Source organism: Cryptomeria japonica, chromosome 5, assembly GCF_030272615.1.
Source record: "Cryptomeria japonica chromosome 5, Sugi_1.0, whole genome shotgun sequence".
NCBI classification, from domain to species: domain Eukaryota; kingdom Viridiplantae; phylum Streptophyta; class Pinopsida; order Cupressales; family Cupressaceae; genus Cryptomeria; species Cryptomeria japonica.
In genome coordinates, this window is record NC_081409.1 from 922,816,029 (window position 1) to 922,888,117 (window position 72,089).

At 36.7% G+C, this 72,089-nt stretch overlaps 1 long non-coding RNA gene and 1 pseudogene across 1 annotated transcript; one reads left to right on the forward strand and one right to left on the reverse strand.

The window, feature by feature from the left end:
• Nucleotides 1-33,588: 33,588 nt before the first annotated feature.
• Nucleotides 33,589-34,878, forward strand: LOC131066253 (uncharacterized). Its single transcript, XR_009111641.2, has 2 exons — nucleotides 33,589-34,016; nucleotides 34,141-34,878. It is a non-coding gene; the product is annotated as an uncharacterized LOC131066253 (long non-coding RNA).
• Nucleotides 34,879-35,599: 721 nt separating this feature from the next.
• Nucleotides 35,600-46,283, reverse strand: LOC131066228 (cullin-1-like; annotated as a pseudogene).
• Nucleotides 46,284-72,089: the final 25,806 nt, after the last annotated feature.

Genomic DNA, 72,089 nt, shown 5'->3' on the forward strand with positions numbered 1-72,089 from the left:
TTAAACATATATCCATTGTTCCCTATCGCTAACCCACTATTTTACCAGAAAAATTGGAAAGCTCCAAAAACCCAAGAACCCAAAATATTCAAAATTAAATCAGAAAAGTGAACCTACATTTTATCAATACAAACACGTTGTTTCAAAAACAAATGTGATTTTTGTGTGTGCCTATTTAGTCAATGGCGAGAATGCATTCCTATGGGTTTTTAATGCATTCCCATGGTTACACAATTCAACCCATGATTCATGCATAAGAGGGTTAGAGCCAAAATGACTTCCACTGAAGTGGAAATCAACTTGTTATCTCGTGTTTTTATCTCCAAGAATCTGAAATCTATTATAAAAACATTCAAACAACAATAAAACATGAGTTTTGACTTGTGAAATGGGTCCCATAGGGTGTGCCAAAAATGTGAGAATGAAAATGTGAGTAAACTAAAATTATTGTAATGAAATTGACAATCTACCTAAAAAATTATCAAGCCTACACTCATGATTAGGACACTAATAAAAGAAGCAAAATTAGCAAAAGATGAGAAAATGCAAACTCATATGCTCCTTTTGATTGTGTTGTCCTTGCTTCAATGTGTTCTCACTTGATAGCCAAGGGTGCTCGAAATTGCTCCATCATGTGTGAATATGCAAATTAAACTAAGTGGTTGATGCAAGATGGATTATGAGAGTGATTAAACTGACAAGATAACTTCATAGTGCAAATGAAGATAGATTATTATGAAGAAAAATGGAGGGATTAAATATGAAATGGATGGAGAGGAGAGGCTGCTTGGAAACACGCCACTTGTCCAACTTGAGATGACAAGTGTCAAGGCTTAAAAGACAAGTGTCAAGGTTTATGATGACAAGTTGAGGAAAGGTCACATGTCTATTTGGGAATGAAACACCCAAAAATAAATTCTTTTCCAAATATATTAGAAATAAAAAATGTGCACATTGTTTGGATAGGATTGGTTAGGAAGATAAGGTTGGTTAGCAACCATGGTTGGTCAGTGAGTTAGGCTTAAAAGAAGGATTTAGGGGGGTTAGAGTTAGGAGCCATGTGATCCAAATAGAAAATTTGAATTATTTAATTTGAATAAAAAGGCTAGGAAGATAAGGTTGACATGAATTAAATAAATAAATAAATAATTGTAGCATTGTAAATTTTCTCCTTCTCATCTCCTATATGGGTCTGTTTGGTGCCTTAAATCCAATTCCGATGCCATGTACCCTTACCATTTGATTTCCTAAAGTGCTATCCTCCTCTTTGGGCTAAATAATGATCCCTGACTAAGGAGGACCAGGGCACTAGCATCGCGATCCCAGCTCCCTAGTCCCCCTTATTTGTGCCCTATTTTGAAGTGGGAGATGGGCCCAGTCTCTTCGGTGGGAAATTAAATTTGTGGCTCCACATATGACTATTGGAGGTCGGCCAGATCGGTAAATGACCTAGATATACCTATATAAAGACATTTGATCAACCTAATTTCATCTATCTATCTGAACTAAGACTCCAAGCAATCAAGCATTTTAAGAGATTTTCAAGGTTGCATATTCTTCTTTCAACCATTGTGGAGAAAAATTACATCATTCATATTCAAGAATGTGTGTTTGATTAGGATTTTTTCATGCCCATGCCATCTCATACAACATATGTGATTACATTCAAGAAGCAAAGCATCATTATCAACAATTGTGGATATGAGGTATACGTTTCCATTATTTATTTCAGTATTTGTAATTATTCATTCAAGGTTAATTCCTAAACTAGGGTTTGATTTAGGCAAACCCCTATTCCCAACCATTTTCTCTTCTTTAATGTGCGTAGGAACAAGTGTGAAGTTGTGATTCTCAAGATCGACATTATTCACAGAGATGAACAAGTTCCCCTTTAGATGATAAAAAATATGGAGGACTAGAGTAACAGGCATTCTGGTCCCGAAAAAATAGGACAACCTTTTCGGAATAGATCCAAACATCCATATATTACTCATATCCAAGTTCGTGGCTTGATTTGGTGATTATAGCTCACTGTTTATGTGTTTTTACTTTAATTTCAACATATTTACCCTAATTTCCGCATTTTCACAATTCAACTTAAAATAGGGTATCAATTTCCAATCTAGTGAATCCAATAGAACTTCTCAACCATATCCTTGTTGATTTCAGGCTAGATCTATTGGGTTCACCCCTCTTTAATGTAAAGAAAAGGCAGTCTACTACATCAGTCGCACATTGTTGGGATATGAGCTAAACTACACAGCAATTGAGCGTGCATGTCTCGCTGTGGTCTTTGCTTCGCAAAAATTACAACATTACATGCTAACTCATAAAACTAAGTTGGTTGCAAGGATCGATCCATTGAAATACCTTCTCAATAAAGCAATGCTTACTGGGCGACTAGCCAAATGGGTGATGCTCCTTAGTGAATTCGACATTGAATATGTGGACAGAAAAGAAATAAAAGGACAAGCTATTGCAGATCAGTTAGCAGATGCTCCCATGATAGATGATGTTCCTCTAACTTCAAAATTTCCAGATGAATCCATCTTAACAGTGTCACATGCAAAGCCTTGGAAACTATACTTTGACAGCTCATACACATAGCATGGTGCAGGAGCTGGCATCCTCTTCGTAACTCCTCAAGGGGATTCCATACCAAAATCATATCGATTATCATTTCCTTGCACTAATAACATAGCAAAATATGAGGCATTAACAACTAGATTATGGATTGTCGTTCAGTGGAAGATCTTGGAACTTCATATTTTTGGGGACTCTCAACTTGTAATTTGTCAAGCAACTGATGACTACCAAACAAAGGATGAGAAATTAATGCCTTACAAAAGAATGGTGGATGACCTGAAACAAAATGTCATGAAGTTATACTTTGAGCAGATACCAAGAGAGTAGAATCGAGCCGTGGATGCCATGGCTATAATTGCTTCACTAATTGATCTACCACAGAATAAAACCCACTATGAGTTCTTGGTGGACAACCTTTTGGTTCCCTCATATGAGATCACTCCTACTAAAATGATATATGTCGTCGGTCTTGATTCACCGTTATATGGCTCCATTTTCACATACCTTCGTGACAATACCCTTCCTCCTGACTTATCCAATAACCAACGTCGCACTTTCATTCGCCAATCTTCTCAATACGTCATTTTAGCCGATATCCTATACCGTCGAGGTCTAGATGGCACTCTTCTTAGATGTTTAGAAAGGGATGAAGCTCAGATTGCATTACACAAAGTTCATGAAGGGATATGTGGTCCACATTCTAGTGGTCCTACCTTAGCCAAGAAACTCATCAGGACTGGATATTACTAGCCCAATATGGAAAAAGACTCATATCAATTTGTTAAGAAATGTAAGTAGTGTCAACTTCATGGAGACCTCATTCATATGCGAGCACAAGAACATCAACCAATTGCAACTCCTTGGCCCTTTTTTCAGTGGGGACTCGATCTCATAGGCAAGATTCACCCTCCTTCCTCAAATGGTCATAAATTCATCATCACTGCCACAGAGTATTTCACAAAATGGATCAAAGTTGTGCCTCTTACACAAGTCACTGGAAAACAAATTGCTACATTCATTCTCAACTACATCATTTGTCGATATTGCATTCTTGTTTCCATCATCACCGATAACGGGCGTCCCTTCAAAAATCAGGATGCTCGTGAACTCTGTGATTGCTTCCATATTACTCATCATTTCTCCACACCTTATTACCCCCAAGGTAACGGTCAAGTTGAGGTGTCTAATAAAAAAATCTTTAAAATCCTAAAAAAGATAGTCGACGACGCTGGCCACAATTGGCATATCCAACTTAACCCTACACTTTGGGCTTACCGTACAAGCGTCTGCACACCTACAGGAGCTACCCCTTTTTCACTTGTATATGGCGTTGAAGCTATCTTTCCTATTGAGGTCGAGTTACCCTCTTTATGAGTCTCTTTGCAAAACATTATCAGTGGCGAAGACTACAAGGTCTCTCGCTTACAATAACTTGAACTATTGGATGAACGAAGACAAACTGCTTTTAATCATCTCAAGGCTTATCAACAATGAATGAGTCATAGCTACAATCATAAATTCAAGCCTCGCACATTTGAGGTAGGTGATTTGATTCTCAAAGAAAATCCTAAAAATCAACAAGACAGAGAGAAGAAGGGCAAGTTTGAACCAAATTGGCTTGGTCCTTACATCATCACAGCAGCATATGGATCTGGTGCATATTAGCTCTCAACCACAGAGGGTGAACCTTTGGAGGATCCTATCAACATCATGCACCTTCATAGGTTTTACACATAGCTCTTCAGAGTATCCTAATTCAAAAATACAAAAAAATAAAAAAAAATAAAAAATACAAAAAAAATCATAAAAATAAAAAATCGTTACTTGGTGAAAACCTGGCAAACAGGCGCCTTCTAACACAAAAAAAAATTGAAAAATAAAAAAAGTAAAGAAAAAGAAGCATTTTGTCCAACGGTGAAAACCACTTCGATAGCGCCCTGGGAAAGTACCATGGTGAAAATTGGGTCACCAGTGCCATGCGTAGAGACATTTCTCCTCCCTCCTTCAAGATTCCATTTCATCCTTTCACTTTGCACACACTCACAACCTCTTCATCCATTATAAACACCCATTCCCATCATGGCTTGTTATTTATCTACCTAAGATTGGTTAGCCATTCATAATAAACCTTAATTTTCACCCTTCCCGTCCATAATAAATCAGCTCCTATATGTGGCTAAGGTAAATCCTACATCTAGTAATGGGTGTGGAACTGAGAGCATCGCCTATTCTAAGGAGTACAGTTTCTTCCATTTTTCTTCAATCTATCTACGCACAATCCGCAATAAAGTAACATTTGCATCACCAATCTACAATAAAGTTCCATCTTCTCCACAATAAAGTATCAGTTTCATGGATTTAGTCAGTTTCAGATGAGACACAACAACAATGGGCTTCAACAAATCAAATCTTTCAACAGACTCAAACAACATTATGGTTCAGTGCTATCTATCCTTTTGTGAAAGTAAACATTGTGACCACAATCAAATACGACTTATAAAAGTGACAAGAGACACTAAACTTGAGTACTACAGTGGATGTTGGTGTCAAGTCGTGGTTTTATTTTGATTTTATCTTTTGGTGACATGTCTTTTAAATTTTCTAGGATGTCTCTGACTAGAGATTTTGTCTCCAGGATGTCTTTGACTAGAAAGGTGAGGATGGGGTATCATTACCTATTTTTATTTGTTGTCTGTAGATTGTCTCTTAGTAATGCTATAACTTGTCCAAGGATATGAGGACACTGAGAGTCTAGTGTGAACTGGGGCATTCCTTGTTTGTGACTGTCTTATCTCCATGCAAACAGGTACAATGACTTTCTGGGTCGAACATATGCCTCGATTGTCATAACCTACTTGCCATAATAAAGCTCAATGATGATAACGCACAAGAAGCTCTTTCACTTTCATATCTTTTATCTTCCATCCCCCTTTCTTTATTGACTTCCATCATCCTTCCCGAGTCCGTGTAGCCTGCTATCACACGACTGAGTATAGTGACACACCAAAAACATTTGCATTTCATGTAGTTGCACCTGCATTACCACAAATAAGCATTTCATACATACATATAGATATCATAATTGCATCGCATCCTGCACACAACACATGTTAGCAATCTTACATTTTTATCATGTAAATAACTATTTGCATTATTATATTCATCTGCATTTCATACATTCACATTTGCATTTGCATAAACATATAAAAACATAAAACAACAAAAATATTGCATTCCATCATGTACATATTTGCATCCATATCATAAGCATCACATAGGAACATCTCATCACATAGATACACATACATATAACTGCCGCAAAGATGAATCATCTCATAAATATACATATAATCATAAGTGTCATGATACAATGATGTCAAAATCATATGGCTACAATCACCTGAAGGTGTCATCATACAAAATGGTACAAAAACTGATACATAGGGAGCCCTCTAAGGCTATGATGAACTCCCTCCCTCGGAGCTGCCTGGCCTTGATGGAGTCTGAGCCCTAGAAGGACCTGCCCCAAGACAATCTCTCCTGTCCCCTCTGTCTGGTGGAGGAGGAGGACCCATGACCCCACTGCTTGATGTTTGTCTCCTATCCCTCCCTCTAGTGGTCGTCGTTGTCCGTGATGGTCTACGAAAGCTCCTAACCTGCTACTCTGGTGGCAAAACCCCATAGTATAGGTCTCTCCAGTAGCCTATCTCCTCCCCGGCTCGTAGAACATAAGCATATCCAGCTCCTGTGTCCTCTACCACCTACCTCCCTGCCCTCAGTGTTGTCTCAACCTCTGTATAACGCTGGATAGCCTGATCCCTCTCTCGCTCTGTGTCCCTTAGTTGTCTCCGGAGCCTATCCCTCTCCCGCTTGAGATCCTAGATCTCATCTGCCTGTCCCTAGTAGATCTCCCTCAACTCCAATAGCTCATCCTCCTCCTCTCCCCCCTGTACCTATGGCTGTACCTGTGCCTGCCCCCATCCCTATCCTCGTCCCTGTCCCTATCCCTATACCTGTTTGGGACCCTGTGCTATTGGCACCTGTAAAGGCAATCCACCTCTGCATCTCACCACACGAGCCTGTCTCTCCTCTCCACCCTCTCTCTATGGAGCCACTCTCCTCTCTCCTATCACACCCTACCTCCTCCATCGGCCTCTAGCTCCACCATCTCCATCATCATCCTCATCACCCCCGCCATCTCCATCTATCTTCTCCCCTAGGTCTGTCAGTCATGGAAATGGATTCTCAGCCCAATATGCAGTATACTCTGCATCCATCACTGCATCCTCTATCTCTGCCCACATATCCCAATGCAAGGGAGTCATCTCTGCCAGCTGCATCACTGCCTGATCATATGACAATAATGGCCTGAAGTGTTCCTAATCCCTCACTGTCCGAGCATACATCCCGAAACCCCATGGCATCGACTAAATCCTATCGAACTGCCTGCCCATTCTGTCCACCAACTGCCTCTCCAGTACATAGGGCATCCACCCAATCAGATACCTACTCTTGAATGTGTATGGAAACTCCACGACATCATCCTCCCACTCCTCACACTCTTGGTATGGTCTCCATACCACAGTGTCAATCTCATCGATGACCCGACTCTAGTACTCCAATCTACTGATCCGTGGCTGAGATTTAATCATATCATATAAATGTACAAAACTGCACCCATGGCCCCTACCTTTGAAATGAATCAGTCGGGTAACCGACAGATGCTCATAAGCCCACACCTGCAATAATGTCACTCTGCAGCCCAATCCTACGGTTCCATGGTATACAAATTGATGAAGCTTATAGTACAAATGTGCCAGCATGCATGGTCCCCAGGCATATCCGGTATGCTATGTCACCAGTGTCTCCAATGTGCTCCCCCAGCCCACAGACAACCCTCATGTCACCCTATCCGGACACAGGAACCCACTGATCACTCTTGCTAGTACTGATGGTAGTGCCAATCCTGTCCATGTCATGGTATCCCAAGCCACGTGTCCTGCCCTCATCTCCAATCCCGAATCCTAAAACACTTGTCTCAGGGAATCCCTATCTCCATCTCGATCATAGGGAATCAACTCCCCATCGATCAGTATCCACAGTATCTTGTACACATCCTCTAAGGTGACTGTCATCTCACCCATCGGCAAATGGAAAGTGCAAGTCTCTGAGTGCCATCTCTCAGCTAGCGCAGTCAGCAACCCCATGTTCGCCCAAAACTCAAGCACATACAGAATGAATCGCAAGCCCATAACCTCAATAGCTTCTCTATCCTCAAATGTCAACTCTGGTCATAAGCTCTGAGTCAATGGGAATCTCTCCCATGACTCTAGCATAGGTAGGTACTCCTGCAGTCAAACAAATCAGCTCTGTCAATCAAAGTAGCATTCACTGTTCATCACAAAATGCTGCTTATTATCCTAGTGCTTATATCTATCATATGGCACTCTATCCTAGTGAAACTCACTATTCATCACAAAGTGTTGTTGTTTATCCTAGTGGTACTCCATGTTCATCACAAAGTACTACGTGTTTTTGCACTCCTTGTTCATCACAAAGTGTTGCTCATATTTGCACTCAATGTTCATCACAAAGTGCCGCTCTTTTTAGTACTCCCTGTTCATCACAAAGTACTATGTCTTGGTACTCCCTATTCATCACAAAGTTCCTTGATCTATCCTATCCTAGGGCCTCTACTTGAGTGTATCCTCTTGAGTAGTTTCCTAATTGGCAACGTATGTTCTATCACAGAATTGTCAATCCTAGCCCTATTTGCTATCCTAGTCTTCCATAGAGGACCTGCTTGAGTGTATCCTCTCAATAGCTTATCCAATCGACAACGTATGTTCATCACGAAACTGTCAATTTGACCTAGAAGACACAAATGCACCTTCATGACATAAATGCGCTTACATATTGCACAAACGCACCTACTCTGCACAGACATGCCTGAAATACACAGACATGCCTATGCTCTGCACAAACATGCCTGCTCTACACAAATGTGCCCACATAGCACAGATGCGCCTACACAATATAGATGCACTTGCATTTGACATAGACGCCTTTTCCTTAATAGACGCACCTGGCACAAACACAAACGTGCCTAGCCAACCCAGATGCTTCTGACACCAACACAAACACGCCTTAGCATTTTTTGACCTTGTTTGACATATTCTAAAATGCATTTATTGTGCTACCTAACATTCATTGATAACAACATTTATTGCGACAAAGTACAAGGAGGTTTTGTGGTACTTACCGGCTCTTCTGCATCTACTGGCCTCTGAAATCGGAGAACGTGATCAAATCTGTGAACTAATACCATCATTGTTGACTGTTGCTGCTCTATTCTCTCTCTGCACTATGATCTCTTGGATGTGTGGATGACAATGAGGATGTCAACCCCTTGTGGTCTATCTTATAGATTTCCCTAGCCCTAGTCTCTCGAGTCAGCCTTCTTTATCCCGTGACTCTGTCACTCTAACATATCCAGATAGTCCATTCTAGCATTTCTTTCTTATCGAGAGATTGTCTGCAATCTTTTCAGAAATTTTCATCCAATCTCTCGAGGGGGAATATCATTCCCATCTTGGAGCAACTTTGTATCAGTTCATATTATCTTCTTTGAAAAAATGCGACAAGTTGCATTGTCTCAAAGAGGGGCAAAATGTAGACACCTAAAATTGTCATGTCTAATTAAATAAATATCTTATTTATTTAATTGATCCCACTTCCTCTATTAATTAAATAAATCTTTATTTATTTAATTAATTCATTAACTTTTTCTACCCATGACACATGTCATTCATCTCTTAATTCATACACTACCTACCCTCTCATTATTTTATTATTTCTTTTACCTACCCTCTAATCATAGCCGACCATTTATCTCTTACACCTCTCAATCTTATCCCTCCATTTCTTATAGTGTCTTCTATATAAGGAGATGCTTCCTTCATTATCAACCCTGGACATATACATTCTAATCAAGCATCCTAGCATTCGATCTTTCATATGCGATCCTACTTGCAACCATATTTCCGTTCTTTGTTGAGCTCTTGTGCACACAAAATCTGAGAGTAAATATATCAAGCAAGATCAATGGAGATAGGAAGAATGGAGATTCAAACCCTATTGCACATGTGATGGTATAATCTTTGTGATTTTATTTGATTTGCATTGTCTTAGGTAATCTTCATATGTTATGGTGGATCTTTGTTGTTGTTAGCCTAGGGTTTTGTGGTTGAATTCATTTAGTCTTTCAATATTGTTTTATCCATTTTCACCGTATACAGTTATAATTAATGCACTTAATCTTTAAAATATATATATATATATATATATATATATATATATATATATATATATATCACCCTTTAGTTGCCTAGTAAGCAAAATATTAGTGGCCTTCATACATCTAATGGTAGAAATCCTAATATTTTTCACCATTACAATAATGTGTTTATTTTAGTTAATAGAAGAAAGGGGGTGGAAGAAATTAATTAATAAAATGTTCAACAAGAGACATTAATTAAATAACTGGAGGGTGGTTGAATTAATTCAAATAATTTAGCCAAAAGACGAGACATTGATCAATTTAATAATGTAATTATTTAATAAAAAATGTGACGAAGTCAATTAAATTCAGTTAATAAAATTAATTAAATTTAAGGGTCTACATTTTTATTACTAACTCTTTCTATGTCATTGGTTTTGCTTGGATATGTAATTTTCCCTTCGTTTGGGATATTTTGTCACCCCATCTTTTTTGAGTCGTCTGTGTCTTTGTTTTTCTTTGCGCTAACACTTTTCTAGTTCCACTCCAAAGAGGGGCAAAATGTAGACCCTTAAATTTGATTAATTTTAATAATCAAATTTAATTACCTTTGTCGCATTTTTTATTAAATAATTATATTATTTAATTGATTAATATCTGGTCTTTTGGCTAAATTAATTGAATTAATTAAGCCACCCTCCAATTAATTAATTAATGTCTCTTGTTTCAGAACATTTTATTAATTAATTTCTCCCACCCCTTTTCTTCTATTAAATAAAATAAATACACTATTTGTTTTATTTAATTCATGTCAACCTTTTTCTTCCTAAGCCTTTTTTATTTTAATTAAATAATTCAAATATTCTATTTGGAGCACATGGCTCCTAACTATAGCCCCCTTTTAACCCTTCTTCTAAGCCTAACCCACTAACCAACCATGGTTGCTAACCAACCTTATCTTCCTAACCAACCCTATCCAAACAATGTGCACACTACTTATTTCTAATAAATTTGGAAAAGAATCCATTTTTGGTTGTTTCATTCCCAAATAGACATGTGGCCTTTCCTCTACTTGTCATCATAACCCTTGGCACTTGTCTTTGAAGTGGAGATTTGCCATCTCATGTATTGCCACTTGTCCTCAAGTGAGAAAAGTGACACATTTCCAAGAATCCTCTCCTCTCCATCCATTTCATATTTAATCCCTCCATTTTGCTTCATAATGATCAATCTTCATTTGCACAATGAAGTTATCATGTCACTTTAGTCACTATCGTAATCCATATTTCACCAACCACTTAGTTTAATTTGCATATTCACACATCATGGAGCAATTTCAAGCACCCTTGGCTATCAAGTGAGCACAGATCAAAGCAAGGACAACCAAATCAAAAGGAGCATATGAGTTTGCATTTTCTCATCTTTTATTAATTTTGCTTCTTTTATTAGCATCCTAATCATGAGTATAGGCTTGATAATTGTGTAGTTAGTTTTTCAATGTCATTTGTATCATTTTAGTTTACTCACATTTTCAGGCTCACGAGAGGAGTCGAAAAACCAGAGGATCATGAAGAATGAAACAAGAAGCTAAGGGTCGACCCAATAACAAAGCCATAATCATCCGCTCATAGATCTTAAACACAATATGGGAGCATCTCTAAAGGTATGCCATCTTCATCAAGTGGAGTGGACCAAATTGCCCTAGGAAGAAAATCGTCGAGTGGTGAATGGATGGATTCGAAGGCCTGGCAAGTATCAACTACCTCGGTCATGATTATTTTATGATTGAATCTGCAAACCACTTTCTTAAGAGGGAAATATTGTATGGGAAACCCTTCTTCTTTCAAGGTTTAAGGTTCTCTTGTATTGATTGGGAGGCTAATTTCAACCTTGAAAAATACACTCTACCCAAAATCCCTATATGGGTTAAATTAGAAAACCTACCCACAAAATATTGGAAAATGGATGATAATCAACTCACTACCCTTAGAATAGTAAGGGCCCACTACCATTAATTAGCTTGCTAATGAAAGAGGTGGTGACTGGTAGGGTGCTACTATTAGGGAAGGCATTTGGGACCTTCATTGGGGTCAAGAAAGAGTTTTTCCTCCAAAAATGTGATGCAAAATCAATAATTTATGTCAGCATGGGGAGTGAACAAAAAACCCTAGATAACCTAGAGATAATCACTGGCAAAGGGAGATGGATCCAATTAGCCTCCTTTGTTGATAACTCGATAGGTGTAAATTGAATATTGGGGTCAAGATCTCTATCTAACTGTTTGATAGATAACATCTTGAATTAACATGTCATCTCACCAAGGAAATCCCCCCCCCGCCGGAGAAAGCCAAAGAGGATAAAGGTAAAGGAATTCTATTAGATCCTTTCTTAAATTACAATCTTAAAAAAAGGAAAATATCCTTCTTCCTTAAGAATATAGAACCACAAATAATTAATAACAATAGAGAAATAGTCATTTATGAGAATGTGGCAAGTTCCCACCCTCTAATCAATAGCCCTGAGAGAACTGAAAAAGAACCGTCGAACCTGCTGAAAGAGTTAGACTCTCTCTAAGATTCCATCCATCAACAATTAGTAGTTACAAAATTTTAGGGGGTAATTTCCATGCCATCTTTTGCATTCAAGATAAGTGAGGTGGTATTAGCAAACTTGGGCAAACACAAAAGGATTTTCATGATTGGATAGCAAGAAACAACTTGTTTGAGATAGAATTCAGAAACAATGCATTTACTTGGAATAATAGGGACCTTGGCTTAAGTAATATTACAAATAAATTGGACAAGTTATTTTTTGAAGGTGACTTAACCTCTTTTCCTCATTCTTTGGATAGCAACATCCTTCCATGCTCAAGGTTGGATCACTACCCCTTCAAACTCACCCTTCTTGGGGATGAGAAATCTATTAGATCTCCATTTAAATTTGAGATCATGTGGACCAAAGATGAGAACTTTCTTAGCCTCATTAAGGAGTGGTGGGATATTAAAGAGCAGTTTGAGGGATCGAAGTTATTATGCTTCGTATCAAAACTCAAGAACATTAAGAAAAGATTGATTGAATGGAATTTTTCAAACAAAAGTTAGGATAGAGGAGGAATTGGTTATGTTAAATGAGGATGTTATCTTGAATGGAATGAACCTAAGTAGCTTCCTGAAAGAGAAAGACTTATTGGTAGAACATGAAGATGTGCTATCTAAAGAAGATATTTTTTTGGAAGCAAAATTCCAAAGAGAACTAGATAGAGGTTGGAGATAGAAACACAAAATACTTTCATGTTGTCACTAAACATTGGAGGATTATTAACAGAATCTCTCTAGCCTAGACAAAGTAGATGGCTCTTGGATTGAGGACACTAAGGAGATATGAGAAACAACAATGATTTTTTTCTAAGCATTGTTAAACAATTGGGAATCCTCAAATCTACCTTCTCAACATAAGCTTCTACAACATATCCTTAAGTTGATTAGCGAAGAGAAAAACAAGGTTTTGAATTTTAAATTTTATGAATTTGAAGTTGAAATTGCACTCAAAGACCTTCATCTTGACAAGGCCTGTGGGCAAGATGGTTGCCCAACTGGATTCTTTTAAAAGTGTTAGAGCATCTTTGGCAAATAAATGATTGAGGCTTTGGAGGCAGCAAGGAACTCGGGCAAGTTGCTCAAAAAAAAAACACCTTTATTGTCCTCATTCTCAAAATAGAGAAGGCCAAGAAATTAGAGGATTTCAGACCAATCTCTCTTTGTAAGACACTTTACAAGATTATGTCAAACACGCTTGCAAACAAATTAAAACCATTGCTCCCTTCCATCATCTTAGAGGAAAAAATAGGGTTTGTCCTTAAGAGATCAATCTTGGATGGTGTTATTATAGCTCAAGAGGCTATTCATACCCTTCAGAACACTCATGAGATCTGGTTATTAATCAAACTCGATATTAGGAAAGCCTATGATAAGCTCGATTATCAATTTCTTTGCAAGGTCATGGAAGCCTTTGGTTTTAATAGGCAATGGATCAGCTAGATATTTGAATGTATTTCAAGCCTCAAGTATTCAATTTCGGTGAATGGCTCACTAGAAGGATTTTTTGCATCCTCAAGAGGGCTGAGATAGAGGGACACTATCTCCCCCTTCTTTTTTATTATATTGGTCGAGCCTTAGGGATGGCTATTAAAATTTGGCAGAATGATGGTGCCCTCAAAGGTGTCTTAGTGGCAAGAATTATCAGGATTACTCATCAACAATTCGCAGACAAAACTATTCTTTTTGGTGTAGCCAAGAAAAACCAAGCAAGAAAGTTTTTGAAATTGTTATCTCTTTATGCCAAGGCCTCTAGCCAATTGATCAATCAAGATAAATCAGAGATATTTAAATTCTTTACCACCCCTCCCAGGAAGGAAGCTGAAATTTTGAGCATTCTAAACTTTAGGAAGGGTTCACTGCCCTGTTCATATATTGGTTTTCCCATAAATAAAGGTTTGAGGAACTCCAAATTATCAAATCCTTTGAAAGACAAGCTGGATAGAAGATTGAATTCTTGGAAAGGATGTTCTCCTGGGCAAGAAGGTTGGTGTTGTTGAAAGTTGTCATATCCTCTTTACCCATCTATTTACTCTCTTTTTTGGCTCTCACTTTAGGAGCAAATACATCCATATTCAAAAAATGTGAAGATTATTTTGACAAGGATTGGCTAAAAAGGACAAGGTTGTCATTATTTCTTGAGAGAAAATATGCAAACCCAAAGAATTTGGAGGATTTGGACTTAGGGATCAGATGTGGTAGAACAAGGCACTAGGGGCAAAGGTGGTCTGAAATATATTCAAGGATCCTAACTTAAAATGGGCGAAGATTTTGCAATCCAAATATCTCAACAGTCTTGACCCAGCTGAGATCATTAAGGTTGACGATCCCCCAAAGGGATCCCGAGTATGGAATTTCATGATAAACTACAAATCAATCATTACACATCTAATGACATGGGATATTCATGAAGGTGACTCAATATTATTTTAGGAATATTCAGGGGGAGATATCAAAGTATTGATAGCATCATATCAATTGAATGTACCAAAACAATCCTCAAGAAATCTTGGGGCTATAGGATTAGAGATTATGTGGTCTTCCCCTAAGACAATCCAGCATTGAGATGGAATTGGAGAGACATGTCAGCTCTTCCCTTACCCTCGAAAGAGCTTATCTTTCTTGATGAGACTCTCAAACAAAGGAAGCCAATTTTTAGATGTGGTAGTGACAAATTGATATGGGCAGGTTCCAAGAATGGGATATATAATTCTAAAGATGGGTATAAGGTTGTTTCAGGGTAGGAAGAGTTTACCAAGACAAACATCCCCACATAGTTATGTTGGGACAAGCAATGTGTTCCCAAGGTTGACATCTTTACTTGGGAAACTATTCAAAAGAAAATATTGACAATAGAAAGGTTTAGGAAGATGGGCTTTGAGGGCCCATCTTGGTGTGTTCTATGCAAATAGGAAGAGGAAAATGTTGACCATCTTCTCCTTGCATGCCCCTCTCCCAAGAATGTTGGACTCCCAAGAATGTTGGAGTCCCAAGAATGTTGGAGATGACTGTGCACGAAGTTGGGTTGGGTAACAACCTTACCCAATGATATTTTGGGTCTCTTTAAGGGTTGGCCAGTAAGACCTTGGTCAAGACTTCTAAGGAACCTATGGATCATCAGTCCCTCCCTCCTAATTTGGAAAATTTGGAAGGAAAGAAACAAGCACATCTTTGACGACAAGGCTATGCTATTGAGTCTTTTAAAAATAATATTGAGGCAACAATCTGTTAGACGATTCAAATAACTGGAAGACAACTGAGAGGGGGGGTGAATCAATTGTCACCAGATTACCGGAACCTTAAGAAATTAAACCTTTAATATCAAAACACATAAGATCAATACCAGAAGAAATAAACCAATTATCGAAATAGAAAATATACCAATTAAGCACAAGAAACAATTAGAGAATAGATACCATCCACGTGACACCAAGATTTGTATGTGGAAAACTTGGTAAAGGGAAAAACCAAAATGGGAAGCCTACCCACAGTCAGATAATAGTTCTGCAGTAAGTATGTGATTACAAATTGAAGGGTCTGCACTTGCAGGAAGGCCAACAGCTTAGAACACACTGCTCATTACAAAAGGAGTCTCACTGACTACATAAAAATCCAAACTACAATCCAGAAGGAAGAATGAAATGCAATGACAGCATCTCCTATGCCTAAATATAGTTTTGGTTAAGCTCAATACCAGAGGACTTAATCCTCTCACATAAACCCAACTCTATCACCTATGATCGACCAAATCCTCTGCATGAATGATTATTACATTATTCTCTTGCATACCCTCCTTTTCATGATCTACAATGAGATCTTACATCATATATATACAAACCCTCAACCATAAACAATAAGGGCAGCCACCAAACAATAAAGCAATTAGATAATTATAAAACATGTTAGCCTGAGACCAAACAAATAATATCCAACCCATGAGTCATCCCGAAAACACATTGAGATGACCAAGCAACATGTTACATTAAGCCGATCCATAACCTAGATAGTATCAGACCCAATTTAGGTCCACACATGCTAAAGCAATGATCCCAATCAGCCAAGTCTCGAACACGATCACCATCAACATCCTGAATCCTTACTAGAAGCTGCACCAACACCACTTATGCATAATATCAAAAGATCTTCAATAAAGTTATGTCGGTGAAACTCTCACCGGATCAACAAACCAAGGTTACCAGCATATAAGATAGCATCCGATCACCAAATTAAAACCAACTAACTGAACATGAATCTAAGTAGCATGAATAGCATATCTAAGCCAATTCCATAAGCCAAAGCATATCGGAGTATACCAGATCATCATGATCTAATCCAACCAGAAACCAAAAAACCTACCAGGACCAAAAGGATACCAATAAAGCAACCAAAGCAACTAGTGTTGACATCAATGACAAAACATCAATGCAACACTTAATGAATTCCTACAAATGGCCAACACAATCATGGAAGTCATAAATAGTAGAATTATTATTGGTATGTTCCAAATAGGTAACTTCACAGAGTGGGATAGACGAATGAGATTTAGATGGTTTGGGATTCAGATTCCCTCACATATTGGGAAAAGTGATGTCTCCAAAGATATTGATCACAAGCAAGCAATGTGGCAATCTTTAAGAATAAGATGGTTTAAGTTAAATTTTGATGTTTCCTCTAGAGGTAACTTGAGTCCCTCTGGTGTAGGTTGCATTATTAGAAAATGGAATGGTGACATAGTCAAATTGGCCATTCCACTAGATGAGGACACCAATAATGTGGCAGAATTGAGTTCTTTAACCCATGGTCTTCTAACTTGCAAATGCTTGAAGATCTTAAAAATCGAGATTGAGGGTGATTCTGCAATAGTTATTAATGCTATTGGAGTTGGGTAAATGTAAAATTGGAAATTGAAGGTGATGTTGGACAAATTGCTGGAACTATTAAAATATTTCGATGAATATACTACTAATCATATCTATAAGAAAGCCAATGGTGACACATATGAACTTGTGAATAGAGTTGTCAATGGTATCTTCATGGACATGACTTTGATCAGTGAATGATTCAACACTACTTTCACTATAGAATGCAAGTTTAGTTTGGCCAATAGTCATTGGCCCTCTCCTCATATACAACTTTGTGCTGGCATCTTGTTGGCATCCACGTCAAAATTATTGACAACTCAAAAATAAACTTTATTTCTACATTTTTGGCTTGCATTTCACAACTATATAATTTTAGGCCATACTACAGATAGTTATCCCACAAAATTTAATGATTTCTCGAGTTCAAGAAAATAGATTATTGTGGTCGTGTGGTGCTTCCTTCAAGATCGGGGAAGGTTATGGTCTCTATGTGTTTTATCTACCTTAGTCTCTTTTTCCTCCATGTCTATCTTAGCCATTATGTATATATTATAGATTTTGTAGTGAAGAATCAGATAGGATGCTTTTCTCGACTATATTTCTAGGTATTGTTAATCCTTTTTTGTCTTTGAGCATTTTGAAAGGCTAGTTTGGGCCATTGCTCATCGAGGGGGAACTTTTTTGGTTTTGTAAGATCTGCTCTTTTTAGAGGTTTTTTGATGCACAGATACCTGGAAGCTATGTTTGGATTCCCCGTGGCTAAATGTAAACTTTCTTATAAATTAATATAATTTTCTCTGTAGCAAAAAAAAATTAAAGGAATACTTTAATAAATTAAAGTTTTATCATTAAAAATTTTCAATAAAAAATATTATTAAAAAATTATTTAAATAAAAATGATTTTGAAAAACTTCAATTAAAAAAGTTTATAAAAAAAATTAAAAGTAAGTTTGGCAAGATGGTACGCCACCTTGCCATGGTTAAAGGTCATGGCAAGAGGCATGTTGCCCTTGCCACCCTCCAAACACAGGGACTAACAACAGTAATTGCATTGCAAGGTACCCTGTCGATACTTGTGTACTGCAAGTTATATATTTTTTTTTAAATTTCTGCTTAATAAAAAGAAAAATGGGATTTTTGAAACAAACTTTTTTTATTTTAATTTAAAATAAAAAAAATTCAATTATTTTATTTAGTATTTTTAAAATAAAATTTGAAAAACCAAAAATATTAAAAATTGACCCGTACCTGAATTCTAACAATGACTAAACCTCTCTTATGACATTACTATGCAATAAATCATACTGTTGTATGAACAACGATCAATGGGGGCAAAAAATTTCCTTATCTATAGGTGATGATGCTCAATTTTGGTGAATTGATAGGCGATTTTAAGGTTCTTGGGCCTTCTGAGCACAATGGTAGGGTCACTTTTGGCGAATTGATAGATGATTTTGGGGTTCTCAAGCATTCTAAGTGTAGTTTCAAGAGGATAATCCATAGTTTGAAGAAACAAGTCCTAAAATTAATCAAGATCAAGATACCAATAACCTCCAATCCCATCCGATTGTTGACCATTAGCCCATCTCCCAAGAATCTCATGATGATCCCATCATATCTTATAATTTCATCTAAGATAATCCCCTTCCATCTTAAGAGAAAAGTATCCTTCTGGGTCCTATTCATAATCCACATCCTAAGCAAGATCATGATATCCCTTCCTTCCCATCCAATGATCCCACTCAAACTAAAGATCAAATAACCCTTTAATTGGAATTCAATGATCCTCTTCCAAGTCAAGGTCAAAATTTCCCTTCATCTTCATGTCATAATCCTCTTAATACAACTCATGATCCTTATCGTCTTCAAGATCCTCTCATGCGTCATAATATCCCTCATGATCTCAATCCTCCTCAAGATCCCCTCATCCCTCCTAATCCCCCTTATGATATTAATCCTCCTCAAGATCCCCTCATCCCTCCTAATCCCCCTTATGATATTAATCCTCCTCAAGATCTCATTGCCCCTATCTAAGTTGTTAATGAACCCCTTACATATCACATGGGTTCATCCACTTTCATCCAATCTAGTCTACTTCACAAGCTTATCATTTTTTTGAGACCATATCCTCGCCGAAATGGATTCACATCTTGTTTCAAAATAAATCAATATCCCTTTGGTAAAAATATTTGTCAAAGTGTGCATTACCAAGGCAAAGGTTTAGGCCGACATGAACAAGGTATATTGGAACCCCTTCATATCAAATACAACCTAATTATCATGGCCTTGGCTACATAGCTTATTCTCAAGATGTTGATATCCTTGCTAAATCCCATATTTCTCCATCTAAACCCACACATACACATTCCCCCTCATCCCTTCCTGTTAGGAAAATGTTGTCCCAACCTTGCAATAATAAAAAAAGTACTATTGATATGTGAACACAAAGTGTTTGCTCCATGTAATCTGTGTTGTGGTATGCACACTATTTATGTTTATTTTTGTTAAAGATATGTAATTATTGTAAAAATCTATGATTTTTTTTGTATTACCCTCCTCTCAAAATCAGTGTAGGAAGTTGTTCTGGTACTTTGACTTCCGACACTTCCATCCATTTTGAGTCCTTGTATCCAAAAAACAAATCTTTCATTTCGTTTATCCATTTTGGGTCTTTATATCCCAAAATCAAAGCCTCCATCCCTTCCATCCATCTTAGGTCCTTATATCCCTCCATCCACTATCCATATCATCATTAGCTCACAATCTAAAGACCTTATCGTAAGTCAAGATAAACAAATGCAAACATCTTTGAGAACCTTCCAACTATCCATCTATATGAATCCATCCAAAACTTCATATCATTTCTATCCACCTATAAATCCCATTGCTCTTAGAAACAATTTAGATTCCAAAATGGACCTCTCATACCAATGACATGCATCGACATACATCTCCAAGACATGCATACCATGCCAACTTACCGCGACACCCGGACCCACGGTATGTGACGTGGAGTTCGTCAAGTTGTCGGTTTCACTCCTCGAGGTCCATGCAAAATTACGTGGACATGCCAAAGGATGACCACGACTGGCTTTGTGGTTACTGGCGGTTTATTGTGCATAACATGCACATTAAAAGCAAGTGAATGAAGAAACCACGTTCAAACGACATCCCGACAAGAAAAAGAGGGCACAGGCTCCAAAAATTGGTACGTTTGTCAAAGAAAAGACTAACATGGTGCAATTTGATGTACCTAACGCAGGAAAAGTTGCATTGAGGTTAGTTTATTAGTTGTTTGATATGGTTTGGATTTTGTGTTTAAAATCACTATGGTTTGCATTTTTAGTTTGAAGCTATTACGGTTAGTTTATATTGCTTGAGATAATACGGCTTGGAGCTATACACACACAGGTCGATTGATATAATACGGCTATACACACAGAGGTCACGTTAGGGTTAGACACGTCGACTAGGAGCTATACACACACAAGTTGCTTGATATATTATGGCCATACACACACAGGTCGCATTAGGGTTAGACACGTCGCGAGACGCATCTATTTTGGCTCCAAAAAAATTTATAGCGTGATTAAAACACGATGTTAGTCCCACCTTTTGAATCATAGATTTTCGATTGGACGACTGAGATTGCGCTAGGGTTAGAAGTCGTGTTAGTGTTAGAAGCCGCGTTTCTAGATTTTTCAATTGGTCGCGTTAGGATTAGAAGCTGCGAAAACAAGTAGCGCTAGTTATAATCGTCGTTTCGTGGGTTAACATGTTGGGCTTAATCTGCAAAGTAGCGAAACGATAAAAGTCGTAACTGGTTGTGTCTATTCACGTGAAACTGCAAAAGCACTTAAAATTGCGTGTTAGTCGTAATGGTGAATAGGTGTGCTAGTAACCATAGATTTTTTATTGGAAAACCAAGATTGGGTTAGAAGTCGCGTTAGATTTTTGATTGGTCGCATTAGAGTTAGAAGCCGTGAAAAACAGGTCACGTTAGTTATAATCGTTGTTTCATGGGTTAACAGATTGGGCTTAATCCATGAAGTAGCAAAATGATGAAAGTCACCACCGGCTGTGTCTATTCACATGAAATTGTGAAAGTGCTTAAAACTGTGTGTTAGTCACAATCGTCGTCCAACGGGTGAACAGATGGTTTGACCCGTGAAGTCGTGAAATTGCGAAAGCACATAACAACATGTGTTAGTCGCAATTGTTGTTTTGCGGTGGTAGAGAATGTGTTTAACAGGTCAAGCGTGAAACTCCAAAAGCACCTAACATGTTGTGTTAGTCGATATCGTCGTCTTGTGGGTCAACAGATGGTATAGACCGGTGAAGTCGCGAAATTGCGAAAGCACCTAACACACCGTGTTAGTCGCAATCCCCATTTTTGCAGTGGTAGAGAATGTGTTTAGAAGGTCATGCATGAAACTCCAAGAGCACCTAACATGTCCTGTTAGTCGATAACATCGTCTTGCAGTTCAATAGATGGTATTGACCAAGGAATTTGCAAAATTGTGAAAGCGCCTAACACGTTGTGTTAGTCACAATCGTCATTTTGTTGTAGTAGAGAGTGCGTTTAAAAGGTCATGCGTGAAACTGTGAATGAGGACAACACGACGTGTTAGTCGCCATCGTCGTCTCACGGGTCAACATATGTTATTGACCCGTGAAGTAGCAAAATTTTGAAAGCGTACACACGTCGTGTTAGTCACAATCGTTGCTTCGCGGTAATAGAGAATGTGTTTAACATGTCATGCACGAAAGTGTGAAATCACCTAACACAGTTGTTAGTCGCAATCATTGTCTCACGGGTCAACAGATGGCATTGACCCTTGAAGCCCGAAATTGTGAAAGTGTATTACACACCGTTTTAGTCTTCATCATTGCTTTGTGGTAGTAGAGAATGCATTGAAGAGGTCATGTGTGAAATTGTGAAAGCGCATAACACGTCGTATTAGTCAATATCGCAATCGGCTTAATGAAATTAAGTTTTCTATTAGATGTGTGCATAGGATGAATCCAAGACATGGATAGGTGTAAGTAAAATATTAAGACCTACCTTAATAGGCAAGGTTATTGTACCTAGTGATTATCTACCAACATTATCAAAAGCACAAATAGATAAAAAAATACGATTGAATAATATAAGTATCCACAATGATTTTACACTTATAGCTCACCATTTGAACAAATTCAATCATATTTGATGTTAAATTGTCAGTTGCAAAAACTTATTCGTGCATTTGAGCAAAAACTCCTTTGAGAGATAATACAATTTCTAAAAAGGCCATTGATATTGTTACTTTTTTTCCACATATACAACATTTCACAATAAAGCTCTTTGAATACGTCAACACATATTATCTGTTCTTCATATGTGTATCAATAGCTATAAGTTGTGCCATTTACAAATTATATTAAGATCATGATGTGTTTTTCTTGATTGTTGAGGCTTCATGAAAAGTGTTTTGTTTGTCGAGTAGGACCCAGTACTTGAAAATACAATTATAGCCAACCGAACTAAATACCACCGTGCTACCCTCAACCCTATCTACTCTAAACAATTTTCCATGAAACTTGTATCCTATACCCTATACCTAGATGGGAGAGAGAGGGGAGACATACATACAGGGGCATAGAGAGAGGTGCCTAATGAGACATAGATGGAGTGGTATAGAGGTGGAGAGAGGAGGGAGAAACCTAGAAAGGAAAGAGAGGGAGAGAGAGGCTAGGAGGAAGAGGTGATGACCTAGAAAATGGAGAGAGGGGAGAGAGAGAGAGAGAGAGTATGAGAGAGTAGGGGAGGAAGATATATATGAGGGTAAGGAAGGGGGAGATAGAGAGGGAGGGAGAGACCATGATTCATGGAGAAAGAGAGAGAGAGAGAGAGAGAGAGAGAGAGAGAGAGAGAGAGAGAGAGAGAGAGAGAGAGAGAGAGAGAGAGAGAGAGAGAGAGAGAGAGAGAGAGATGAATCAATACAACCACTACCCTCAACCCTATGCTCCTTATACTATGTACCATCAATCTTGTACCTTATATCATAAATCTTATATCCTGCAACCTATTATCTATATACTATATTGGGGAGGGAGAGGTGATGACCTGGAGAGGGGAGGGAGAGAGAAGATGAGAGAGGGAAGAATAAAGATAAAGAGAGATCTAAGAAGAGAGGGAGAGGTGGGTAGGGAGTGACTGAGAGACCTAGAGAGGGAAGAGGTAGATAGGTGAGGGAGAGAGAGAAGAAAATAAGAGAGAAAAATAGGTATGGAGAGAGAGGTTGGGAGGGATAGGTAGTGATCAAGAGAACAAAGAGAGAGTGGAGAGAAACAATAGGAGGAGAAGAGAGATGGAGGGGGAGAAGGAAGGATAGATATGGAGATAAGGAGGGAAGGTGAGAGAGAGAGAGGGAGAGAGTATAGGAGATACCTAGAGAGGGGAGAGAGAGAAGAAAGGGAGAGTAATAGGTCTAGAGTTTCTTGAAGATAAAGAGACCTGGTAGGAGAGATAAACGAAGGAGAAAGTTTATAAAGGGAGATGGGTAAGGGGTGATGGAGAGAGTGGTGGAGAGGAAGGGAGAGAACTAGAGAGGGGATAATATACCATCCTAATAATGTGGGATTATGTTATTCATTTTCCTCACTAATAACTTACAAAACTAGCTAGAAACATGACGTTCCTTGCATACACACCCCATATTTCCAAAAAGAACGATGAATCCCAAGTTATTTATACTCAAATTGATTGTCAAATATTATCTTATAAATTTAAATTCTCTAGTTTTCCTTGGTTCTTGATGAATCAATTAGATTGTGAGATCTAAATTTTATAATTATTTTGATATAAGGCATTAGTTTTGTGGTAACAAAGTTTGACTTGGGTCCTCATTATCCTCCTCTTGTTTGTATTTTCTTTCTTAGCTAATCCCCAAGTTACTATCGTTAGAATTCTTGATTTGAGTGTTTAATTAGGCTTTTTTATGTTATGTTATATCATTCTATAGTGTTGTAAATTGTAATCCTTTACAAGATTCACACTCTACTTGGGCCCCTACTTTAGTATGCCTTCTCTTGGATCATTTTAAGCCTATTTGGACCCTATCCTATCTTACTATTGTCATATACTAATTTTGAGACTAGATCCTATGTTCTGGATCTTGATACTATACCACCCCTTTCTCTTGTCGATGTTTGAGAGGACTATGGCTCCCAAAACCCTAGTCTAAGTGGACTAGGGTGCCCAATATCCTAGTCCCTCCAAAAGGGGCCTCAATTCAAATGTGTGTCAGTTATGCCTCTATTCTTTATGATTGAATCTCAATATTTTGATGTCTATGGCTTAGAGGGAGCATACTATTTTACTATTTTTTTTCCTTGAACCTCATGTTTGTCTTAGGGGGAGTTCTGAAATTTTTGTAAGCAATATTAGCACTGTTTTTTATATTGTAATTGTTGAAACTAAGTAGCTTTGGTAAGATAAATGATTGAATGAGAGACTTCATTTATCTCTCATTCAATCATCTACCTTATTGATGTAACTACAAGCTAATGGTAGACTTCATGATTGAGTGAATAAACTTGTTATAATCATCTTTATATGCATTTCATATTCCAAGCATCAGATTGCACATTTCGACATTTGGACATCATTACCAATATGTCATCGATCGTGCTATGACCATATTTCTTATGTTGTGGTGTGATTATAATTAAGCAGATCGGATTTATGTTATCTATCATAATTATCATATGATAACACCGATTGATGTTATCATATGATAGCTATGATAGTTATCATATTAAACTTGCTCTTGCTTTAATATCGATCTGTTATCGATTTACATTATAATCGTATTGCACTTGCATCATACCGATTTGTTATTGGTTATCATAATAATAAAATAGCATTCGAAACATATCGATTTGTTATCGGTTATTATAATAGTTAAATAGCATTTGATTTGGACCGATAGTTATCGGTAAACACCTTAATGAATTGGTCCTTGTGAACCGACCAAGACATGTCTTGATCAAGCATGTCCGGTCACACACACACACACAGATATATATATATATATATATATATATATATATATATATATATATATATATATATATATATATATATATATATATATATATATATCATGAGGAATGCTGCAGAGATCATCAAAATCAATAAATGTTATCTACAACAATCTGCAATATAAGAAGGAACAATCAATACAAACAGTAAAAGATTAAATATATTTCTTAAGCATTGAAGTAATTCAATAAGAAAGTAAAAGAATATCTAAATTCTTACAACTTCAGATTTTGAACATAAATTTCAATTACATTTACATTAATAATGGTTCATCTTGCTCATCTCTACAATATCATAGGTGTAGAATGCACTACTTGGTCTATATGTTGACATCAATGCCAAAGGGGGAGATTGTTGGCAATAGATTGTCATTGATGTCAACGGTTGAGAAGATCCAATGGAGAGACTTGCAGAGATCAGATTGACAGAGATGGTGTTGTCCTAGGTTGGCAGAAGTATTGTTGCAAACATCATATAACACATCATGCTAGTCACAATAGGAGAAAAGCACAAGGAATGTCAATAGGATATGAAATTAATCTAATTGATATCCTTGGAACATTGAATCATTTTTAGTAATCTCACAATAGGAGAAAAGCATGAGGAATGTCACAATAGGATGTGGAACTAGCCTTCTCTGAAATTGGGACCTCAATCACAAGAGTCCAACACCTTAATGTAATTTCCATTATATCCTTGGAACATTGAATCATTTTTAGTGAAGAGTGTAGTTCCAAGCAATAACAATTTCAAGAGGGGAAGAGGAAATCCTAGTAATCTATAACTATAGGAGTTGAGAAAATACAACACCACAGGAGCCTGAAGATCTTCTGCAAGCCGAATAACCTGTTACAAGGAGAAGCAATGAAGCAAAATCTGAAGAACATACAAAACACAGAGAATATGCTCCAAAAAGAGAGAGCTCAATATTCACAAAAATATGTAATGTGATTCTTACAATGAAAAGAAAGAACTCAACCTTTAATAGGTCAAGAAACCCTAAAAAGGGAAAACCTAGGTTTGCACATAATAATTAATTAAAACAATTAATTATATGCACCTAAAGTTAGCTTAAATGTAAAAGAGATAAAGGGAACTTAAATAATTAAACAAATAATGTTTAATTAATTAAGTAAATACCCGAATACTCTAACACCCCCCCTTAAGCTAGACTTAGGGAGAAGCTAAAACCTAGAACAGCTACTGAAAGCAATAAAGATGGGTCCCGGCAACAAGGCCTGATCAGGTACCCAAATACAATGAAATCTCTATGAACTGGAGAAATAGAGAAAACCACATGGGAACAAAACTCTACTCCAAAAAGAGATGGAAAAGAATATCACTGAAGCATGAAGACCCTGCAAACTCTGTTGAAGAATAACTGCTGATCTGAAGAACATCCACTGAACTAGAACATGACCAGGTAGAGAAGACTGTAACCTGCATGAGTGCCCTCAAATGACACTACTCGAATCAGGAGGCAAACAAGGCAAAACAACTGAAATCGAAGATACAGATGGCATGAGAAACCAAAGCCTGAAGAGCTGATCAATTGAACCACAAAAGCATTAGAACCAACAGGATAAACCTCCCCATAATGCGGAAGTGAGAGAGGGACAGGAACACTGAAAAGGACAACCAAAAACAACTGCATGACGAAGAACCAAGAACATCAAAGGTGCTGAGACACATCATCATGAGGCGAATGTCGTGGAAGGAACACTCACTTGACAAAGGAAGATGGCAAACAAAGGCAAACATCAACCCCCTCATGGCACTTGATCAATAGTGCATGTACAACTAGACACAAGATATGCAAGATTCCAAGTAAACAATGCATGATGGCATTTTATCTCAGTGCGTTTGCATAATTACAAGCTACAATGATAAGAAGACTAGAAATAGAAACAAGAATCAAAACAGAGACACCCTACTCAGAAAAGAGATCCCAGGACCTGAAACAACCACGATATCCACCAGAGTGCTTAAAAGCAAAAAATTGAATAAAATATGTATGGACTAGAATATGGAAAAAAAAAATCATATTTCTGGAAAGTACACAGAACACGCTTTCCGAAAGTATAAAGTTTTTGAAAAACGGAGGTCGGATGCTCATTCTACGTCTCCCGGAGTGCAAAAAAGAGACCTCAATTTGACTGTAAAAAAACACAATCAAACAGAAAAATTGGAATAAATTACCAACACCATGAGGTCGGCTTCGGAACCAGCTTTCCGACGCTTATCTGTTTGCCAAAATCCGACTCCGTATGCCCAAGATAGGGCCAAAAAACCAAACCCCCCCATAAAAGGCCCAAAAAAGGGGTCTGGTGGCCTGCTGGTGGTCCGGTGGCCAGGGAGCGGAGCTCCGGTGGCGCACCGGTGGCGGCCGGGTGGTAGGGCGGCGACCGGGTGGCGGCCTGGTGGTGGAGCGGGGGCCGGCCGGGAAAAGGGGCCAGGCGGGCCGGAGGCGCTGGCCAGTACTGAGCGCAGAGCGGGCGACCGGCGGCGGGCGCAGTGCTGAGCGCGGGCGGAGAGACTAGCGGCAGCGACCGGAAAGGAAGCGGCGGTCGGCGGAGGGTGCAGCGGCCGGTGGAAGTAGTGTCCGAAAAGGAAGCGGCGGCCGGGCGAGCTGGCCGGCGGCGACAGGCGGCGGCGGACCGGGTAGCGCAGCGCAGGGAGGCGGCGAAGCGGTCGGCGAGAGTCGGAGACCGGGTCGGTGGCGGCCGAAAAAAATAGCAGCTGCGGCCGGCGGAGACAGGCCGGCGGGAGCCAGAGGAATAGCGGAGGCGTCCGAAAAAGGACGGAGGGGCCGCAGGGGCTGGACTGACAGGTCTGACAAGCCTGTCAGTCCGGTACCCTGCGGTACCCACAAACCCCAAAAAAAACTTTCCCAAAAAATTTTTTTTTCTTAAAAAGAAACAAATCTCCCTTTTATTTTTTCACCTTTTTTTCTAAAAAAACAAATTTCGGCCTGCATGCCGTAAAAGGCAAATTTTTATTTTTATTTTTTCTCGATCTGCGTGCCAGGGCCATACGGCCTAGATCTGAGAAAAAAATTGCTCCCAGAGGCTCAGGAACCAAAATAGGTCGAATTTTATATGACCATAGGGGTTTTCGGGCCTTCTGAGCACGATGGTGAGGTCCGTTTAGGCCCAAAGTGCTTAGAAAAAAAGCTCAAACCCTAGGTACACAAAAAAATTCCTGAAACCCCAGATCTACTTCCAAAGCCAAAAATCTCAAAACAAGAACAGGCAGCTACAGATCCACGCTCTGATACCATATAGGAGTTGAGAAAATACAACACCACAGGAGCTTGAAGATCTTCTGCAAGCCGAATAACCTGTTACAAGGAGAAGCAATGAAGCAAAATCTGAAGAACATACAAAACATAGAGAATATGCTCCAAAAAGAGAGCTCAATATTCACAAAAATATGTAATGTGATTCTTACAATGAAAAGAAAGAACTCAACCTTTAATAGGTCAAGAAACCCTAAAAAGGGAAAACCTAGGTTTGCACATAATAATTAATTAAAACAATTAATTATATGCACCTAAAGTTAGCTTAAATGTAAAAGAGATAAAGGGAACTTAAATAATTAAACAAATAATGTTTAATTAATTAAGTAAATACCCGAATACTCTAACAATAACTTCCAAAGGAGGAAAATGGAGGATTGAAAGAAAGAAAGGGTGAGTGTAGGAGAATATATGGGTTTGATGGTCTTAAGGGCTCCAAATATTTAATATTCTAAAAATTATATTGTTATGCTACTATATATGATGGATTTATTTGTAATCAATAAATGTAGATGTTTACTTATGAAAGAGAGTGTGGTTTCTAAGTTTTCCAATTGAGACCCCTTTTATAAATAAAGGGAAAATAAGGGTATATTGAGTTTGGGGTGAGGTGACCATTATAGATATAGTAAGGATTATAGGATATAAAAATGCTTTCAAAAAGTCATATTTTAAAATTTGAGCATGGACACGAGTTCCCATCCAATGCTCATGTCCATACACAAGCACTAGTGTTCTTGAGGAGTTACATCTTTAGAGTTTTAGGGATGATTAGGGTGGAGTTCATGAAACTTCCTTTCCATGTCATATATTTTTGTAATCAAGAAAAATGCCAAAAAGTGATTCGAATAATCTCAAAACATGACCAAGAAGATAGAAACTAAAATGTGTATGTAAACATGAGTTGAAAGTTGTAAAGTAGTTTTTTTTTTTTAATATTTACACTTTGATAATCCTTTTTTCATCTTAGACTGCTCGATGTTGATATCCTAGACCTTCTTCTCAAATACAAGATCCTAGATGTCCAATTAAAATTTTTAAGCATGCAAGTTGGTAGGCCATGAATAGAATTTCCAAGAGGACTAGTTCAATAAAGTAGAAAAATGTCTTTTGATTTAGGAGGGTGATGTCACAAATATGATTGTATTTCTAGGACACAACTACCCTTGTAGTTTTGTCTAAAATACAAGAATACAAGTAGTGAAAATTTGGTCCAAATCATTGGAGATTCGAATAGGATTAATTACATGATCATGATCACTCATAAACAAAAATGTAGACTAAAATAATATGTTTATGACAAAGCCAAAGTAAATCTAAAAAAATAAAAGAAAATTTTACTTTATATAATTGTTAGTTACAATATTCACCATGTCACATCATGAAAACCTAATTATGTAATAAAGGAATAACTAAAAAATAGTTATCTATCAAACCATGGTTTTTTTTATAATAATGGTGAAATTTGCATATCCACATTGGTGTACACTTGTCTTTGGACCATTTTGAGAGAATGTCTTAGTGTGCAATTAATATCAAAAAATAATGCACTCTTGTACAAAGTTGTGCTCATTAACCTATGCCACTAATCCCCATTTTACACATTCTCCAACATATGGCTCCATCTTATTTATCTCTATACATATCTCCATGTATTGGATGTTCATTATGTTTATTATTTCTCACCATTCCTATAAATCCATTCCATGCATGTAGATCTTATGAGTTCCATGTATAAGGCCAATCTTATGGGTGTGGGATCAATCTTGCACCAACAAATCTAATCACCAGAATTTTAAAATTCAAATTCAAATTTTGGTTCACTCTTGCTTGTTTCCTTCCTCTCATGAACTGATTTGGTATGCATTTCATACAATTTATTAGTATATTGGTATTTAAAATTCATTCACAGTCATTCATTTAAAGCACAATTACATCCAAGCATTATTGGCATATCATTCATATTTATTAAAGGAAAAAATGTTAAGAGCACTTCAACTAGAGCATTACAAAGAACTGAAATCTACATCATATCTACATCATATCTACATGTTTGAAGTTGTTGTTCTATATTACTTTTTTCACAATCATAAAATTGGCTCTACCAAGGGGTTTGACCTATGAGGACATGACCCTTACAATCTAGTGATCTCCACTAGGTGTTTGTAAACACTGCCAATCCATGACATTAAAAAAAGCACAAGGATCAAATCAAGAATTAGAAGTGCACATTATACAAATCAAATCTATAAACTGCAGTTCTTATATATTCCCATAAAAAAGATCTAGAGCCATAGTTTCAAGCTTCCACAAAGTTGACAAATTATGTAAATCTCAAGACAAAGTACAAACGAAAAAAAAAAATGAATTCCAATTTTGAGACAAGCAAAATTCAGAACATTAAAATCATTCTTCCTCCATTTTAAACAATCTAAAATATGTAACCTACTTTAAACAATGGAACATAAACATTGTTAATTTTGCCATAAAATTCCCCCTAATCCAAAAACTATTATTCAAAGAGAAGGACAAAGCACTACTAATTTTCTATTTTGCTCTAAAACTTAGATTAAAAATTATAATCCAATTTAAATATTGCAAACTTTCTTCAAAATCCTAAACTATGCACAACCAAAATTAAGTAGAAAAACATTGCTAATTTTCCACAATGCACTATACTCCATTGCCCCAAAACATTGCTACTGCCCTAAAATTTATGTAAAATTCATAACCTAATTCAAACAGAAGGGCAACATTGTTAATGAGGAAAAATATATTGAATCAACAAAAAAAATTGAAACTCCTGCATAAAAGTGTTTAACTCATAGCAATCAATTCAAAATATTAAGATTTGTCACCACATCAAAATCGATATGTATTAGTGAATTTCCAAAATAGCATCTTCATCTAAACAATATGAACGCCCAAAAATACAACATTGAATTCAACCAATACATAATAATCACTCAATCCAAAAGACCCACTTACTAACTTCTACATAATCAATATTCCTCTACAATTGTGTTCAAGCATGGCCTCCATGCTTTTCTTGAAACACAATCTTGATGTTGAGTAAGTTTTCTAACATATTGTTCCACTAAAATTTCCTTCACACAGCTATCCAAAAGCAAAGTCTTCAACTATTGACTTGAGACCACAATCTTGAGTGTAAAACCCTTCTCTACATTAACATCTTCTGCTCTTTTCTTGCCTCTACAAATACCATTTTTCTGTGCTGAGAAAGTTGTATGATCAGCTTCAATGTGCGAGGGAACAAGATAATAAAGTTCCCCACCCTTGAGTTTATTTTCTTGGGGAAGAGCATGACCAAAATTCCTTGAGTGTACAACCATACAATCTTCCTCAAAATCACTCTCCCTCACCAGATCTCCCACCACAACAGGAAACTTGTATTCTAACATTCTCCCATCCTTTGCCATTACTTTTATGAATTTCTTACATGTTTCTCATTGTGCCTTGGCTTGCATGCAATTACACATTACGTGGGCTTCAACATAGTAGACTGCAATCCAAATCTGGTGATCAAAACCTATAAGAAGGAATGAGAAAGTGAACTAATTCCTTTATTAATGTTGTTCAGAAAGCCTTAAAATTGTCACAGGAGCCCACAAAGCGAACCATGTGAAATAAAAGAACAAATAAATTTTAATATGTGATTGCAACGAATCTTTCCAAAGATGAGATACCGTAGGTTACTGGGTCTTTCAAATATGGAAAATCTCATTACATTGAATGTGAGATGAAAGAAAGAAGTAAGAAAATGAATCTTGCAGCACAGTAGTTTAGAGTACAAAATGAATCTTGCATTGAATGTAGCAAAAGACCCGGTCGAAACGTTTTCCCAAATGATTTGATTGAAAAATCTAGTAACCCATGTAACAAATAATCAATGGCTCTGAGAGTAGTGAAAATAATAGGAAACCCTTTTCATGATTCCAAAAACTACAATTTGAATGGCATCATGGAGCTTTGTGAAGAAGGTTGTAATGAGAAATACTGAGAGCAGGAGAAATGCAGAGGAGTGGAAACAAGATTGGGGCAGGAGAGGCCCATGAGGAGGATTCTCAACATCATCATCATCTTCACCAAGGAACCCACAGAGGAGTCAATCTTCATCTTGGCCTCCTCATCACCGTGCTCTCCCTTGACGAACTCGAAAGCCCACTCATCAACGTCACCCTCAAACTGGATCTTGATCATAGCCTCCTCTTCCCTGAAACTTAGAGGAACCATTGTCGCCAAAGTGTTGAATGTCGCTGACCGAATGTCGTGCTCAAACAAAATGGGCGAGCAAACTGTGGAGGAGAAGTCGTAGGTGAGCTTGCTTCTACTGCTGCTCCACTTGTTCTACCCTACAAGTTTTGATTGCATACCCAACTTACATACTTGAACCTACTTCCATGTTATTTGTTCTTGAAGCATCAACATCATCAACCAGCTGCTCCATTCGGATTGGTATTCCTCAAAATGAGAAACTAAAAATATGCTAGGCGGGACAAAGATTTAAAATATGCTAGGCGGAAGAGTGTTTTTTAAAATATGCTAGGCGGGAGAGTGGTTTTAAAATAAATGGTACAAACAAAAATGTGAGCCAAAACGTCTGTCCCTGCCCGTGATTGCCATGAGAGCGGCCGTAAAATGTTAGCCACGTGCAAATGCTTTCCATCAACCGCAAAATGGTAATATGCCTCCATGTCAACCAAATGGTAGGTCCCAAAACATGTAAAAATGGCATTGTAGAAGGCATGTGATTTTAGAGCCGCATCATGACATGGCATACCGTTTTGGAGCCAAATAGCTACTCTATATGTCCACAAATCTACATACATTCAAGATCAACATGAATGACTATAAATTAGAGCTCTTTCCCTTAATGGGGTTTCTTGAGCTACCTATATTATACTCTTTGGCTCCACCAGTCGCTCATATTCTGATATTTTTCTGTTCTTTTCTTGCTCTCAAAGTGCCTAAAATTGTGCTTTTATGGAGGTCAAGGGATAATCTTCACCTCTGTGTGTCGTCCTCTCTCATCTCGCCACATACAGTTCGACACTTAAACATGCATTTTCTTCTGCCTTCTCTCGCGCAGTTTCTCCTTTCTTCTCACATTTCCCCCTCTCCGTGCCAGGGTTTAAAGCTTGCTTCTACAAAATAAAGGGTTGCCAGGGTTATAGGATTACCATGCGCTAATTTTATTTTCCACACACCTGCCATTTGAACGGTTCAAGGAACAGGGATGCCATTACTATTAATGTTGCGATAAGAAATGAATGGTGTAACGTTGCAGGTTCGTCTCCTCGACAAAAGTTTATAGCTACATTTCATATCAGTTATTTAGACATTTTGGAAATTTACAATTTAACATTACGGCTGGATAAAATTGTAAAGCTTTTGATTAAAATTGACTGCAGAATGTCTGATCTCGAAAATAGATTGGAAATTTTATAAGACTTTGATGCTGGGAGGTCGTGAGCTGTCTCTGAGTCTGGTAGACTGGTTTGCTCTTGTTCAAGTTATTAAAAATCTCTCTCATTCATTCAACCTATACTATTTCATTGACCACACAACTTTCACGCTTCTCCATCACTATGCTAGACCAAGAACATCAATTCTATTTATTCTTATGTTTCTCTTTTATGCGTGCTCTTGAGATGGATTAATTGATTGATAAGTTATTCAACATTGGGAAATAGGGCCATTTTCAATTTTGTGCTAACTTCGGTCTAGCATTGGGTTATGTTCTTTTTGTGGGATTGAAGGAGACAAGATATGGAGATGGGTTTAGGGGTAGATTCAATGGGGTTTTAGAGGCAAGATATGTGCATCAGGAGAAAAAAATCATAATGTTTGTCCTGTCAAAACTCTTCAAAATTAAGAGTAGAAGAACTCTCAACCCCTCAAATTAAATGCTATGGCATTCTATTTTGTGACTGTTGAAAGTTACCACGTATTTTGAGTCGTCTGTGTCAATTATTTAAATATGCCCATTGTTTTTGTAAGAACATCTAGAATTGAAATATTCATATTGACGAAGCAGAAATGGAATATCTATTGTAATTAAAACAAACCAAAATTTGTGGGCACAATGATTTCTGTACCGGAATATCTCAAGTGACCTCACAGAAGTAACAATTCCAGCTTTTACCGAACTATAATTCTCTCTTGCTTTTTAGATTTCTGACGAGTACAATTTTCTATTAAATGCATTCTAATTCATTGTAATTGACTGCAAAAAGATTATACATTTTACTTATTTTTTCTATACTTTTAGATTTTATCATATATAATACTTGGATGGAGTTGCTAACTTTTATAAACTATTAATTTGTATAGCAAACATTTACATTCACACTCATTCCTTGTCATAGTGTTTTATGGATGGCATGACACACTTTGCTTCCATAAAGAAGAGTCCTTTGCTTAGAGCCTTTCAGGCCAAATATTTGAACACATTGTGATCATCTTTATCCAGTTCCAGGAACTCCCTCAAAATCAGATCATCTATCATCCCCTTTATTGCTTTAAAATCCAGCTGCATGTCACAAATTTGTCACTGATTAAGTGCAAAATAGCTCTAATTAGTGAACTAGCGAACAACAAATATAGCTTACCTTGAATTTATTTTTGAGTTTTACACATTCGCTCTGTCGCTGCTCATAAGACAATACTTTCTTAATCTTCATGATATGAACTATTGCGGCATCCATTAAATTCTTTCTTGTTTGTTCCACGTATTGAATCAATTTCTTCTTCTATCACTGTGGTGGTAAAGTTGAATCTGCAATTCAAGATGAACAGTCACTTCACATCAATTACTTGTACAAGAATGTATGATGTTAACCAAACCCAAATGGAAGCCACTACCTTTATTCATCTGCTTTTAGTTTCGTCAAATCTTGAATTGAACTCAAAAGAGTCAGTAGGTGCTATTTTTTGTGTGTTTGGGTTCTTGATAAGAACTTTCTATATGGCACATGCAAGTGAATATAACATTCTGTTTGCATTATCATCTTCCAAATTCAATTGAGATTTGATTTCATCAAAACTAAGTTTTTCAGATTCATTGAACGACATTAATACAGCGGCCTGCAAATGATTCCATAACGGATTCTTAGTCAATTTCAAATAACTATTTCGGATTTACCTCTGATAGAAACTGTAATAATAAATTATTCCCAGATGCAATTGATTTGAGTAGTCACCTGATAAGTTGCTAATACCAGCTCTATTGTCCTGTCATTAAACCTGCCTTCTACAGTACAGGACCCTAGAGAATACATCCATGTAAGTTTGCGATTCTCAGTGTCCTTAGAATAGAATTGTTTGAATATATCTATACATTTAACCTGTATTAAAAAGACAACAGAATTGTAAGGAGTAACTGTGTGGAAATGCTTCCCATGCTAATTTCAATAGAAATATTATGTAAATTTTGATTCAGTTATTACAGAGATTTGAACAAATACATATGAAATAACATAAATGAAAACATTAATATATGATTTACAAGGTTAAAGGGGAGACCTTTACAGTAGAAACATCCCACGCTCAATTTACACAATATATTATCAAATCTTGAAACAGATTACAGTACATTTTTAATCTTCATCCAAACTAAATCCTAGAGGAATTTCAGCAGCATTCTGAAAGTAAACTATATCATAGAGATGACTATCTAAAGCACCCATATATAAAAGATTACATTGTATATGAGAACCTTCTAAAAATAAAGAGATCTAAACTAATAAATAAGATAATAACACATCATAAAAATCGTAATTATCTTGAGGGCCAATTTGTTCCGTTCTCCATGGATATCATTTATAAAGAAATTACAAAGCAGTAACAAATAAGTTTTACCAGCTCAATGGGCAGATTGACATTAGGGGACTTGATGCTTGGCCAACACAAAGTAGTAAGGACAGTAACATTCAAATCTAATCCAACATGAATGTCTTCTCTGTTAAGATATGCCACAAATTTATTTTGGTTCTCCTTCACTAGAGAGAAGTCCGTAACCTGGGATGGATCACAATGACTTCAGTGAAACAGAAGACAGTAAAACAGAAGAGGAATTTCCATGGTGAAGCAATACAATGCACATACATAATACATAAGAATCAATCGATGAGAAGGCACAGAGGCGTACTATGCTCTTCATCTTTGATGTAAAATGCGACCCGTTCAGCTCCTTTAATTTTGACAACATTCTCTGTTCATTACAATCATTTGGACTTCTATCAATCAACAATCTACGAGCAAGTTTTTTCCTGCATAATGGAGAGAATGAGATTTTTAGTCACTCAAGTGAAATGTATTTATAGTTCATGTCAGTATGACCATGAAGGTGGGGAAATTTTACCTGTAGAACTCTGCAAATAAATCTTTATCTTCAAGGTATTTGAGAACTTTCACCACCTGCAATATATTAAAAAGTGTAAATGAAACACATGATTCATTTTGGGAGTGATTATTTTAGTAAAACTCCCATCAATAACAACTAAATTTAAGCGTGCCAGAGTTCGACCAGCTTACTATCATTAGTTTTATTGATACAATTTGTCTGCTGTAGGGTATGAATAGGGAATGACTATCAGAAACACCTGAAACAGGTCCCAAATGCAATATTGTTTCCCAGAAATTCAAGTTGTATGAATGGTATGTGGGCAAAAATGTTGCCCTGATTATGATAAAAAAACCTAGTCTGTTTAAAAGGTACTTATTTAGTGAATTTCTTTGTAACTGTGTGTAATATCTTATCTTGTCTGTTTTGAGGAAAAAATTATAAATTAAAAATATGAAATTTTCACTGTTCATGATAATAATTTGAAATTTTGGATTTTATTTTTCTTTTCATGTTAATGATGATAGATCATGGAATATGATTCAAAATATTGATGTTCTACACAGTCAAATCCAAAAAAGACATAATTTGAGATCTACCAAATTTTCAAAGTTCTACTTCATACACCCACAATATCAATCAGTTAGAATCATAAAATTTTATGTTTAATGAAAGTGACCATAGACAAATCTTAATGAACCTACGTTTTCAAGAGCAAGATCAATTTCATCATCACAACCTACGTTTTCAAGAGCAAGATCAATCTCATCATCACTTAATTTCTCAGTACTGCACTTCTTTAGTAAGTTATCAGAAAATGCAGAGAGCAATTCTGCAGTCAAGTTTGTTGCAGGTCCTTTGTTGCAGAAGGTAAGAAATGCCTCATCTAGAGCCTGTAAAAATGAATTTTAGGATCAAATTATAACTTTCTTTTTAATAATCTGCAGCACTGAGAACAACGAACTAAACCAAATATATTAAGACCTTTCGGAAAAGCTTATGGTTCTGAAAACACTCCAAGACATAATGCTCGTACTTGTCATGCATTTCAATAATCCTCTTTACGAATTCCTGAAAACCATTACAGCATGCAGAAAAAGAGAATAATTAAACATCAGGTTCACTTTATAAACTATCCGAAATAAAATTGCTATCGATTCATTAATCATTAAGAGTTACATAGAGATGGTGATTGATAAAACCCTGTACAACTACACAGGTCCATGAAAGCATTAAGAGAAAGGAATTTTGAAGAATGTTGAAGAGGCAACTGCTCTGGTAGACATGTATACAAAATGTGAAAGCACAGACAAAACACATGAACTATTGGAGAGAATACTTGAAAGAAATGTGGTCTCATGGAATGCAATAATCACAGGATATGCACAAATTGTATTTGTTGAAAAGGCTTTGGAGACTTTCAAGTGAACGCAATTGGCAATGTAAAGCCAAATTTCACAGCCATTGACAACATCCTCCAAACCTGCGATGAGATGAGAGCTAGCTCTACACGAGCTCTTGAAAAGTATAAGCAGATACTCTGTGGAGAGAAAGGTTGGGACATTCGTCAGAATAGAAGGTAGAGGGATTTCAATGACACATGACAAGATTTTGAGCAGAACTTACAAGGACGTGGGAAAGAGGGAAAGAGGAAATATTGGAAGTATGATGTGGCATTGGAGGAAGAAACAGAGCGATAGAGGCAGAAGAAGAAAGGGCTGTAGATTTCAACATTTGAATCAGGAATAACTTCAACTCTGCTCCTAAAGCTAAGTATAAACATTTTTGAAATACTATTTGTTTGGGATATTTACTCTTACGGCTGTCATGTGAGGAATTTTTAGGGAAGAATATGGTACCAAAAACAAATGATAATTAAAGTATTAAATTTTGTCTTTGTTTTTTTTCAATGTCATTAGATTTCCACAATCTATTAGTCTATTTGTATAATGCTTCTGGATTTGATTGTGTGAGTTTTTTTGTATCAACGTATTGGATCACACTCTGTGATCCACTTTATGATCCATCATAGGATGATGGTAGAGAGCACCAGAACAAAAACCTATAATATTTAATACTATGCTTCGACCCTTTGTTGATGAAAAAAAATAAAAATAAATTATAACTAAAGTAATTTTATTAAGTCATCTTGCCATTTTACCCAAAATTTGTCCATTGCTAAGATTTATTTGGTATTTGATTTTAATAGCGATGGTTGCAAGTTATATTTAAATTCTCATATGAAATGTAGGATGTTGAATAATAAACTATTTTCTATGGTCTCCTCTTAATTGTAAAATATGTAGAATGCTAAGGTTTTTGAGATTCTCTTTCTTATGAGTATCCTTCACTAATTTCACTCGTTAGACGAAGACAAACCAACTTGAATGCAACATTATTGAACATATTAATTGACAAGAGAAGTGTACCTTCTAATTGTCCCTAACTTAAGCAATTATGAAATATGATCACTTGCATATGAACTAATTAGCATAAACTAAAATTACTTGATTCCATTTAGGATGAAAGGAAACCAAGAAAGAGGACTTTTCATGCATGACATAACTTTTAATAAATTCTTTGTTGATAACCATGTTTTGGAATATGGGGTACTAAGCATATTGGGTCATAGTCAACTCAAAATATTATAGCCAATAGTGGCTTAAGATGTTTGTGTAAAATAATTATGTTATTACTCTATGGCTAAGAAGTGTTTTGGACCTTAACCTCTATCATAAAAATAGATCGTCATGTGGTGAAGAGATCCTAGTGGGCTTGGCCTTGAAATGTTATTTAGGATTATGATACCCTTATCTTATAAATAATATCAATCCCAAAAGCTATTATTCATCTTTCCTAAGGTTGATATCATCAATGTGTCCTTTAATTTAGTTAAACTATAATACATGAAAAATTGAACATAGTGTTGATTGTCAATAACTTTACAGCTATTGTTCATTAAACCTTATCCAGTAGAACCTAATCATGAGATATGGTGATTATTGATCTCCACTATTAGTAATTATTTAATCATAAGTATAGAGTTATTATTATCATGGGTATATCTTTATATGAAGACTTAACAAATATAGTGTCGTCACATATCTTGAGCATGGCATTGGCAATAATTAAACACTTAGTTTATCATTCTTGGTGTATGCTTCTATATAGTTGGATAACACACTACAGTATACATGACATACTTATCTGGAAGACAATAGTTACAAATACTATTTCAATGGTATATGGTCTAAAGTGTTGTTAAATAAATCAAAGTATAAGATTAGGGGTTGAGCTTTAAACTTGATCCCTCTACATTAGGTAAACATATAAAAATATATATATTGATATGGTAGGCATCCTACCATGTTGGTATCCACAATTACTAGCATTTATTTATAAATGTCAAGTGCAAAATTATCTAGTCCTAGAACCAAGCTATTATAGGAATGATTGGTTACACAATCAAGAAAATGAAACTAGAACGTTAAGAATATTATTACCACTAATATTAGGGAGTGAATATCTTATATGAAATACACGAAGCATAGTGTTATAATTACCTCAAGTGTGACATAAACTCTATTCATGCTTGATACAAGTTTGTAAACATTGGACATGTTGTTAGGAATCCAAAAGAAATTTGTGGCTTTAATAGGAAGATATATTCATATACATGATCGACTCTAACAATGGATGGGCACGATGGATGTGCAGTTGCTGGACGTGACTCTGACCACTTGAGGCGTGTTGAAACATAAGTTGCATATCTAAGTCTTCTTTGTAGGAAGGCTGCATTGTTGAAATCGTATATCTGTGATGACGAGTAAAATAAAGATATTTGCATTGTTGGTCAACTGCATCTGTAGGTCGTGGGTGTTCTCAGATTATTGTAGTGCTTAGTTCATGTGTATGTCATATGCAGGTATAGTCTAAGAAGTAAGTAGTGTCGACTTCTAAAAGGGTGCTTATAATCCGTCAATGGAGGGGCGTTCAGTTCCAGAGGATTTCTTTGCAATCTCTGAGGTAGGGATCAAGAGGGAGTTATGTGACTCACTGAGAAGAAGTGAAGGTGTCAGCTAAGAAATCATGGTTCAGAATATTGCAGTGTTGCAAGGCGAGGTACTTAGTCGTTGAAAGCCCTCTTCAACTGCAAAGAACAAAATGGCACAAGACAGTCAATCGGGATTTAACATTGATAGCTCCTCAAACCTATTCATAATAGGGTGATCCGAGACGAGGCTGAGAAGGATAGTCCTGAACTCTTGCTTGTCAGTAGTGCCAGAGGAGTGCGTTGGAAACCATTCCTCTAAGGCAAGCATTGTAGGCAATCTTGGACGAGGAGGTCAGAAGGTTGATGCAAGTACTTGGAGATTCAGAGGGAGTCTGACAAACCAACAGAGGCAACCTTGGACGAGGAGGTTAGAAGATTGATGCAAGTACTTGGAGATTCAGAAGGAGTCTAACAAACCAACAGAGGCAACCTTGGATGAGGAGGTCAGGAGGTTGATGCAAGTAGTTGGAGCTTCAGAGGAAATCACATCATCATGAAAATTTGTTAATGCATTTTTCTTTGAGAGAAATTTGAGGTGAAAGCCCTTGTTAATGCATTTTTCTCTTAAGACGGAAAAATTTGAGGTGAAAGCCCTTGTCCATCTCTGAGACGAAGATGTGGTTCTTTCCACCCTCTGGGAGTAGCCATGGTGGATGTCATGTTGAGAGACCATGACAACATCACGTTGAGAGACTCTGTGATGAACTCTTTGTACTTGTTCTTTTCCACACATGGGAGTAGCCATGGTGGACGTCATGTTGAGTGACTCCATGACGACATCACATTGAGAGACTCCATGATGGGCACTTATATGTGTGTTTCTTTCCACACATGGGAGTAGCCATGGTGGACGTCATGTTGAGAGACTCCATGACGACATCACGTTGAGAGACTCCGTGAGGAACCTTTGTGCTTACCACAAATGGGTGTAGCCAATGTGGGCGTCATGTTGAGAGACTCCATGACTTAGATATCTGGAAAATATCTCCCTAGCTAAGAGGGAGTGTTAGTGTTTGGTAGCTTCAGGAGATATTTTTCTCTAAATTTAAAATAATAAAACTAAGAAAGGTAGTGATTCATATAAACGAAGGCAAATATAAAGAGAGGTCATTATAACAAAGGCAACAATTAATAGAGTTGTTAACTAAAGACACCCCCTTTCAAATAATGTCTCCTTTCTAAAGAGCTGCATCATTTCACTAAACATGGAGATATATAAGGAGACTCAAAACATTTGAAAATGGGACGAATACACACTTACATTTTCTGATCCTAAAAACTAACACTATATTTTTATGATGCTTGATAACATTGAACCATATTGAAGTAGAATGCCACTCGAAGCCTTATCGAGGCTTTTGCAACATTCTTGTATCATATCAATTTTATGACTACACGATGAATATTGGTTTCTTAAATATGATAAAACTGATAGAGGACTATCATGGGAACCAAGGAAGGGTAATATATTTGTGTTGGAAGATTGTATGTTTGTGTAGAAATCATGGCTTAAGCAAAGCTACACCTATCTTGTAAGTCCTATGAGGTTTCAAATATTTGTGATATTGGAAATATTAGATATAGAGTTATATTGAGACTATAAGATATATATATTGACCCCTTCGATAGAAGCATCTCCATACTAAACCTATTAGGTGAATCTTGAATGGAACTGCTTTCTTACGTGTTTATGTAAACCAAGGTAATTTCATGTTGAATAATTAGCTAAGCATGTATGTTGTTAAGATAAAACCTTGGTCATGGGAACCTATGCGTAGGTGTCCTTGAGAACTACATTGTAAGGAGAACTACATGTGACTTTGACCCATTTGGAAGCAGGAACGTAGGAGGTCCTTGGGTGAAGGATGCCCCTATGACCTCATGTTCGGAAGGGTAAGGTTTAGGGGGGGATAACTCCAAGGCTCGGGGTTGTTCCTAACTTGTTGACCTTTCCTCTTTAGTAGGCTTTAGATGAGGCCGAAAAGGTATTAGAAGATTATGAAAGAGTTAAGAAAGCCTCATAACTCGTATTTGATATATCTCATGTTTTCGAATGATGAGTTGATAAAGTGAAAGGGTAGACCAACTTATGGTCAGTTTGTTTATCTATTGAGTAAAGGCCATCTTGTGTTGGATCCAAGTGAAATTTAATCCTAGACCTATTAGATTGTGTATATACTCCTAGACTTGTCTTGATTATGATCTACTCGTTCTAATTTAGGAACCTCTCTTCCAATTATAGTGCTAAGCCAAGTACATGCATTAACTTTTATGACAGTGGATGGAGATAGGACCCTACAAGGGCATAGGTAGAGGATTATATTCCTCTAGCACGTAGACTAGTCCTCTCTACCTGAGGTGATCACCACAGAATAAATCCTATGACCCACATAAGATAAGCTTATCCGCTCGAAATTGACAGTAGTCAAGGAGCGTACTATGTCGGTAGACTGTTAGTTGTACCACCTAGTTAGCGGATGGTTACTTAGATACCTCGCATCAATCTAGGATGTCACTCCCTCATTGTGTAAATGCTAGTCACTATGCATGTGATGCTTGCTAAAGCTATTCACTATATATGAGTGGTGTATGTTGAAGCTAGTCGCTATGGATATATGACATATGTACGAGCTAGTCACTGTGTATATGTGACATAAGCTAGAGTGTGTGATATGTACGAGCTAGTCACTAAGTCACTCTCATGGAATTGAGAATATTGCTAGGATATGACCCCTGTGTGATTATGTATGCTTGTACACTACTTGATAGCCAATGGTTATCTTCTATTGAAATGAACTAAGTTAATTGATTGCATGAAATTAACAATTAGGTTTTAAAGAGTGATCAAGGATCTCATACAAGAGGAGAGAATGATCTCCCTCTAATCCTCTAGGTGAACTATGAAGCCTTTGAATTCTCTTGAAGGGATACGAAGGCAGGGTCATTTAGGAATGAAACCTCGAGGCATACATCTAAGTCTAGGGACAACCTTGTCCTCGAGAGCTTATCACCTTTGAGTGCAAGTATAAGTGGTGGCATAGAGTTGTCACCACTGTGGTGATTGAATAGATTGTGAAGTCAACACTTCTAGGATAGATCAAGAAGCTTGGTCAATTAAATTCGCAATTGCAGAATTTAAAAAAAAATAGTTGTTAGAGACTGTCCTTTGACTCCCATCAGTGCAATACAGTGAACAAATAAATGAGGACTTAACTTTACCTGCTCTGGAGCTCCACTCGCATCCATTTTCTCTTCCTGGAAAAAATGTAAAGGCATGTAAGTTTTACATAAAAAATGTCACAGAATCAGACATAATTGGCATTACAGCTTACACTAAATTCACACTAGTTGATAAAATCTAAACTAAATTTGAGTTATATGTTTTAAACTACTAACAACTCAATTTCACATAAGAGCTAGAAACATCATTACTTTCTTAGTTACTGCATCTTTTGCCTGTTCAACAAGTGCTGTTCCTTCGGCAATCAAAAACTGCAAAATATGAGGAGGCCAGTTAGAAAGTCTTTGCACTAGGCAGAATGTCTAAATATAAAAATGGACAGTCCAAAATCATGTTACAAAAGAGAAGAACCTGTTTAAAAGTTTTTGGAATTGGATCCAAGCCTCTGTCTACTTTATTAAACAGGTTAAACATCCTTGAAAGATCATCTTGCTGTAACAGAAACCAAATAATTGGCTCTGTTCAATATAAATTGCTGTCATAAAGAAAAAAATACCATATTCTGACAAACAAACAAGTTACTGGCAATAAGTTAAATCTATACCTTGTTGTCCCTAAGCAAGGCCCAGAGACCTGAATCCTTTTCTAGAATTTGGTTCTCATAACCAACCAGTAATTCATTCTGTACTTTCTGCCAAAACAATGAAAAAGACAAGATTGGAACAAATGATGTCTGTGCTAGACAATTGTTATACACCTCACAGAAAATTGGTTTTGGTAAAGATGATTAAACACAGATAAATGCCAGAAAAATAAAACAAATGCTCACATCTAACAAGTACTTCTCTCTGCTAGAATGTAGAAAATGGAAAGCTCTAAGCTTCTCGAAATGCAAACTTTCTTCAACCTGTAATACAAGAGAATGTATATCAGAAGCACTGTAAAATCGAACATGTGAGCTGCTAGATCTGTGCCTTAAATGATTTTTGAACTTACCAAAACTAAATCCTCAATTACCTTCAACAAATATTCTGGACAAGAATCTTCTATAATCCATGATGCGGCCTTTCGAGAGTAGTGAGCTCCAGAATTTTCCAACATTGGTGCTTCAAAATCATTCAAATAGCAATCCATCTCACCCATTCCAATTTCAATAAATATGCCCACAACATTTTTCAATAAATATCGGTCAATTTGCTCTCCCTCACGATCTCTTCAAATCTGAGACAAACAGCAATATCATTCTCATGTTGCGCCCAGGTCATCAATAAAAGCTAACATAGCAACCATACTGAACAAATTACGATTAAAAGCATTTTATAGAGGTACTGGTGATCAAAATAAGAGCATTTTAAAAATACAGGGTCTCATAAATTTTAAACAGAGATTTTGAAAGGGCTCTGATTCCTGTGCAAAAGAAGGATTGAACTTTAAAATTTATCAAAACAAGAAAGAACAAATTGAACTTTAAAGTTAATCAAAACAACTAAGAGCTATTATATGACACCAGCAGGTTAAATTATGGTAATATGTTATAAAAAAATAATTTTCGGAAAAAATTGTAATGCAAATTATTACAGGCATAAAAGAATTTATGTAAACATACCAGAGCAATCGCTGCATCCCTTGCATTAATCTTTATTTCACCATGAACCTGCAAGAACATGCCATAGTTTATCTGAAATTTTCAAAACCCAACTTCAATTGAACTCTTAATTCCAGAAATAGCAAGCCTTACCAAATCAAGAAAACTCTGAAGTCCAACATCTCCGAGTGTAGGAACAGAACGCTCTGAAACGTAAAAACAATCCAAATAAGCAAAGAAGTGGGAGAGCCTTTCAACCATCGCCTTGTAATTTTTCCAACGCTTAACAAGTTCTCTCAACATGACCTCACCGTGCTTCTGCCTTAAAGCAGGTAAAACCTGAGGAAAAGCAGTAAATGTTTTAACAGCTGAAGTTTTGAAACATGCCATCTTTTCATTTTAGGCTTTTTACTATTAGAGCTTCTTTATAAATAATTTCTATTGTATAAAAAGAGCTACAATTAGGAATAGATTCTTACCGTTGAATGTATGTGATCATTGATTGATGTTTTGTATAGATCATAGAGTTCATCTGAGTAGTTATTGTGTTTTGTGCACAAATTGTAGATAGTTCTTTGAAAATAGTAAAGGATTACATAAAAAATCAAATGATCAAATCACATCAAGAATAAAACAGTCATGTGAATATTTTTAGAAGGATACGAATAAAGATCCATATGCTGATTTTCATTTATAGATTCATCTATAAGTCCCTTCAACGTGTTTTTAAGTTCATTCAAGTCAATAGAGGTCGTTGTCATTTTGTTAGTTAACTAGTTACAAAGATGAACTTCTGCATGGTCAAAACAAAGAGTTAGGACTTCCATATACAAAGAGACTAAATTTTATGCATTTTGCTTTCAAATTTATCCAAGAAAAATACTTCAAATACTTCAGTTATGACAGAGTTTCAGCTAATTCAAGATTAGGCAAATCAGTTTCAGAACAGCTGCAATATAAATCTATGCAAAGTGTTTCGTCATGTTTCGTCAGTGTAATGTCACTTGCTGCCTTATTGTTTCGTCAGTGTAATGTCACTTGCTGCCTTATTGTTACGTACTTAGTTTGCAAGTGTTCACCATGTCTCTTCAAAGCAATGTCACTTACAGGCCCGTTGTAATTGTTATTAGTGTGTAGGTTTTTTCTACTCTGCTACTTGTATGATCTAGTTACTTGTATTTTCTTTCAGCTACCTGCTGTAGTTGTTATTCTTTGTAATTATGCTTTGATTCAATTAAAAAAAAATACTAAGAGAACACATAGTAATTAATTTTTCAGAAGTCATTAAGGTCTTGATGAAAATGATAAGAGCACACTAGTAGTTAGTATGTGATGAAGTTGAGGAATACACAAATATTTACTTCTTGGTAACTGAAACATTACAGTTCAAAAATTGTTGATATGAAAACATCAAATTATCATAAAATCCTTTCAACTAGCCATTAAAAATGAAAATAAGCTAAATAAATAAAAAAGAAAAAAAAAAGAAAAATTCTTATTCCAAAACACCGATTTACTTTATATTCAAATTATTTACCCACCTCATCACTAGGAAAAAAAGAAGCCAAAAACATCAATCTCTGGTCTTCATTAAACATAAAAAGATGACATTAGATTTTTAAAATCCAACAAAAAAAAAATCATCAATTTACTATTGTGCTAAAAAAAAGTACTACAGTAAATTTTCCTTCAATTCACAACTAAACACAAAAGTGAAAAAATGAAAAAAAATTCAACCTATCTCCACAAAAAAGACTATTTTATTTTACCTTAAATTTTTACATACATTCACTACCACGGAAAAAATAAAAAAATTCTTAAACCTTGGAATTCTCTAGAGGCCCATCATTTTAAAAAAAAACTAATTTATTTTAAATGCTTAAACTATATATTATTGAAAAATTAATAATTAAAAAGAAAAATACCAACCAAAAATATTATTTATTATTAAATTTTCTGAACTTTGAAAAAATTTAAATTTAATATACCAAAATTTTTTATTTTTTTTTGATAAAAGTGGATAGAACCACTGAACTATATTAAATTTTAAAAAAAATTTATAGTGTCTGGTTCAAAAAGCACTAAAGGGAAAGAACCAGTAAGAAAACCCTTTAGTAACACAAGCCTATTCTACCTAATACCAAATGCCCATTGGCATAGTACATCAAAAAACCCATCTCAATTACATAAGTTGCATTAGATATAAAGGAAGCTGCCAATAGAAGCATATAGAAGGAAGATTAAAGTATGATCACCGAAGGATGCCTATCCATTGCTGCCAAAAAACACTAGTCTGAACCACCCTTGTCTATGAAACACAATTCTCCAACCACCAGTTAGAATGATACCACAAAGCAGAAATGAAACCATAATCAGACACCTTGTCAAAATAAACATTGTGATCAAGCATAGCAAAACCCACACCAAAGAAAAGCCACACCAAAAAAGGAGGTTGATGAAGACTACAACTGTGCCCTTCTTTACTTCAAATATTCCAAAACCGAGGAAGGGATCTCATCCACACTTACCTTCCGCATATTAGCATCACTGTCAATGGCTAAGTTAGCCAAGAAATCTGCAATCTTATTCACTTCCCTATAACAGTGGGAAATCAAGAAGGAATCAAAAAAGTCTAATTTTTGCAAAACATGATCAAGTATATATTGTAATTGCCAACAATTCGACTTCTTTTTCATGACACTTTGAATAATAACCAAAGAATCACCCTCAATTATCAAGTCCTTAATTCCCAAAGATATAGCCATATCCAAACCAAAGGACAAAGCAAAAAATTCTGCACAATTGTTAGACTTGAAACCAATCGCATGACAACGAGCCTGAATAAATCTTACTTTATGATTATAAATTACCATACATGCCCCTGCCAGGCCAGGGTTCCCATGAGAAGCACCATCAAAATTCAATTTAAAGTGCCCTTGCAGAGGAGGTTTCCAGCAAGCAAAATTTCTCTTACTTATAGCATTAGTCTTATTTAAAATAGATCCATGAGAAGGTAAGACTGATAACATTCTCCAAACTCGAGTTACCCTACCATCCCAATGAGAAAAAGAGGTAAGGGTTTCCAAATTCTTATAGATAAAAGACAAAGCAACTTCAGAGATGGAAGATTCAATCCTCAATAAAACCTCAGCCAAGGAAGAACTTGTTTGTTTAAAAATCCTATTATTACGCTCTAACCAAATATTCCAAATCACAATAGATGGAGAAATAATCCAAAGACATGCATAGAAAGATGAGGCAAACAGGAGAGGCCAGGCTCTAAAGTGGGAAAAGAGATCCTTACCAATAACAAAGGATAGATTAAGCTTTTCAAACAACCACTCCCAGCAAGCATAGGCAAAATCACAATGAAGAAACAAGTGTGCAGAGGATTCTAAATTTTTATTACAAAAGACACAAGAAAATACTGTAGTAATACCCAGCCTGTCCAACCTCATTCCTGTAAGGACCCTGTCCTGCACTGCTAACCAAGCAAAAGCACCAGCCTTTGGGAGGCAAGCCATATGCCAAAACAGCTTGTATGACCAAGTAGACAAATCTTTAGTAACCAAGAGAGAATTATAGCCATCCTTAACTGTGTACTTACCAGAGATATTCCTTATCTAGATAAGCTCATCGTTGGCATCAGAAAAAATTATTACTCTCTACCAACATCTTTTCATATTCCAATTTCACATTTTGATCAATATCTAAAAACTCAATTGATTTCCATTTTGCCACCTTAAGATTTCCACTATACTCAATTTCAAAATAATCAGCCACAAAGACACCCCAAAGGGAAGAAAGAGTGGAAATTAAAGGAGACCAATCCCTCGAGTTCACCAGAGCGGGATGTCCATTCCAAACTTCCTCCCTGTTGGTGTAAATAAATATTCATTATGGATATTATTACACTTTACTTAAGTTAACTTAGGATAATACATCTCTTCGTAGTTTGGATTTGAGACACTTAGGGAAGTGTGCACATAGGGATAGAGCTTGTAAGAGAAATTCCACCATTTGTGGTTTTATTTTGCTATTACACTCCACATTCAGTGGGTCATCCACCTCTTGTGGAATATTATATTATTTCTCCTACCTACCCCTAGCATTTCTTACCTACCCTTGTTTCTCATTGAGCCACATGTCATGATTGTGTGCTCGTACATCCATATGGCCTTGCCTATATAAGTAGGCCTATATTCATTGTATTGCGAATCCAGTTGATCATTTTCATATTGATGAGAATAGAGTGTGTTCTTGTCATTCTTTTGTCTTTATTTTTATACTTTTCATTGTGCCCTTGATCTTGACAAAATCTCACATGGTATCAGAGCCATTGGGGCTTCATTGATTGGTTTTTGGAGACATCATGGAAGACTTCTATTTTCGGATCTAAGGGACTGCATTTTTTGGAGGCATCTTAGAGCGTTTTCGACCTCACCATTGCGTCCGGGAGGCCATTTCCATAAAAATTGAGTATAAATTCGACCTATTTTGGCGAAAATAGATTTTTTGGGGTGGAGGAAATTTTCTATCGAATTCAGATGGTATGGTATGGAATTTTCGGATTTTTTTCAAAAATAAAAAATAAAAAATTGAAAATTATTTTTGGGATCCGTACCTTCTACCCAGTCAGCAATGCACAATCAGCACCCAATCAGCAGCACCCAGTTAGCACCCAGTCCTCGTTTTCTTTGGAAATTTTTAGACCCCTCTCCGTTGAGCAGTTTGGATTTTTGGGTCAACTTTGGAGGCCCATAATTTGCTCAATTTTGCTCCTTTTTGGGTGCAATTTTTTTTTATTTGGGCTAATTTTTCGTGCTCTTCGTAGTGGTGTGATTATTTTCTGGTTTTGGTGCATAGGGTTTTCAAAATTTTCAGATTCTCTCAATTGTACCTGTCCAATCCTCAATTCTGCAATTTCAAATGCCTCGTTTGAGCTCATACGACCTCCTTTTCAGGTGCCATTTTTTTTGAAAGTGCATATTTTTTCATCTACTTTCATAATCTATGATCAGATTTCAGATATTTTAAGTAGAAATTGTACTTTCAAATATTGGTCTTATTTGGCCTATTTGGTACTTGTAAATTGTTTGGATCTTAGTTTAGATCTCTTGCATTATTAGTTTGAGTCTCTTTTAACCTTATTGAGGTAGTTGTAAAATTGAAATCAGAAGTCCACTTTACCATTTTTTGCAAGTGGCCCATTGTACATGCACTAAGTATAAAGTGTCAAATCATCACTTTTGGGGGGGTTCTTTGATTGAGTGAATTTGGGGGGGTGTCCTGTGTGATTGTGCCTCTCTTTCCTTGTGCTCTTTCATTTTTGTTGCAATGAGTCCTCATAAATTTCCACCTTTAACTCCACATAATTATGCATCATGGAAAATTAAAGTATGGAGCAAATTAATGGAAAAAGGTCTCACGCATTACATAGATGGAACAATAGCAACACCACCTGATCCTAAGGCTGGTCCTAATGCTCAATTAGAATGGCTCACTAAGAATTGCATTGCTCTTGGAACTTTATGCAAGTATGTAACAGATGACCTCATCTTTCATATTGAAAAGTGTACTACAATCAAAGATGCTTGGGATATGTTTCAGAAATTGTATGGTCAAGTTGATGAAATCAGAGGTTATAAGATTGACAATAAGCTCACCAACTTGGATCTCAAGAGTTTTGATACAATCCAAGATTATGTCACCAAAGCAAATGAGCTAAGAGAAAAGCTTAAGGATTGTGGAATTGACAAAAAGGATGCTCAGTTGATATTCAATTTGTTAGACAAACTTGCACCAGAATATGCAGCATTTGTGTCTAGCTTCCAAACTCATCGTTTGACAGTGGGGAGTTCCTATGTTATGCCTTCATTTGATGCTTTCACAGAAGTGTTGATATTGGAACAATCTAAGTTGCTGAACATGGGGCTTCTCAAGTCTTCAAAGTCCTAGGCTTTGGTGGCTAATCAAGGGAATCAAGGAAGTCAAGGCAAAGATTCCAACAAGAAGAAGAAGCACTCCAAGTCTAAGCCACAACAGGAAAAAGGACAATCATCCTCTCCATCACAAGACGATTTTTCATCCTCTTCCAAGAAGGGGACACCACCTAAGAAGGATAAACCAACTTGTGCATATTGCAAGAAGTATGGTCATGATGAGCATCGATGCCACACAAAGCAAGTTGATGAGTTAACTAATCTTCTTAAGAAAAACAACATCAACTTGCCATCTGCCTACACAAAGAAGGATTCATCTCCTTCCTCTTCCTCACATTCTAAGGGAAAAGGGCAAGCATTTGTGGCTACAACAGGTTCTTCACAGCAGTGGATACTTGACTCGGGTGCCTCATATCACATGGGTTCTACAAAGGAGCAGTTTTCTTCATTGGAGCCATCTAAGGTACCTCACATTTACATAGGTGATGATACACTAGTAGAGGTTGAAGGGAAAGGTTCAATTGACATGGATGATGGAACTTTTGAGAATGTTCTCTATGTTCCTAACTTGTCTACCAACCTTCTCTCTATCTACCAAATCACTCACTATGGGAATGGGAAAAAGGTTGAGTTTACACCAGATTCGGTTGTGGTAAAGGAACTTGATGATGATGCCTTGGTAGCAATGGGACAAGTCAATGACAACTCAAGGCTTTATTCATTCTCCCACTTTGTGCCAAGTTCACCTTCTAGGGCCTTGCTTACTCATTCAAATTCCAAAAGTAAGTTATGGCATGAGTGGTTTGGTTACCTCAACTACCGCTATCTTCAGTAGCTCAGCACTAAAGACATGGTCACAAGTCTACCTTGAATCAGTTTTTTAGAGGGTGTATGTTCAAGGTGTTCCATGGGCAAGCATCCTAAAGAGAAGTTTGATAAGGGGAAAGCTTGGAGAGCTTTGGAAGTTCTTCAACTTGTTCACAACGATGTAGCAGGTCCATTTCCAGCACCTTCATTTAGCAAGGCCCACTATTTCCTCACCTTCATTGATGACTACTCCCACTTCACTTGGGTCTACTTTCTTATTCATAAGAGTGAAGTATTTGACAGATTTCAAGACTTCAAGACTCGTGTGGAGAAGCAATCAAGGAAAGTGGTGAAGATTCTTCGTACAGATAATGGAAGGGAATATGTGAACAAGAGACTTGAGGATTTTTGTACATTTGAGGGGATTGATCTTCAGCATTCTATAGCATACACTCCATAGCAGAACAGAGTTGCAGAACGCAAGAATAGAACTCTCAAAGAAATGGCTAGCTGTATGATACATGCACGTTCTCTTGATCCCGCCTTTTGGGCCGAGGCTATCAATTGTGCCACACACATCCAGAATCGGGTTCCTCACAAAGCTTTGCAAGGTATTACTCATTTTGAAGCTTGGGCTGATAGGAAACCGATTGTGAGACATTTCAGAGTCTTTGGGTTAACAGCATGGGCTTGCATACCTCCGCAGAAACGCAAGGCATTGAAACCACATAATCGACCTTGCATATTTGTTGGATATCCTGAGGGTGTTAAGGCATATAGATTGATGGATCTTGAGACACATGAGGTGTTCATTGAGAGGAGTGTTCACTTTGAGGAAAGCTCTCCTAGTTTAGCCTCTCTACCTCCTCCACCTTACTCCATTGTGGATAGTGATGTTAGTGATTCAGATGATGAGACTCCTTCAACTCCGACTCGCAGGGTTACACCTCTGCAAGGTCCACTTGCAGTTGAGGAGCCTTGTTCTCCACCTCCACCTAGACCTCGTTGGGCTCGACAAACACTTGAGTCCACGGGTTCTCTTGTTGGGGATCCTTCAAATACACGGAGAACTCGATCATAGCATCAGGATCTTCCACATGCATTCATTGCTACCACTTCTGATCCACAGACATTTCGGGAAGCATCAGGGGTTCCTGAGTGGGACCAAGCTATGGAGGAAGAGTATAGTTCCTTGATGAGGAACAACACATGGGATTTAGTCCATCTCCCTAAGGGGAGAAAGATGGTTCGATGTAAGTGGATCTATCGGACCAAGTTTGTAGCGGATGGTAGTGTGGATAAGTACAAGGCTCGACTTGTTGCAAAAGGTTTCTCCTAGGTAGCAGGTGTTGACTATACTAAGACCTTTGCGCCCATAGCCAAGATGAACTCCATTCGCTTGACACTTGCTATTGCTGCAGCTCATGGTTGGGCTGTACATCAGATGGATGTGAATAGTGTCTTTCTTCATGGTGATCTTGATGAGGAGATTTATATGGAGCAGCCACAGGGTTTCATCCAAGATACTTCTTTGGTTTGCAGACTAAGGAAATCTCTCTATGGCCTTAAGCAGGCCCCCTGGGCTTGGTATGCTAAGATGGATTATTTTCTTCTCTCTGTAGGGTTCACCAGGTGTCATTTCGATCTGAACATCTAAATTTTGCGACAGGATGACTCTCACTTGATACTTGTGCTCTATGTTGATGACTTGATCATTACAGGGAGTACTGCATCCATCATTAGCAGGGTCAAATTTGCTTTGCACGACAGATTTGCTATGACTGACTTGGGTCTTTTGCACTACTTTCTCGGGATAGAGATTTCACAGTCACCTTCCGGTATTACACTATCGCAGCCTAAGTATGCTCTTGATCTACTTGCACGCTTTCATATGGTTGATTGTAAGCCTACCCCGACTCCCTTTCTTTCAGGAGTCAAGCTTGAGGCTCATTGTTCTTCTCCATTAGTTGATGCCACTTTGTATTGTCAGCTTGTGGGTAGTCTCATCTATTTGACCCATACACGCCCTGATATTTCATTTGCAGTTGGCATAGTTTCCCGCTTTATGCAAGAACCACATGAGCTTCATTGGAAAGCCGCCAAATGCATCCTTCATTACATCCAGGGTACACATCACTATGGGATTCACTATGCAGCAGGCACAGGACTTCGCTTGGTTGGTTACACAGACTCCGATTGGGCTGGCGATATTGATGATCGTAAGTCTACTTCAGGTTACAGTTTTCACCTTGGTTCAGGCCCCATTTGTTGGTAGAGCAAGAAGCAACATGCTATTTCTCTCTCTTCGACTGAGGCTGAGTATCGAGGTGTTGTTAACGTAGTGACTCAGACCATTTGGCTCCAACATATTCTCATAGAGTTTGGGTTCACCACTCCACGGTCGACAGTTCTACATTGCGACAATTAGAGTGCTATTGCAATCTCGAAGAACGTGGTCTAGCTCCAGCAGACCAAACACATCAAGATTCATATGCACTATATCCGAGAGCTCATTCAGGAACAGGTCATTGATTTGCAGTATTGTCCTACAGTGGAGCAGGTTGCAAACATATTCACCAAACCTTTCACCGAGAGTAAGTTTCAGCAGTTGCGAGCTCTCTTGGGGGTTCAGGATGTGTCATTGGGGGGGTTAGTTGACTTCTCCTTCCTCTCTTATGGGGGGGACTTTTTCCTCTTTGAGGTTTTGTCCTTCTTCTTTTAGAGTCTTTTGTACATTCATCTCTCTTTTGGGGGGGAGTTTTTACCCATTGGGTTTTCTCCTTTTCTCCGTTTGTGAGAGATTGCATTGCATAGTTTTTCTTCCATTTGCATATTGTGTTGGCAATATTACATTATAAGGATATTGAGAAGGTTGTTGATGATTATGGACATAATTGATTAAAGATGTTTTACTATCTTGATATTATTATTTTGCCATTGATGTCAAGAAATTGATTTTCTAATTCAGTATGATGTTGTCATATCTTGAGAAATATGATATGAAGATTATAAAGTAGTTGGTAAAGACATAGGAAAGAACATGATGAATAAGAGGATAAGATATTCAATGGGCAACTGCTACCGAGTTAGACAATGATGAGATCTTGATGTTTTAGATTGTTTTAACATCATACATATGTTGTAAAATGTAAAGGTTAATACTATACTATGTTATCAAGCAAATAACCTAGTCGGTAAACCCTAAGGTTATCGCAGTCGGTTAATGAAGATAGAATGTCTACCGAGTGAAGTTTAGTATTCACCGAGTTGTAACTGAGCTACAACAGAATGCATTAAATGTTTACATGTGATATTTAATGAAAGAAGCTGATGAGATGGAGCGGATCAATGATTGATAAGTCGTAGAAGAAGTTTGTGAATGAATCTAAGGTAATGGAAAGTCGGCAAGAAGATCTACAGCTCAGATTGAACCGCATTACCCTAACACAAGTTCCAAGGTGAATGTGCAAGTTCCAGGGCAGGGTAAAACGTTTTCAGATCGAAAGATACAATGAACCTAGACAAGATTGAAGATCTGATGGCTATGATTGATCATGAGAAATGTGATCAAGGAGATTAAGTGGTTAGAAGATTGTTTATAAATAGGAAACTATTGATAAACAATGAATGTGGGCAAATGTATGCACAGGGATGCTACATAGTGATAACCAAGCACAGAAGCTTGAAGACCCGTTAGAATAACAGAGTATTGATGCCCAGCAGATAAACAAGATTAGTTCTATGTCTAGATTGTATTGAACAAATAGGAATTTGCTTTAGCATTTTAGATGTGAAGTTGCAGATAGATTGTATTACTATTATTTTGTGAAAGTGACAGGAAATCTCTTAACCGAGTGGACTTAACAGTCTTATATGTAAATCCTCTAACAAGGTGACATTCTGATTGAGTGTTTGAAATCCTTTGACAAGGTCACTTCTAACAAAGTGAAGATCCTAACAGATCTGAGGGAAATCCCTTAACCGGGTCACATCTAGCAATGTGTTTGTAATCTTTAATAGGATTTGCTTTTAACTAAGCATACTCTAGAAGAGTATATTTCTTAGTGGGTCCGAAATCCCACAGTGGTTTTTCCCTATTTGGGTTTCCACGTTAAATCTGGTGTTATGAGGTTTATATTGTTCATATGCTTTTGAGTTTGCATGTTTGACATTTTTTGGTTATAAGACTGATATATATGTTACCGAGGATGAATCTGATGTTTTTATGAATGATTAAGTTTGTATGATTCACCCCCCCCCCCCTCTCATCTTGTTGGCTATTGGATCTGTACTTATATTAAGTATCAGAACTATCAATTGGTATCAGAGCTTTGGACTCCAAAAGAAAAGTTTAAAGGCACTTGAGTTAAAGATCCAAAGATGTATAAGAGGGATGCACCTAAGCTGAATAAGTCAAGTTTCTCTACATGGTAGAAAAGGATGAAACTACATCTATTAGGAGTTGGAGAATATGCTATATACTATCTGGAGAATGATTTTGTTGCACCGAGCACCTATCCATTGACTATGGAAGAGATCAAGGCGAAGCAAGAACATATTCAAGCAATGATTGAAATAACATCTGCATTGACCGATTTTGAGTTTAGTGATCTAGAAGGCTGTAATGATGTAAAGGCAATGTGGACTAAGCTCATATCTGTATATGGAGGAAATGAACATGTTCAAAGAGAAAAAGTTGATAGTTTAAGAGGACAACTTGAATCTATGAGGATGAATGAAGGCGAGAACATAACCCAGTATAGTACAAGACTAAAGGAGATTGTAAATCAAATCAAAGGAGCAGGAGGAACTATTGAAGAAAAGGATGTGACAAGTAAGTTGTTAAGAACCCTTCTACCTGCCTATAAAATCCGAGTCTCTGCAATCAATGAATTGAGGTCTGTACCTAATATGCCAGTTTCCTTGGATGCTACTATTGGTAAGCTACATGCATTTGAGTTAAGTAATTTTGATAACAGTGGGTCATCGGTAAATAAAGTTGAATCTGCATTTAGTTCTTTTCATCCGAATGAATCTAATGATTACAATGAAAGAAAGTATAAGCACTCTGAAGGAGATCACAGTGGAGCAAGTGAAAGATTTCAGAAGAACATGGAGGAGGTACACAAACTGTATGAAGAAATCAGAAAGCAAGAAGAGTTTGAAGCATTATTGGCCAAAAGGCTACCAAGAGGCAAGGTAAGTATAAAGGAAAACTACCTTTGAAATGTTTCAATTGTGATAAGATTGGACATATGGCTTCTAACTGTTCTGATAAAGATTTCACTGAAAAGAGAGATTACCGAGATGACAGACAGAAAGATAATTATTACAGAGGACACCGAGACTTCAGAAGAAGAGATAGAAAGACATGCTTAATTGTTGATGAGGAATCTGACGATGATAAATCAGATGAGACTGATACAGAGGAAGTTGTTTATGTGGCTATCAAGGATGGATCAGATGAAGAAAGGTATGAAGAAAAAGCCCTAATATCTCACATAAACACTAATGATTCGTGGATTATAGATAGTGGATGCTCACATCATATGACAAGAGATAAACACAAGTTTGTTATGTTAGAAGATTATGATGGAGGCTATGTTAGATTTGGTAATGATGCACCATGTTCGGTGAGAGGTAAAGGATCCATAACACTTCTTGATAAAGCAAGATGCAATGATGTTTATTGGGTTGAAGGTTTGAAATACAATTTGTTGAGTGTAACACAGCTAAACAACACAGGTTACCAAATAGAATTTCAGAAAGGAATTGTCAAAGTTCATGACAAGAATGGAAAGTTAGCTGCTATCAGGAGACAAACAAAAGGTAATACATTTCACCTTGACTCAACTCACAATAAGTGTTTGCATGCAAAGATTGATAATACCTGGTTATGGCATAAAAGGTTTTGTCATGTTAATTTTGATAATCTGATCAAGATAAGTAAGAAGCACAGAGTAAGAGGTCTACCGAGTCTTGAAAAACCTGAGAATGCTGTGTGTCGAGGATGCCAGATGGGTAAAATGACCAGATCAAGCTTTACAAGTAAGTCCTACACTTCTAAGGGAATTTTAGATCTTGTGCACACTGATCTTTGTGGTCCTATGAAAGTTCAAAGTTATTATGGTGATAAGTATTTCATATTATTTGTGGATGATTATTCAAGGATTATGTCAGTAATGTTTTTAAAAGAAAAATCATAAGCTTTTCAAATGTTTAAGTGGTACAAGGCTAGAGTTGAAAATGAAACAGGAAGACAACTGAAATGTCTTAGATCAGATAGAGGAGGAGAGTTCACATCTGATGAGTTCAACCTATTTTGCAATGATCATGGTATCAAAAGACAAGTCTCTACACCGAGAACTCCACAGCAGAATGGAATAGCTGAAAAAAGAAATAGATATATTGTGGATTGTGCTAGAACACTGATGATTGAGAAGAAGGTTCCACAAACATTTTGGAGAGAAGCAATAAGTACAACTGTTTACACCTTGAACCGAGTTCAATTGAAGAAAGGTACCTTGAAGACACCTTATGAAATCTGGTATGGCAAGAAACCTAATGTAAGTTACTTTAAGATCTTTGGAAGTAAATGCTATGTTTATAAAGATGATAGAAATGGCAAGTTTGATCAGAAAAGTGAAGAAGGAACATTTTTAGGATATTCTTCTAGAAGCAAAGCATTTAAATGTCTGATCAAATCATCTAACAAAATAGTAGAAAGTGCAAATATGAAAATTGATAAATTTGCAGAAAGAATTGATGAAGGGAATTCCAAAGAACTGGAAGACTATGATGAATTTGTCTATGTACAACCGAAAAGTCCTACCGAGATAACTGTTGAAGAAAATGAAGAAAATATCTAGTTACCTAGTGATGAAGAAGATCATACAAAGCCTACCGAGCCTGTATTAGCCAAGTATGTCAGAAGACACCATGCACCAAGTCAGATTATAGGAGATAAGGATGATCCGATGATGACAAGGAACAAACTGAGACAAAACACATGTTTGATATTTGAATTTGAACCAAGAATAGTGAAAGAGGCATTTAACAATGAAGATTGGATAAATGCTATGACAGAAGAGATTGATCAAATCAAGAAGAATGACACATGGACACTGGTCCCAAGACCGAAGGACAAAAATGTAATCGGTACAAAGTGGATCTTCAGAAACAAGCTAAATGAGAAAGGTGAGGTCATTCGGAACAAAGCAAGATTAGTTTGCAAAGGTTATGCCCAAGAAGAAGGAATTGATTATGGTGAGACTTTTTCACCTATTGCTAGACTTGAAGGAGTTAGAACATTGTTGGCATATGCTGCTTTCAAGAACTTTAAGGTATATCAAATGGATGTCAAATCTGCATTTCTGAATGGAATATTAGAAGAAGAAGTTTTCATTGAACAACCTGAAGGATTTGTTGAAGACAATAATAAAGACCAGGTATGTAAATTGAACAAAGCTTTATATGGTCTGAAACAAGCACCTAAAGCATGGTATGAGAGATTGCGCTCTTATTTGATTAAGATTGGTTTTATAAGGACAAGTGAGAACAACAACATGTACATGAAGAATGATGAAAATGGAATACTAATCTCAGCCATATTTGTTGATGATATTATATTTTGTGGAAATGACTCTTTATGCAAGAACTTTGGAAATGAAATGAGCAAAGAATTTGAGATGTCATTAATCGGTGAGATAAAGTATTTTATAGGCCTACAGATACTGCAAATGAAAAATGAGATTTTCATTACTCAATCCAAATACATAAAGGAAATCTTGAAGAAATTTGGAATGGAGGATTCAAAACCAGTAAGTACTCCTATGACTACCAACTGTAAACTGTCAAAGAATGATGAATCTGCATCTATTGATGAGACACTCTACCGATCCATTATTGGAAAACTACAATATGTTGTTCACAACAGGCCAGATATAGCACATGCAGTAGGTATTGTTGCAAGATTCTCTGCAGATCCTAAGGAAATACACATGACAACAATCAAAAGAATTTTCAGATACTTGAAAGGCACTGAAGATTATGGCTTAGTATATCAGAAAGGAAATGATTTTGATCTAAAAGTTTATACTGATGCTGATTGGACAGGCAACATTGATGACAGAAAAAGCACAAGTGGAGGAGCTTTCTTCTTAGGAGAAAGACTAGTGAGTTGGCTTAGCAAGAAACAAGGATGTGTTTCTCAATCAACAGCCGAAGCTGAATATGTTGCAACAACACTGAATTGTACCAACATTGCAAGGATCAAACTGTTGGAAGGTATAAATGAGAAAGTTACCGAGCCAATAACTATATTCTGTGACAATACCAATGCCATTAATATTTCAAAGAACCTTGTTATGCACTCTAAGACAAAACACATATCTATCAAATATCATTATCTTAGAGAAGAAGCTCAAGAGAAGAAAGTGGTGTTGGAATATGTTAACACAAAGGAGCAGATAGCTGATATCTTCACCAAGCCACTACCAAAGGACACTTTTGAATATCTCAGAAGTAAGTTAGGGGGGTCCTACCCCTATCTTTTACTCACTGACCGAGTTCGGTGAAAGCATCACTTCGATGACTCTATTGAATATCTTTTGGGGAGTTGATGCTGGAGTGATACACTTTAGAATGTTTTTCTGAAAGTGTACTGGAATTAATACTGGGATAATACAGAGAATGATACAGGGAACAGGAATTGTAAACAAATGCTCTGACCGAGACTCAGTTGATACACAACAGCAGGAAATAACTTCTTATAAAAAGAAATTATGTTTTAGTTCTATTCTTTGGGCATTGTTGTCAAAGGGGGAGAATACCTAAAGGGGAGAAGACCTACAAAGGGGGAGAAGACTTGAGAAGACTGAGAGAAGACTACAGATTGAAATAAAGACTGAAAATAGAAGAGAAGTCTAATGTATGGGGGAGAGCATTTCAGCATTTCAGAATCACAGCAATCCGAATCTTTTAAAGGTCAAATCAATTGGTTTTGCCATCAATGCCAAAGGGGGAGATTGTTGGCAATATTACATTATAAGGATATTGAGAAGGTTGTTGATGATTATGGACATAACTGATTAAAGATGTTTTACTATCTTGATATTACTATTTTGCCGTTGATGTCAAGAAATTGATTTTCTAATTCAGTATGATGTTGCCATATCTTGAGAAATATGATATGAAGATTATAAAGTAGTCGGTAAAGACACAAGAAAGAACATGATGAATAAGGGGATAAGATATTCAATGGGCAACTGCTACCGAGTTAGAAAATGATGAGATCTTGATGTTTTAGATTGTTTTAACATCATACATATGTTGTAAAATGTAAAGGTTAATACTATACTATGTTATCAAGCAAATAACCTAGTCGATAAACCCTAAAGAACCTAGTCGGTTAACCCTAAGGTTATCACAGTCAGTTAATGAAGATAGAATGTCTACCGAGTGAAGTTTAGTATTCATCGAGTTGTAACCGAGCTACAATAGAATGCATTAAATGTTTACATGTGATATTTAATGAAAGAAGCAGATGAGCTGGAGCGGATCAATGATTGATAAGTCGTAGAAGAAGTTTGTTAACAAATCTAAGGCAATGGAAAGTCGACAAGAAGATCTACAACTCAGATTGAACCGCATTACCCTAACACAAGTTCCAAGGTGAATGTGCAAGTTCCAAGGCAGGGTAAAACATTTTCAGATCGAAAGATACAATGAACCTAGACAAGATTGAAGATCTGATGGCTATGATTGATCATGGGAAATGTGATCAAGGAGATGAAGCGGTTAGAAGATTGTTTATAAATAGGAAACTGTTGATAAACAATGAATGCGGGCAAGTGTATGCACAGGGATGCTACATAGTGATAACCGAGAACAGAAGCTTGAAGACCCGTTAGAATAATAGAGTATTGATGCCCAACAGATAGACAAGATTAGTTCTATGTCTAGATTGTATTGAACAAATAGGAATCTGCTTTAGCATTTTAGATGTGAAGTTGCAGATAGATTGTATTACTATTATTTTGTGAAAGTGACAAGAAATCTCTTAACCGAGTGGACTTAACAGTCTTATATGTAAATCCTCTAACAAGGTGACATTCTGATTGAGTGTTTGAAATCCTTTGACAAGGTCACTTCTAACAAAGTGAAGATCCTAACAGATCTAAGGGAAATCCCTTAACCGGGTCACATCTAGCAATGTGTTTGTAATCTTTAACAGGATTTGCTTTTAACTGAGCATACTCTAGAAGAGTATATTTCTTAGTGGGTCCGAAATCCCACAATGGTTTTTCCCTATTTGGGTTTCCACGTTAAATCTGGTGTTATGAGGTTTATATTGTTCATATGCTTTTGAGTTTGCATGTTTGACAGTTTTTGGTTATATGACTGATATATATGTTACCGAGGTTGAATCTGATGTTTTTATGGATGATTAAGTTTGTATGATTCACCCCCCCCCTCTCATCTTGTTGGCTATTGGATCTGTACTTATATTAAGTATCGGAACTATCATATTGTACATGGGTACCTATCATGGCCTAGGAGCCAGGACCCATCTTGCATTGTTGACTTAAGTCTGCATTCCCCTAAGTTGCACTTAAGGAGGGGTGTTGGTGTAAATAAATATTCATTATGGATATTATTACACTTTACTTAAGTTAACTTAGGATAATGCATCTCTTCATAGTTTGGATCTGAGACACTTAGGGAAGTGTGCACATAGGGATAGAGCTTGTAGGAGAAATTCCACCATTTGTGGTCTTATTTTGTTGTTACACTCCACATTCGGTGGGTCATCCACCTCTTGTGGAATATTATATTATTTATCCTACCTACCCCTAGTATTTCTTACCTACCCTTGTTTCTCATCGAGCCACATGTCATGATTGTGTGCTCGTACATCCATATGGCCTTGCCTATATAAGTAGGCCTATATTCATTATATTGTGAATCTAGTTGATCATTTTCATATTGATGAGAATAGAGTTTGTTCTTGTCATTCTTTTGTCTCTATTTTTATACTTTTCAGTGTGCCCTTGATCTTGGCAAAATCTCACACTCCCAAAACCTGACCTTTCTACCATTATGAACAATCCATGAGAGATGAGGCAAAATTAGTGATCTACATTTACATAGAAAATTCCAAATAGCTGAACCAGATGGTAAATTAGAAACTTGAAAAACATATTCTCTTGGTTCGTTATTTAAATATTTAGCAAACATAATTTGTGCCCAAAAGGAGAATGGTCTCTCATACAAAATCCAAACCAACTTTGCACCTAAGGCTAAATTCTAACTTTCTAGACTCCTAATGCTTGTACCCCCAGGGTTTTTAGGCAAACAAACTTTATCCCATGCTACCAGAGGGAGTTTCTTCTTACCATCTTTATTATTACTCCAAAGGAAGGACCTAAGAGTATCTTGCAAACTAACAAGAGCCGCTTTCAGAGATTGCAAAATAGACATGAGAAAAATAGGAACAACATTTAGAACAGACTTAATAAGAACAATCTTACTAGCCAAAGATATCCATCTATGATTCCAGGATAGGATCCTTCTAGAGATAACTGAAATGATCTTATCCCAAAACTCAACTCTATCCTACTTAATGAAGAAAGGTATACCAAGATAAGAACAAGGAAGATTTCTAGATGCAAATCCCCAAAAAATCTTCAATCTATCCTGAACCAATTGTGAAGCATGAAGGAAAAAAATCTTTGACTTATCAATATTGACTCTCTGACCAGAAAAGGATGCATAATTCTATATTATCCCCTTTATCACTCTTGCCTCACCCAAAGAGGCCTGACCAAATAACAAGGTATCATCTGCAAACAAGCAATGTGAAATGATTTGTGGAACATTTTGAATCCTAATTCCCTTCCAAAGCCCTCCCAACTTAGCATCTCTTATAGCCCAACTGAACGTTTCAGCTAGAAGAATGAACAAGAAAGGAGATAGGGGATCCCCCGTCCTCAAACCCCTAGAAGAGGAGAAAAAACCACAAGGGGAGCCATTAATTAGAACTGAGAACCTTGTAGAAGAAATACAAGCATGAATCCATTTGACCCATGCCTTGGAAAAGCCCAATTTAAGTAGAACAACACATAATGCCCCCCATTCTACTCTATCATATGCTTTCATCATATCTAATTTGAGGATCATGGCCAGGATTCTTCGAGTAGAAATAGAATGCAGAACCTCATGTGCCACTATAGCTCCCTCTGTCGTCTCCCTTCCTAGAACAAAACCACCTTGTTCTAAAAAAATGATCTTAGGTAGAATTTTAGCCAACCTTAAAGAAATAGCCTTGGTAAAAATCTTGTACAAAGTATTACATAAAGCAATAGGGTGAAAATCAACAAATGTCTTGGTAACCTCTTTTTAAGGAATAATTGCAATCATTGTATTATTGAGCTATTTCACAACAGACCTATTCCTTCTAGCTTCCTCAAGGGCCAATAAAACATCATTTCCCACAAAATCCCAGCATTTCTGAAAGAATAAAGGAGTAAAGCCATCCGGTCCTGGAGCCTTATTAGGGTTCATTGCAAAAACAACATTCTTAACTTCATCCAAAGAAAAAGGAGACATCAACATTTTATTATCTTCTAAAGATACCAATGAAGGAATATTAAAAGAAATGTTATTATGAAGATCTCCATGCTTCGAAGACAATAGTGACTTAAGAAACCTAACTGCCTCTGAAGCAATATCCTCCTGTTCTGTTAAAAGTCTGCCATTTGGACACTCAATACAAGATATCCTATTTTTACTTCTCTTAATTTTTTTTGAAGAGTGAAATTTTTTTGTATTTCTATCACCATCTGAAAGCTAGATCTCCCTCGATTTCTGTCTTTAATAGATTTCTTCTCTGGACAAAACTTCTTCAAGCTCTACTTTTAGCAATTTTAGTTCATCAAAAACAAGAGGCACCATACCATGTTGAATCACATGTGAATTAAGACATTCAATCATATCTTGAATCCTCTGTTTTTCCTGAAAGATGTTCTTAAAATGCAAGATATTCCATTCTCTAATATTAAATTTCAAAAATCTCAACTTCTTAGCAATCTGAAACATTCGGGATCCAGAGCAATAAGGAGCAAAACTCCACCATTTTTTTAGCAAAGGTTCAAATTTAAAAGGTGACTTAAAAGGAGCTTTATCTTCCAGAATTGATAGGGAAATTGGAAAATGATCTGACCCGGAAACTGGAAGAATAGAGGAAAAAAATTCGAACTCTGAATCAATCCAAACATTTGATAACAAAAACCGGTCTAACCTTTCCGCAATCTGAGAAAAATCTCGTTGCATATTTGTCCATGTGAAAATCCCATTCTGAAATTGACAATCAAAAAGACCCATGTCCTTAATGAACATCCCAAAGTCTTCCATAATTTTTTTAATAGGAAGAATACCTCCTTTCTTTTCTCCCAAGTCAGTGATAGCATTAAAATCCCCCCCAAAGATTATAGAGGGACCATGTCTTAAAGGGGAGGAAATTCTCTTAAGATCTCCCCATAATTTAGTCTTCCTTTGAATACCAGAAGGAGCATAAATATTAAAAAGTCAAAACTTAACCTATGATAAGTTTTTTATTAATCTACTTATATTTCTTTACCATCAATAAAAAGATTTACGAAAGTTATGACTACACTAGAAAAAGAATTACAAATTCACAGTATTCCTCCTCCAATGCCCACAACTCAACTTTTTAAGTGACTACACAAACATCAAAAGCACCAATATCACAATATATTTATAGTGACCTACGTAGTTATTCAACCAAAATACAGACTCATTTCATTATTTATATAAATAACTATTCTTTTCACGTTAATCACACCTTTACATATACCTATTCTCTTTCTTTTACATATTTTAAGAAAGATCTTAAAATTAAATATGTTAAATTCTCTTTCAGTTAGTTATATAACATAAAGTTATCCATCAAATACAGCATAATTGCATACATGGAAACAAGAACTAAATCTCACTGGTTACGGATAACTGCGCTTCCTTTCTTTTTGTATTTTTAAGGTATGAACTAAAAAATGGAAAGAAAAATTACCAAGATCTTCCACCCTTTTGTTACTATTATTCTTTCTAATAACCATTAACTAGCATATTTATATTCTAAAAGAATTATGTAAAATAAGCAAGAGATATCAAATTTCAAAATATTTAATGTTCATAAATATAAATCATATTTGTTGTTAAAGACAACTAAGAAGGGTATCAACAAGTAGCATTGCAACGTAGTTCTTGTCAAAATTCTAGCAAAAAAATTGAAAGGAGAATTGACATAATATATAGACAATTGATGTCATATTGAATTGGAACACTCTAAATTTCACTCTATCAACCATTATTAATTTAGAATTTGTGTTAGGCTGATAATAAATAGCCATAAAAAAGAGAATTGACATAATATGTAGACAATTGATGTTATATTGAACACTCTAAATTTCACTTGACAACCATTATTAATTTAGAATTTGTGTTAGACGGATAATAAAAAGCCATTCCAATTAATGAACAGAGGAAATACAAAATTTGCTCATGAGACCTAGTAAAAATTGCAAATTTGGTATCAACAAACAAAGTGTATCCAATAAACAAACCAATGTATTGTGATTTAGTATAAAAATTCCTAAGTTTAAATGTAGATATTAATTAAATTATTCACATAATATCAATAAAATAAATAAAATAAAAAATAAATTTTAGATTTGTACGAACTTGTTCTATTATTAGGTGAAAGTTTTTTTTTTTTTGATTTTAGTAATTTATTTATTTTTTATTATAATTATAATTATAATAATTATGTAAAGTCTATTCAATAATAAAAATAAATTTAAATTTAATTATTGAAAAACATTATATTATTATTATTGATTTTTTTTTTTTTTTGATAAAAGTGGATGAGACCACTAAAATTATATTGATTATATATATTTTTACATGTGTCTGGTTCAAAGAGTACTGAAGGGAAAGAACCATTAAGAAAACCCTTCAGTATTGCTCAAGAAAACATAAGCCTATCTACCCATTACAAAAAGCCCATAGGCATACCAAAACCCCCCAGATACATTGCTATCCGCATTAGATATAAAGGAAGTTGTAAGAAACAGTCTAACAGGGAGCATCTGAAGATGGAGTGAAGAATGTCCACCAAAAACCATAGCCATCACCCCAAAATCCATCCCGTCTAAACACCACAAGAATCCAAAGCTCTGGAGAAAACAAAACTCAAAGCCATGAGGGAACCAAGAATAAGAGATCCTCATTAACTGCTCTTTCCAATTCCTCAAAAAAAGCCACCATCTGCCGAATTTGGCAAGAATTCTCCATAGAAAACAGAACATGATGTTAGAGTGAAAAGCAAGACAAAGATCGAATGATAGCCATAAGTGCCCACCAACAATCAATATAACTGAGAATGGGATCACCATGTCATAATTATCACATCATGAAAGAAACCTGCTAATATGAGGATGATCACACAATGATAAAGCCAGCAAATAGCATAATATCCCCAATCATTAGAACAACTACCTGAATCAGGAAAAAATAAGTGCTTAAGGTACGAAAGCCTGATGGGAAGGCAACCAACAACCAATCACAACAAAAAAATGATTACCAAAAATAGAGGATGAAACAGATATTATGCAAGTACCCCTGTCGTACAAGTACTGATTAATATGTAATGGTTGCCATAAGCCAAAGAGATCCCAAACTTACAAAAGAAATTCAAAACAGCCCGCCAACCAAGATAACCAAACCAAACCAAAAGATACCCCTCCAAACCAAAGAAAAATCCACTATCCAAACCAAAGATACCCCTCCTACCTCCGGACTTTGTGCGAAGAAACTACCAAATATGACTATAACATGAATGTTGTCATAAGGCAGGACAACATCCCCCCTATAGCCATATCGGGAAGTAACCATCACATAAAGCAAGGAGAGATGAAAAGGTACAAATACATTAGGTATCTCAAACCAGTAGAAGAAACCCAACCAATTTCCTACCCCATGAATGAAATCTAACATAAGATATCAATAGCACAAAATTGTCATGAAGGCCAACATCTTTACTACATATACTAACAAAGCATAGATAGTGAAGTAGGATTTTAGGAAGGAGGACCACCTATAAAGAAAGCATCTTCATGCCAGATGCAGGAATGTCCGAGGGAGAGACCTCTGGGAAATCAACACCCTCCACAACAACCTTATTTTCTAAAAAATCCGCAATGACATTGATCTCCCTAAAACAATGCGAAATAGAAAAAGTGGAAACACATTTTAACTGCTGAAGAATGTGATCTAAGAAATATTGAAGATGCCAAGATAGACATTTCTTGGCTACAACCACTTGAAACACGACCATGGAATCACCTTCAATAACAATGTCTTTAATGTTTAATGAAAGAGCGATATCAAGCCCAAAGGATAAAGCCTGAAACTCAGTCATGTTGTTGGTACCATATCTAATTTGTTTACCCACAACTTTGATGACTTTTGAAGAATGATAAAAAATAACTACTCCAATACCAGACTTTCCCAGATTCCCCTTTGAGGGTCCATCAAATTGAAGTTTGAATGAAGGGAATGGAGGGGGAGTCCATCTGGCCAATTTTCATTTAACCAAAGAAGATAGACCTCCTGATACAGCCCCATGGGAAGGCATCAGACGAAGTGCGGACCATTTCCAAGTAACCTGATTATCCTAATGAGAGAAAGAACTAAGATGATCTAAGTTTTTATGAGTGAACGAAAGAACCACCTCACTGATGGAGGTTTGAATTTTACCAATTACTTCAGAGAAAGTGGCATTTTTATGATTAAAAATTCTAGAATTTCTTTCAAGTCAAATATTCCAAATTACCAATGATGGGGCCACAACCCAAAGGGATGAATAGAATAATGAGGAAAACAACAAGGGCCAGGCCATGAAATGTGAAAGAAGATTGGGACCTATCGCAGAAGACCAGCCAAGCATGCCAAATAACCAATACCAGCACTCAGAAGAAAATGGACAAAACAAGAAAAGATGATCCATGGATTCCATACAATGACCACAAAAAACACAAGGAAATACAACTGTAATCCCAAGTCTGTTCAAGCACATTCCAATGAGAACCTTATCTTGGACTGCCAACCAAGCAAATGACCCTGCTTTAGGAAGACAGGCCAGGTGCCAAAAAATCTTAGTAGGCCAGCAAGGGGATGGAAAAGTCTGAACTAAAGAATTATAACCTTCTTTAACTGAATAAGAACCAGCAACACTCTTAATCCAAACCAAGGAGTCCTCTTTATTTTGGAAAACAAGGGGTCTTTTGTGAAGTTCTTCCACAAAAGCCAGTATAAGATTAATATAAACCAACAAGGGAGGGATAATCTTCCATTTTGCAATCACACAAGCACCAGAGGAGACAATGTCAAAAAAATTGACAACAAAAGGCCCCCAAAATTCTAATAGAATACCAGACAAAGGGGACCAGTCTCGGATAGCTGAAAGGGCAGAGTGCCCATTCCAGACTTCATCCCAAAACCAGACTTTCTTCCCATTATTGACAACCCAGGATAGATGTGGTAAAATAACCATCCTACATGAAACCAAAAAATTCCAAAAAGCCGAACCTTTTGGAAGAGACGAAGCAGTAAAAATCCTTTCTCTGGAAGCACCCCTTAAATACTTAGCAAACATGATGGCAACCCATTTACTATGAGGGTCAGCATATAACTTCCAAACCAATTTTTCCCCCAAAGCCTTATTTTGAGTAGCTAAATTACGAATGCCCACACCCCCAGCTCTTTGGGATGACAAATTTTGTCCCAAGCCAAGAGAGGAATCCTCGACTTATCACCCAAGTTATCATTCCAAAGAAAGGTCCTAAGGGAGACCCTAATGTTCTTAATAACTTAGGGGGGGGCTGCAAAACAGACATTAAATATGTGGGGATGGCATTCAAAACTGACTTAATTAAAAGAATTTTACCAGCCATCGTCAGCTAGTTATGATTCCAGGAAGAGATTCGGGAGGATATTGAATGAACAATTTTTTTCCAAAAGGAAGCCTTATCCGACCCTAGAAAAAAAGGAATGCCTAGGTATACACATGGAAGGGTCCCAACTTGAAAACTCCAAAAGCTGACGAGTCTATTTTTAACTAGAGGGAAGACATTCACAAAAAAGATTTTGGATTTATGATTATTAACACTTTGTCTAGAAAAAGTTGTATAATCATAGATAATTTTCTTAATAACACGAGCCTCCCTTAGAGAGGCTGCCCCGAACAGAAGCGTATCATCCACAAATAAGCAATGAGATTGTGGAGAAGGGAGGCATCTATTCTAATACCTGACCATAAACCAGAAGTTGTAGTACTAGAGATGGCCCTCGTTAATGCTTCTGCCAAAAGGATAAATAGAAAAGGAGACAAAGGATCCCCTTGCCTAAGTCCCTGAGAGGAAGCAAAAAACCTTGACGAGGAACCATTAACCAAAACTAAAAAGCGATCAAAAGATATACAAGAAAACACCCACTTAATCTAGCACCGTGAAAATCCCAAATGATATAAAACAACCCTAAGAGCTTGCCAATTGACCCGATCATAAGCCTTCAACATGTCTAGCTTAAGTATCATAGTTGGAACCTTCTGTTGAGAAATGGAGTGTAGAACTTCGTGAGCTACAATCACACCTTCAGATGTTTCTCGACCAGGAACAAATCCTCCCTGCTCTATGGAGACAATCCGAGGGAGGAGCCTAGATAGCCTAACCGAAATTGCCTTAGTAAAGATTTTATATAAAGTAGTACACAAGGTAATCGGATGAAAATCCGAGAACGAAGTAGGATTATCCACCTTCAGAATGATAGCAATAAGAGTAGTATTAAGCTCTCTAAGAATAGACCTATTTCTTCTAAATTCCTCCAAGGCTAGCAATATGTCATTCCCTATAAACTCCCAACACTTTTGAAAGAATAGTGTCGTAAACCCATCCGAACCCGAGGCCTTCTCCGGATGCATGGAGAAGACTATCTCTTTCAGTTCAGCTAGAGCAAAGGGAGCCATAAGCTTCTTATTATCTTCTTGAGAAACTAAAGAAGGGATCGATTGCACAATCTCATTATCTAACACAACTGGATCCGCTGTAAGAAGTGACTTAAAGAACCTAACAGCTTCGGAAGCAATCTCTTCCTCATCTACCAAATTGTTTCCATTAGAGTCAGTAATGGAGGAAATTCAATTACGCTACCTCTTGAGCTTGGTCAAGCAATGGAAAAACTTAGTATTTCTATCCCCATCAAAAAGCCAAAGATCTCTAGACTTCTGCCTCCAATAAGATTCTTCCCTAGCCAAAGTTTCAGAAAGTTGAAAGTTCAACAACTTCAACCTATCATACAAAAGAGAGGACAT